This window comes from Rosa chinensis, chromosome 2, assembly GCF_002994745.2.
Source record: "Rosa chinensis cultivar Old Blush chromosome 2, RchiOBHm-V2, whole genome shotgun sequence".
In the NCBI taxonomy this organism is placed as follows: Eukaryota; Viridiplantae; Streptophyta; class Magnoliopsida; order Rosales; family Rosaceae; genus Rosa; species Rosa chinensis.
The window spans coordinates 59,423,740-59,495,828 of record NC_037089.1 but is presented as its reverse complement, the minus strand read 5'-3'; the positions used below and the strand labels follow the sequence as shown (position 1 = coordinate 59,495,828).

General features: G+C 40.8%; 1 protein-coding gene and 1 long non-coding RNA gene across 5 annotated transcripts; both read right to left on the bottom strand.

Annotated features, from left to right (window-relative positions):
• Positions 1-778: 778 nt before the first annotated feature.
• LOC112189095 lies at positions 779-3,890 on the bottom strand. Its single transcript, XR_002931710.2, has 3 exons — positions 3,496-3,890; positions 3,266-3,388; positions 779-1,125 (listed from the first exon to the last, which is right to left on the bottom strand). It is a non-coding gene; the product is annotated as an uncharacterized LOC112189095 (long non-coding RNA).
• Positions 3,891-55,085: 51,195 nt separating this feature from the next.
• LOC112190503 (ELF3-like protein 2) lies at positions 55,086-58,848 on the bottom strand. 4 transcript variants are annotated; one of them, XM_024329937.2, is made up of 5 exons: positions 58,528-58,848; positions 57,860-58,346; positions 56,518-57,536; positions 56,299-56,350; positions 55,086-56,194 (listed from the first exon to the last, which is right to left on the bottom strand). In XM_024329937.2, exons 2-5 carry the CDS (start codon positions 58,067-58,069, stop codon positions 55,229-55,231), a joined length of 2,247 nt encoding a protein of 748 aa, XP_024185705.1. In that variant the 5' UTR covers positions 58,070-58,346; positions 58,528-58,848; the 3' UTR covers positions 55,086-55,228. The 4 variants fall into 4 exon arrangements, with proteins under 4 accessions (XP_024185705.1, XP_024185706.1, XP_040369212.1 ...); XM_024329938.2 differs by having other exon boundaries at positions 57,860-58,167; XM_040513278.1 differs by having other exon boundaries at positions 57,860-58,848.
• Between the last annotated feature and the right edge of the window lie 13,241 nt (positions 58,849-72,089).

Below are 72,089 nucleotides of genomic sequence, written 5' to 3'. Positions count from 1 at the left end.
TCAGCCAAAATGATGATCGTTAAGACATTGATATTTGCCTTAAAGCTAGTACGGTTCAAGTTGACAGATTCAGTCTGTCCATTGGTTTAAGCGAGTTAGATACCTTAATAATCATCAATTTGACTGAAAATTTGCAGAGATGATCTATACACTAATACCTAAAAACTGAATGGTTGAGATGTTGATATGCAACCGAAAAGTTACCCAAACCTCGAACTTCACATGTTAATTTCAAAGTGGAGCTCCGCTTTGGATAAAATCTTTGTGTATATATATATATATAACAGTTTTATCGACCTGCTTTTGATAGGATCCTTAATTTGTATATAATTTAAGCCTTAACTAAAGGGAAGCACAATTTTGAAGCTAAGATGGTTTGTATTGTTTTTCTTATAATAGCTTAAACAAACTGGAATTAATGAGATGGAAAGTGTTCAACATGATGAGCTCTTACAGGCTATGTTTGGTACGGTTGTTCTTTGAGAAAAAGCTGGCTTCTGCTTATTTCTGAGAATAAGTAGCTGAAAAGCAAAGTAGCTGAGTGTTTGGTAAAATGGCATTTTATAAGTGCTGTCAGTGGGAAAAGCAGTGACAAAGTGTTTGGTAAACTCAAACTGACTTGTGCTTTTTGTTTGTGGAATGACCAAATTGGACATGAGAGATTATTTTACCTTGATTGTTTGGTAATACAATATTGTTCAAGTGCTTTTGTTATTATTTTTAATCTTTATTATGTCCTTATTAATTTTTATCAACTTTCAATTTTTATAAACCATGGTGACCATATGATTAATATTAGACAATTTTAAAAGTAACTTATACAAATATATTAGTAACATTAATAACAATTGATTTCTGGTTCACATCAAGTAACCACAAAAAATATCATAACATATTCAAATGTTCACGTTATTACGTGCACTCATCAAACTTAGAGTAATGTTATTTCTTATTGTTTCCCTTTCTTGTGCACCACGACCATGATATTCTTCTTTTACGTCATCATCAATCTCTATTCCACCACTTGACCCATCATCTTCTCTTTCTTCACTGCGGATAAAATGTTCACTTTCAGCTTTTAGAACATCAATTGAATGTCACAACTCCTTCACTTTAGCATCAGCACTAGAATGTAAGGACCGCACCCAGAAACAAATGATCAGTAAATATCCACAAATAATATGATAACTAATTAAAACAATAACTAATTAAGTTGCATTGAGCTATCTAGTTAAAGGTTGTCATGTTAAGAAACACATCATCAATTTCTTATTTGTATCCATTTAAACTTGATTCACATCTAGCTTTAAAGCATGATTTGAAAAGAAACACCTTTTATTGATTAAATCATAAAGCATGATACACAGAGAAACAATAAAACTACAAAATGCAAAGAGCTAGCAAACACAAAACCTCAACTGCCACCAAACCAGCCTAATCAATCTAGATGAACAAACTCATCTACGGATCAAATTGCAGCCATGTAGTGATTCAATTTCACACAACTACATATACCAAACGTTCGACACTGAGTGCATTATTGAGATAGTATTCCTGCGCTTTAATTTGCTATTCAACACAAAATGCTGGTAGAAATGTTTTTATATTCCAATTAGCTGTAGCATCTCAGAAGCACCCAAAGACATTGCAAGTACCCATCATCAGATCCATTACTCCACCAGTTTCGTGCCCAACTCCACCCTTGGCCTAGTTGGAAGGCCCTTTGCTATCATCTCTTCATCGTACTACTAACATATAAGCGTCTCCAACTTACTACTAATATACACGCACAAGAAGATGCCTACAAAAATCAATAACAAACTAATACACGTTATTTTAGAATGTCATGCAATTAACATTGGCTTCTGCACGTTTATGAACTATTGATTCAAGAACAACAGAAGATATCGAGTACTAAGCAATAGTAAATAGAGCACATTCGTAGCTGAGGTTAAAATAATTCCCCCCTGATGTCGGGGGTATCAAAGAATAAAAACAAAAATAATTTAAAACAATGAATAAACAAAACCAAAGTTCATAGAGTTGTTTACTATGATGCTGTTTTGATCTAACAAGACTACAAGAGTAGACAAAGACACAGATTATGGGGGCTGCCACTAGGAGCACCATTTCTTACACATCTTCAATCAACCAGAAAAGGCTATCTATTGGCTACACTGTCTCTTACTGCTCTTTTCAAAGCCTTCAGTTTCCTCTCAATTATTCTCAAAGCGTATCCAATCTGTGATCCAGGCTAAGATAAATATGCCCTGTGTCCAATGCTTTTGACATGGTGGTATCTATAATTTAAACTACGCTTCTTACAAAGCATAAGATGAGATGTTGGAATCATACACAAACCAAAAACTAGATCTTTTGCATTGCTTCTGTATCATAGCAAAGAACATGTATATTCATGAATCATGATGCAGGATTGAAGGATATACTTGTAAAGTGAATGTAAGTTGTGAAAAGTAAATAATCTAAAGAAGGGCTTTACTGAAGTAGCACAGCTTTCTAATTTGTTGCCATGTCTTGCTAACTATAAACTATTCAATCAATGCATGCAATGCAATGCGACTTTTGCTATCACCTGTTAGTAAACTACAATAATAATTCAATTTGATTTTAGGAAAAGGCTAAGCTAGTACTACCACAACATGAATCCTGGAACGCGGTCAACATTGACAGGTAGTATAATGATCCCATGGTTTATAAATGTGCATCAAGTAACCTAACAAATTCAATCAACCCTTCAAAATTAAAGGCATTTCCCAGAAGTTCACACAACACAAGCAAATATCAAGAAGACGGAACCCTCAGCAGCTTTATCGACTTCGATAAGTAATCATCACATCATACGAACTAACCAATTTAAGAGAGTTGGCCTTCTCTTGCAGAATATCAAGCAGGCTGTCGAAACTCTCTTGAAAGAGTCCACTCCTTCAATTTCGAGTTGGTTACCGACAGAAACAAAGGATCTAACACTATCAAAGTGAATTCAATTGCCATAACTAGATCGTCCATTTCAATTGCTAAAAGTAACAGAAGTGAATTCAAAGTTCAGTTCCAAAAGGCAACTTCCTCCATCCCCAAACCCGTTTGGATTAATAACCCGAAATTTTGTTGTACATCACAACACCCAGTATATATATGCTACAAATCACAATCTCTACCACTCATATCCCTAAAACCCAGCACAAATTGATCTCAATTATTCATCACAATCAAAGAAATTTGAAACTGAAATAGATAAAAAACTAACCCGAATCAAATTCCAAGCAGCCTTGCACGATTGAGGCTTCGATTTCTAACCCGGAATCTTGATGAGAGGCTAGGTGATGCGGTTTCAGTTGAGAGCCTTGCTTGATAGAAGAGACGTATGCGTCTAGATATCAATCGAAGAAAAAGGTGCGTTTCAAACTCAACTCTATTAGGTCAAGAATGGCACCGTTTGCATGGCTCCGGTGCGAAATGGAGAAGAAGAGAACTCACCAGAAAATCAAAATGACGTCAGTCCGCCGCCCTGTGTCTCTCTCTTCCCGTCTTCCTTCTCAGATTCTGAACCAGTACTAATCCTTTTTCTCGGGTTTTCCTTCCTTCTCTACTTACTCCGATAACTAGCCCGGGGTTTCGATCGACGTCTATGAAGGAGAGCAGTAGAGATGAGGGAGAAGAAGCAAATGGAAGAGTCAGAAGAGCAGTGTTTTCATGAATGGTATTGGGCCGTAATTACTTCCAAGCCATGAGGGTACCCATTGGTATTTCGAAAGATTCATTAACTCATCGCTACAGTTAAAAAGAGCGCTACAGTTGCAGCAAGCGGCTTCTGGCTTCTAAAAGCAGGGGTCTCCTGGCTTCAGCTTTTCAGTGGAAAAAGCCCTGGCTTCTGTTAGAAGCCAGCTGAAGAAGGAGTTACCAAACGCTAAAAGGTGTCCTGCTTATAAGCAGGGACCAAAAAAGCCCCCCAAACATAGCCACAATCTTGGTTATTGAATGGAGAGTGTCCAGAGGGAACAATCCCCATTCTACGAACGCAGGCTTTTGATAATTCCCTCCCTAAAAATGTCCCACATTTCAATGGCAGCGAACACAATGTAATCAAACCTGGCGCACCTGGTCATGAGGTAGCATATATATCCACTAATATTCAGCTATTTTTTTTATTTTCAATCAAAATATTGAAGTACAATCATATCATTTTGAAAGTCATGAATTGGATATATTATTCTACATGACGATTGACTAATTAACTATATATACACAAAATATATAGCAGTATGCACAAGTTACTATGGTGAATGGGGGCTATTACGGAGCACACGCATATCTGAACGTATGGAGTCTTTTATCAGAAAATCGAGAACTTATAGTCTAGCCCAGATATGGGTTGTGGGAGGTGAATTAAGGAGAAGCAAGAAGTACTGTGGAAGCTGGGTGGATTGTAAGATTATTTCTTTTCTAATTTTTATTGTTTGAGTTTCAAATTCAAAATGGAGATGTATGATAATCAGTTTAGAGACCATTAATGTATTATTTTGCGTTTGAAATTCAAAAAATAAGTCTTTGTAACATATTAATCATTTGATGTTTCCAGATAAATTTGGGCAAGCCAAGATTCTTCATATTTTGGACTGTAAGCTTCTTTCCTCAACGATGTTTTTACATTTGCATTTATGAATAATTCTTTAGAAATTGATTTCTTTTAGCTGCTTTTTGAGTCGAGAAGGCTAACTAGGCATACATATAAGAGAATTAATTACATATAAGTGCATCTTTGAATGTATTTTTAGCCATAAGACCACCAATTAATTTTTTCTCTCATAAGACCACTAGATTAAAAATTGTGTTATATTTTGGATATAAAAATCAATATATTTACATAAATGCCACTAAAGTAAAAGGTCAATAATCATTCTCTCTCTCCTCTCCGGCGAGGTCTCCGGTCATCTCCGGCAGGTCTCCGGCCGAGTTCTAACGGGTCTTCGGCCAACTTCCGGTGGGTCTCCGGTCAACTTCTAGTGAACTCCGGCGACCACAAAAGCTACTGTCGCTAGCAACAAAAACTACTCTGGTGAGATTTACAGCAACCTCCGGCGAGGTCACTAAAGCTACTGTAACCACCAACAAAAGCTACTCTGATGAAATTTCCGACGGCTTTCTGTGAGGTTACAAAAACTACTATCACCAACACTAAAAGCTGCTCCCACCAACAACAAAAATTACTGTCACCAGCAACAAAAGCTACTCTGATGAGTTTTTCGGCGAGGTCACAAAAACTACTGTCATCAGCAACAAAAGTTACTGTCACCAGCAACAAAAACTACACTCAACAACACTTAAAGCTACTCACACCAACAACAAAAACTACTGTCACAAATATCAGAAAAGTTACTGTCACCAGCAACAAAAACTACTCCCACCAGAAACAAAGACTACTGTCACCAGCAAGAAAAACTACTCCCACCAATATCAAAAAGGCTACTTTCACCGGCATCAAAAACTACTTTAATCATCACTAAAAGCTACTCACACCGGAAAACTACTATCATGCAAAACAAAACTTATTTGCAAGATTGAAAAACTATTACCAGAGACTAATGAAGCTACTATCACAGACTGAGAAAGCTATTACCAACCTACACAAAAATTTCTATGAAACATTAAAACAATTATAAATTTACAATATCGAAGGCTTCCAAATTATAGCTACAATACCTCTTACAAGCAGCAAGTATAACCAATCAAATCAAACTCTGGTAAACATATGCTTCCAGATCCAGTTAAGAAACCAAAATTACAATCCTACTACGGCCATCTAATGCATTCCCCAACCTTAAAGGAGGCGCACACATATATTCTCAAATTGAAACCCTTATGTCGTCGTTACGCTATGATAAGACAACACATAGCATACCATCTTTGCAACTAAAAATCAGAAACAGTTTCAACACTCACCAGTTTCAGAATCAAAAATCCAATCTGTTCTATACCAAAACTCAAAAGAAGACTCCTACTTTTGCATATAGATCACTCGATTACTCCATTTCACCAAACATTTCTATCAAAATCATCAATGTTCTTATACATTATAATCAAAACCCTAAAACCCCAAACATTTCACTCCACCAGGAGATTCTGCAGCCGTCGACGACTTTGAAAGCATCGACAGCTTCAGATCTCAGCAGCCAGATCAGAGCCGCTTGTCGGAGAACTACTTGGCTTCAAAATTTGAGCTCCTGGCCACCGGGCTCGATGATCAGAAGCTCAAGGTATGCAATCTCAGATTGGAGCTCAGATATGCAATCTCAGATCCCGACGGATTCAAATTGGAGCTCAGATACATAATCTCAGATCCCGGCGGTGGGAACGAGGCTGAAGCTGCAAGAAAAGGTTGGAGTTACCTTCGAAAGCGGAGACGATGTCGTCGCTGTGGTTATTGGACCTGACACCAGAGTCGTAAGGCCAGGTGGTTTTGCGACACTGGAGCTCGCAAACCAGATCTTCTAGACGACAATGACCACTATCCAGTCACGGAGGAAGACGGAGGAAACCCCGATCGTTGTCGATGAAGCCATTACCTCCGGTGATGCACACCGCCTCCGGCCCGGCGCATCAGAAAAATTGAACGATGAATTCGAACTATAGAGAGGCTCAATCAGTCTCTTCCAGCAGCCCGACGACCAATTCAAACTGTGGAGACGCTCGATCATTCTATCCCGGCGGCAGTTAGCTCCGGTGGTCCAAGTGAGATCTAGAGAAAGGTCTATGGTTACGGGGAGAGAGAGAGAGAGAGAGAGAGAGAGAGAGAGAGAGAGAGAGAGAGAGAGAGAGAGAGGTATGTGGTGACGGATAGGAAGGGGAGAGAGAGAGACAGAGACTGTTTTGTTTACAGATGGGCAAAATTGTCAAGTACAAAATAAATTGAAGATGAAAGTGGCCTTAGTTGTACAAGAAAAACTAAGTGGCTTTATGGCTAATTAAAATTTGAAAATGACACTTGTGTGTAATTTTCTATACATATAACTGTATGTATTGATCTTCTCAAAAAAAAAAAACTGTATATATATATATATATATGTATTGATATTATTCAACATATATATATATATATAATTCCCTTTTTTTTTGTAACATGTTTAAGTTTTTGGAATGCAATATAGTTATAGCTTAACATTTCACAATAATTTTAATCAAATTTTCATAAGTCAAATAGTTTTTCTCTCAAGAAAAAAGGAGATTTTCTCTCACCCTAGTTTCTCTCAACCTAGTTTCCTCCCCCAAAACTCTAGCACGACAATTTTTGCCCTCTCCCTACTAGACTAGATCTATCATCTTTCTTCTTCATTCATGGCTTCCATCGACGCTGTCACTGCTAGCTTTGCTGCCTCCTTGGCCCTTGCTGAAGGTGGTAAAGCCCTGGACCTTGGAAAGATGGGTGGAGGTCCTGTGCGAAAATCCTCCCAATCTTTTCTCCTTGGCAAACCTCTTACTCGTAAACTTGTGGACTCTACTGCCTTCAAATCTCACTTCCTCCGACCATGGATGGTGGAAAGGGACTTTAGGATTCAGGTAAGGGAGGATAATCTTTTCTTGTTCTCCTTTGAATAAATCCAAGACCGGAATAAGATTCTTAGAGGAGGAGTTTGGTGTTTTGATCGTGCTCCGGTTTGTCTGGAGGAGTATGATGGAGTCCTCCCTGCTATTGAAACTGGTCAAGAGCTTAGCCCTGTAGTGAAGGGCAAAGGTAAGCTCTAAGCTTCCTTTCTTCGGTACCTAGCAGTTGAAGCTTCAAGTCTGTTGCTATTTAAGTTTAGTTGCTCTAATGGTACACCAATTGAGGTGTTAGGCGATTAGAGTTACTCTAGCAAGGATTTAGGTAGTGTTGGATTTGCCTTCATTGGCTAGGTCTAAAGTTGTGCTTATTTGTCATCAGTGAGGGTTACCTGTCATGTGTTTGGTAGCTTAGACCATCTAGTACTTTTGGCCTGAGACAACATATGATGTACGCGCCTTCTGGCCATGGATAAATTAATGAAATGATCTCTTTCTCTAAAAAAACAAACAAATTTTCATAAGTATGTAAAACGCTAGGAGTTGCTCTGACGCCCAAAACCCTAAAAATCTTCCCGGCTCGTGCGCTTTCACCATGGCCACGATCGACGATGTTGCTGCTAGTTTTTCCTCATCACTGGCTCTTCTGGGCGATGATGTGGTGGACATCTCTAAGCTATCTGGCGCTGACAACCAGCGGGGCTCCCAAGCCTACTTTCTAGCACGTCCTCTGACTCCGAAGCATTTCACGGCGCCAGATCTACAGCTCCATTTTTAGCGCATTTGGGTCCTGAATGCATGGTTCCTTCAAGGTTCAGGAGAAAGCGCAGAGGCACTTTGTCTTCTCCTTCGACCAACGCAAGGAACCGAACAAAATCCTTCAAGGTGGACTGTGGTACTTTCAGCGTGCACGGGTCATCATTCAAGAGTATGATGGTCTGAAATCCCTTGCTGCAATTCCAATGGAGGAGCTGTTCTTTTGGGTGAAGCTGCCAACATACCACCAGGGCTTGAGGTCAAGAACACCATCATCAACATCGCTTCGATCGCTGGCAGGTTTCTAAAAATGGATGACAAGCTTTTCAAGGCCATAGGTGATGTTAGGGTTCATGTAGCGCATAATATTGTGAAACCCTTCTTGTTGACAAGAAACCTAAAACTGGCACTGGGAATCGTTGAGGAAATCTCATGCTTTTTTGAAAATCTGATTGGACACTGCCAAGCTTGCAGCCTTATTTTTCATGTGGATGGTGTATGCCCTCTGGCAGATCGACAAAATGAACCACACACTGATCCAAAGTTGGTGGAACACCGTGTGGAACTGCCTACTTCTTTTGCAGGTTTTGTGCAATGTAACTTCACCGCAGAAGCCTTTCGCTTCCAAGGCGTGCAGACACCTATTCTGCCACCCATTGCAAGGAACCTGTTTGGTGCTAGCTAGCTCCTCCTCCAAGCTGCGAAAGCCCATGGTGATTCAAAATGCAAATATGCCAGCACCAACTGATGTAGATAAGCAACTTGATTTGGTGCTAGGAGTAGAGAAGTCGCCTCTGAAATGAGGACGATCGACTTGGTTCTCCTTTTGCCTCCCCTAAGAAGTTAAAACTCATGCTTGGGGACCTTGGTGTGGGCACCAATGGCTCACCGGCACCTCTAAGAAAGTGAAACTACCAGTAACTCCAATCAAGTTCTCTGCTAGATGGTTGGACCTGGTTGAGAGATCGGGAGGGATGCTTGTTCCAGCAGAGGTGATGCAGCCTAGGGGTGTAGCTCCATCGGACCCTAGTATGAAGAAGAAAATAAGGAGGCCATTGGGGTCAAAAAATAAGAACCCCTCCCAAAAGAAGAATCTGGTCTCTGCGGAAGATGTACTTTCCTACTTGCACTCGGAAAAGCCTACTAGCCCTAACTTAAAGGGCAATGAAAAGATTTAATTTTTTGTTTGTTTTTGCTTTATTTAGCCTATTACTATGCTTGCTTTCATAGTTGAATAGGCTCGCTGAAATAAGTTAGCATGACATGTCGAATGAATGATCTTAGCCTATGCATCACCGTGATGTTTGCTGCATCACAGCTTCTTGACTATTTGTATATGGTAGTGGAATGATATGTAATGGTCATTCTAGCCCTACGGCCTTACCTTCATTCATGAAATCTACATGATTATTTGTCAAAAAAAAAAAAAAATTTACTCAAATTAACAACTGTTAATTTTTAGTTTTATAAGGGTACTATATCATAAATCTCAAACAAATTGCATCAATTTGCACGATACACAAGAAAATGCACAATAAATTGTTCTCACAGCCGCACTGATCTGATTAGTATTTAATGAAACTTTAATTGAACAGTAGCCTATTTTTGCTCAAAAAATTTTGGACCTGTGACATGTCACTAAGTACCAACTAATATGTCTAATGCAATTTGTCTTTTTAAGGGCCATAATTATCATGATGGTTGCTTCAATCTTGATTGTCCTGGTTTTGTCCAAGCTAGTAAGCAGAAAATTTGCCCTTGGTCATCCCATACAACCTGTTTCAACCTATAATGGGAAGCAATTTGAGATATTCATAAGTGTATATAAGGTAAAGGCATCACAAATGTCCCTTCTTTGAATTATATGCATAGAGTTTTATTGGGGGAACTTAAGTATTAATATTTTATTTTTATATTTCGATCAGCATCAATCAGCTGGACAGTGGTGGCTTAAGGTGTAAAACGAGGTATTAGGATACCGGCTAGACAACCTCTTACCATATCTACAAGGCAGTGCTAATGTTGTTAATTAGTTGGGGTGGTGAGATTTTCAATTCAGAAATTGGGGGTCGTCACACATCAACTCAAATGGGGAGTACGTGGTCATTTTCCGAGTGAAGGCTTCGGCAAAGCAAGCTACTTTCGAAATATCCGGTACTTGGCAGCCCAGCTCTGGAAAGTTTGTTGATCCTCAAGGGCTTATAACATATGCCACAAAACCGTCATGCTACAACGTACTTATTGATCACAGAGCCTCGACTCTCGACTGTTTGGCTCCAAAACCAGTTGGTGTGCAAACCGTCTCTTTTGAGCGTGTGATTGCGCAGGAGTGCCAGCACCGTGGGGTGCAGTCGTCGGGGTAGTCCCTTGACCTGACTTCTTCTTCAAGCGCTGTGGACGAGGAGAGCACCAACCTCGCCACAGGGTTCTTCTCTAACCTTTCGGAAAAGGACTTTTGCCTTACAGATAAGGAATTTGGGTGTGATCTCTTCGGTCACCAAATCGATACTCAGCGTTGTAGGTTGAGCAGAGCAATCATTGGGAAGTTCTGAGAAAGGACGGGGTTTGCTAAAGCGTATCTTTAGCTTCGTTGGGTTGCGAGGGCGTTACCCTTGCTTCGTTGGTAGTGTCTGCGGCAGTAGCACTGTCAGTTGGCTCAGAGAGACTAGGACTAAGAGTACGGTCGCCGGGTTTCAACAGGGTTGAAGGTTTTCTCTGGGGAGGCTTTGTAATCGCTGGGATTAGTTGATTCGAGAGAGGTCCTCAGCTTTGCCGCTTAACCCTGTATTTATACCCTTAGGGTTTCGACTGTTCCTTGCTTAGAATGATTATTAATTGAAGTTTCCTATTCGATCTCTGCTACTCGATCTCAATAAGGTTTCGTTTTCCTTATGGATCACGAAATGTGTGAAGCTATACCCCAAACCCAAGTAGGCTTTATCTTTGGGCCACAGGTATTGGCCCGCTGGCTTGAACCCACCAAAGGATCTTGCCAAAAATACTTTTGGGCTCAAACATCGACCTTTGGAACACATTTATATTATAGGGGACCAGGATATTCAGCAAGATGCCCTAAATAGTTATAAAACTAGTACAAAAATTTTCAGAGAGTAATGCTGGTCACCTTCATCAGAAAGTCTAAATTATCATAGTATTTCATTAAATGACGTGGTTGTGTCACATTAACTATCATATAAGATGGGATGTAGGAATTATCTAAAAAGTTGGTTCACATAACATTATTCTTTTCTAAATAACAAAATTTTGAATAAACCCTTTTTTGTGAGAATGAATTTCGAATAAGCCCTAAAAGCATTAAGAGTTGTAAAGCTGACGGAATTAGTGCTGCTTTGGTAAGCTGCATAACATGAGTCATGACTCGAAGGTTTTGGGTTTGTAAGTGTTTACAGAACTGAGTGGCGTGGAACTGCATGCTGCTTAGTTGTTATTAATTACATTTCTAATAGTAGCTGCACATATTTTCAGCTACCAAGCTCTATTACATATATAGCCAAATAGCCAAGATCCAAAACCCAACAGAAAGAAAGAACCCAGAAATCATAACTCCAGTTTTCAGAAGATCATAAATAGCTGAAACCCAGAAAATCATTCTTACCTACCACCCAAATTCACCCCCTTCCTCCTCATATCAAAACCCAATAATTCCAATAGCTGAAAAGAAAATATTTGCTTTTATCTTACATCTCTTATAAACTGAATCACATCAAACTCCAAATTCAGCAACCCAATAAACACCCGTAAATAAACATGAGTAATCATATATGGTAAATAGTATTTCAAATAAGCAAAAGCTGGCAATTTGTTTTAACTGACATATACTGGGCAACAATTCACAGAAAATAAAGGCAAAACAAAGCAATGGCAAACTGTAATTAAGGAGAAACATAAAGGCAAAATCGTAACTCCATTTCAGGCCCTTATGAACAGTGGGTACAGCGAGGGCAAAATGGTCCAACCACGTGGAGCCAAATCACTGTTAAATGAACAGTGTAGGAGCTTTAGTATATAGTAAATTAAGTAGAAAGCTAGGAAAACTAGCTAAAATAAGCATAATATATATTATAGTTAAGGGATGTATTAAGATATTATTTCTTATTCATCCGTTGAATACATATATACATTTTCTTTTATAAATGGTACACAGTTTTTATTTGAATACTTATGGAACATAAAAAAAATTATGTCTGTGTTCTATGAGAAAATGCAACTAATTATAATTACGAGTAAGGTAATCTGTTTTGTTTGATCTCAAGTGATGTATAAGTTATCAGACAAAAAGTCTTCGGTAATGGTTGGGATTTGTCCTGACCTAGCACTCTGCTAGGGTTTGAGAGAGGCTCTCCATTGCAGCGTGAATCTCTTGTACCTTCTTCGTTTGTCAAGGGAGACCATGACAGGCTTTTGTTTGCTAATCCTTTGTGTGTGTGCCACGTACTTTCAGCGATGGCTACGGTGTGGAAGATTTGGGTTTGGATCTAAATAGGTTCTTTGGAGGAACGATCTCGGTGGTGGCTATAGGGGAGGGGAGCGGCAGGTCGGTGCCGTGTACGATTCCTGTTTCTCGGAGGAAACTGGATCCAACTTGGTTTTTATCGGATAAGAGGATTGCAATGAAGGTTGGGTAGTGTTGCCGGCCTTCCCTTCTTAATTCTTCTGTTGATGTCGCCGATGGTGCTACACCAGGGCTATGCTTCTGGCCCTCTAATGGTAGTGGAGATTCGGTGACAGTGGCGGTGTGGTGTTTGGTTTCATATCTTGTGCAGCCACGTACTGGGTGTTTCTCCTCACTTGTCGACTATGTGGATGGAGGTTTCCAAGGCAACGACTCTACTACTTGGGCTCCTTATCTAAGGATGGTGATGCTCAACATGGTGGCTATTTAGGCTATGCTGGTGATGGCTTGAAGGAAGTTAGTAGGGGCGACCTATCTTCTGGCGATGGCAACATACAACTTGGTAGCGGATACGTTGTGGAGCAGTTGTTTGCTAAGGTTTCAGAGGATTTGGGCCATTGGGCTCATGTATTGGGCTTAATCTGGACTGGGATGAATTGGGTCCATATGGGCTCTAGGGTTTTATTTTTTAATTTAACCAAAGCCTTCCTCTTTTTGTACAAAAAGATGATAGACCTATTTCTTTCTTGCATTGAGCGAGAGAGATCGCAAAGAAAAGAGAGACATCGTTGTCCCCATTAGGGGTATTTTAATCTTCTTCGAGGCTATGCTTTTCTTTGTTTTGGGCTTAATCCTAAAAGGTGGGTGTGCTAAGAGATTACTAGTTTGTTTGCTCTTTTAGTTGGGGGTGGCTTTGTAATAGTTTCCAAGGAATGGTTCTTTCTGTCGACTCCATAAGGGTGGATCAAATGACGGTAGCAAAACTAGGAGATTACTAGTTTGTTTGCTCTTTTTGTATTGCTTGTTGAATTAGATAATGAGATGACCTCTTTTACTCAAATAAATAAATAAATAAATATATAAATAAAAGTTCTCAACCAAAATAAGTAGCTCCCTATGTGTAGCTCTACATTGAGCACTAGCCTAGCACCCAATAACACTATAACTCTACAAGCTAGGGTCACTTTACATAATAAATTTATATGGATGTCACTTTGTCGATTCAAAATCGGTTATAAGTATTACCAAGGCCGGAACCATGTTAATGGATGCAGGGATCTGAACCCCCCCCCCCCCCCCCCCCCCCCCCCCAAAAAAAAGATATTTTTGCAGATTCAATTTCATAGAGCAAAATCCTCCGTCCTTGGTCCACTCACAATACAATACAGTGAGATGCATTTACCAAACATACTTAAATCAGAAAAGGACATAGTTAACTTAACAAATCAATAATATTTTAACTTAAAAACATCTCTAATTTGATTAATTAGCAGATTTTTTAAAGTAAAAATAATAAGACTTTTAAACTCTCAATTTCACTTTCAAGAAATTATTGTTTCCATAAAAAAATAAAAGTAGCCGGTAAGTTTATTATTATTATTTTGCTACAGTCATTTGACCACTATACTATCCACATATAGAGAAAGTAACATGGTGACGACTTACTTGCCAAGACAAGCACCGGTCAAGACCTTGGAATTTATTTCATATCAATAGGTTCACCGCTTAATTAACCATCAATATTGAAAAACTATTCATAATTTCCTTTCCTTTCTAATCGAAATTCACATTAAGGTTCATGTATTACCCAATTCTTTTGAGAAGAAAATTTCATAATATCAAGCAACTAAGATAATTACAATAGTATCATGCAGTTCTTTCTCTACCCAATCTTGAAATGCATGGAACAAAAATGTTATCCTAACTAAAATATGTGCTGCCAAAAATATTTTCTAGTGTTAATATGTACATATAACTATGGATAAGAAGTAAAAACAAGGTCCTTGCTTCTTATGTTATACATATTCCACTCCACAAAAATAAGTTTCACATCACGTAACGCACTGATCATAACCTCAGCATCCATATATCTCCAATAAATTCTTCATTAAGTGAATTTCAACGTAATAAATAACGTGCACAAATAGCTCCAAAAATAATATATATGTATATAGGAAATTAATAACAGCTATGTACTAATTAAATCAGTACATGCATTCATTTTGATTTATATGTATATAAGTAGTACACATGTCGTCATATAATTCAACATATTCTCATTTACCAGTCCCAGAGTTCTGCAATTGGCTTTCTAATTGATGGAGAATTTTCTATCCCATGGAAATTGTTACACAAAAGTTAGGGGCTTAACTTTTTTCTTAGTAGTAACATTTTTCATATTGGGCAAGGGATTTGTTGATTGCAGAAGAATTAAAACCGTGGAGAACAATAATCCAATCATCAAAAGCATAAAGGTCAAATTTTACTTTAATTCCTTCCCTACCAGATTTTTTTCTTAATCCCAATCTATCTTGGCTGATTTCCATTTAGCATTTGGGATCGAACATTAAGTTGGGGGAAGCTGGACACTAGTCTCTGATCTCTTATACTGTTTAATATATTATCGTACAGGGCGATGAAGGTGATGTGATAGATTGCATTGACATCTATAAGCAGCCTGCTCTTAGTCATCCACTTCTCAAAAATCATACTATACAGGTTTGCTCTGATTTCTAAAATAGCTTAATTGTTTGATAAGTCATGGTGGGAATAGGAATAGAATCCGATGCTCATGTATTGCCTTATTCTAATCGATTGCATTGTTGATCACATCCCTCGTAATCAAATATCAAATATAATCGATACATGTAATCAACAACACAGCCATTGAATGTGGTATTCAATTTCTTTTTCTCCTTTCACATACCATGCACCCTTAATTTTCATTTAATTTGGGAGCACACGTACGTAGTTTCGATTTTCGAAGTTAACTGAGGTGGTTTTGTTGTTTTCATGAAATAGCTGAATCCGCCAAGTCCGTATCCAAGTGGACTTAATGAAACAGAAAGTTCTCATCAAGATGACGAGCAAGTACTGAAATCTTGGTTATTGAATGAAGAGTGCCCAGAAGGAACAATCCCCATTCTTCGAACTCAGGCTTTTAATAGTTCTTTTCCTAAATCTAGCCCACCTTTCAATGGAAGCAACGTTGAGTTCACGTCTGCATCTGGTCATGAGGTAACCCGTCCACTACCTTTCAGCCATCTTTTTAATAATTGGATCTGTTATTAGTTGTTGTAATTACTAACTTTAAGCAACCAAAAATTTCAGTACGCCGTAGCTAGTCTTTCAGGTGGCCAATATTACGGAGCACACGCATCTGTGAACGTATGGAGCCCTTTATCAGTTTTTGAGGAGAATAGTATATCCCAGATATGGGTAGCGGGAGGTCATGAACAAGCACGAAGTACTGTTGAAGCTGGGTGGAAAGTAAGATTCTTTATTATTATTACTTTTTTGGAGAAATGATCATTTACTCAATTTTAGCTTAAAATTGCTCACTTGCTTCCCTAACAGTTTTTTAACCCGATTTACCCAAAACACTCATTATTTCCCTAATACCTAATTTATTCTTTTTTTTTAATTCTTTTTATTTATTTTTGAGACTTTTTTGCCCTCTCCTTCTTTCTCACTTAGAGAGAGAAGTCATCCTCCACCTTGTTGTGCTCCGGTGATCAGTGGCCGACCGCTGTCTCCGGCAACCGGTGACCGGACTTCGGCGACCGGTGACGGGAATCCGGCAACCGATGACCAGAATCCCGCGATCGGTCACCGGAATCCTGAATCCGGCTATCGGACTGGTGACTGGATTCCGGTGTCTGAATTTATTGTCCCCTAATAATACCCAGTAACCATATTATTGCCCCCCAGTAATCATATTGTTGCTCCCCAGTAATCATATTATTGCTCCCGAGTAATCATATTATTGCCTCTTAATACTCATATTATTGCCTCCAATAATCATATTATTGCCCTCCAGTGAATTGTATAAACTCTCGAAACCAAAATGAATACATTACAGGCACAAATGATAAATTTATATGCATATTATTGCCTCTCAATAATCATATTATTGCCCCGCAATAGACATGTATAACTACTGAATAATTTTTTTTTTTCATTCTTCTTTCTTCTTTCCTTATAAGCTTTCTGCCAAATTTACAAAAAATAAAAAATAATAAAAAATAAAAAAATAACCACGAGACTGGGCGAGGTCGTGCTCCACAATCGCATCCAAACGGAGGAGCGTGGAGTTGACGCAGGACTGGGCAAGGTTGAGCTCGCGGACCTTGGTGCTGACGTGGTCGGCGAGGTCGCAGGTGGAGGAGACGTTGGAGAGGACGTGGTCGGCGTCGGAATTGACGATGTAGAGGACATCGGAGGATTTCTGGAGATTGGAGAGGTCGCGGATCTTGGCGCTGACTTGGTCGGCGAGGTCGCAGGTGGAGGAGACGTTGGAGAGGACATGGTCGGCGTCGGACTTGACGATGTCGAGGACCTGAGAGGATTTCTAGAGATTGGAGAGGACTTGACGCTGTCGAGGACCTGGGCGGAGGAGGAGAGTCGGCACTGACTGGGACGTTGAGGAGGACTAGCGCCAGTGGCGAGTATGCAGGGCTCCGGCGACGGGCTCGGGAAGCAGAGAGAGAGAGAGAGAGAGAGAGAGAGAGAGAGAGAGAGAGAGAGAGAGAGAGAGAGAGAGAGAGAGAGAGAGAGAGAGAGAGAGAGAGAGAGAGAGGGAGAGAGAGTTTGAGGGCAATACTGTCAAAGACTATTGGATTGGGTAAATGGGGTTAAAAAACTCTTAGTTGAGTAAGTGGACAATTTTTAGGCTAAAATTGGGTAAGTGGTCATGGCCCCTATTTTTTGTTGTTGTTGTTGTTTGAGTTTCTATGGAAATGAGAATTGATGATAATTAGTTTCTAGACAATTAAAGTGCTTCTGACTAGTTATTCCATTTCGTAATTCCAGATTAATTCGGCTGACCAGCAAACAAGGTTCTTCATATTCTGGACAGTAAGTGTTTTTGATCCTTACAAGTTACAATTATGCTAATCTTCATGAAGCTCTAACTTTATCGGCCATCTGTATTTAAAAGGGCCATGGTTACCAAGATGGTTGCTACAATCTTCAATGTCCTGGTTTCGTCCAAGTAAACAGAAAGTTTGCCCTAGGTTTACCCATTAAACCTGTTTCAATCTACAACGGCAAACAATTTGAAATATTCATAAGTATATACAAGGTAATTACCTCAAAAACCTGTCTCAATAATTCATAAACAAATGTGGTTGTTTAATTGGAATTTAAAGAATATTACTTAGCAGAAATTAAATTTAACATTTTGTTTTAATGTTTCAGCACCAATCGACTGGACAGTGGTGGGTTATGTTGCAAGATCAAGCATTAGGATACTGGCCAGACAAAATCTTACCAAGTCTGAGAGGCAGTGCTGACGCGGTTAGCTGGGGTGGTGAAATTTACAATTCAGAAATTGGAGGTCGTCACACATCAACTCAGATGGGGAGTGGTCATTTCCCGAGTGAAGGCTATGGCAAAGCAAGCTATTTTCGAAATATTCAGTACTTGGCCAACTCTGGAAAGTTTGTAGATGCACAAGGGCTTATACCCTATGTCACAAAGCCTCCATGCTACAACCTTATTATGAAAAATAAAGCCCCAGGATTTGGAAACCATTTCTATTATGGGGGATTTGGATATTCAGAAAGATGCCCTAAATAGTAATAAAATTAAGTGGTACAAAAAAAAAAGCCAGTCTAGTTTAAGCAGTATGTATAAGTTGAAAACTGAATGTATGCATATATATGATCATTGTGCTCAATATAAGAAAACATAAATTTACCTGGAGCTGCAGCCATTGTTGAAGACAATAGTTTGAACTAGTGAGCTGTGTACTTGGTTTGTTCTCCTCTGAGCTATCCTGTAGTGAGAGTCTCCAATGGGTAGAGATTATTAATTCTCAATTGATGGTTGTACGTTGCTGATAGCTAGAGCAGGGACCAAATAGTCATATATATAGGCTTTGGTTTAGGCTCCTTCCCATAAAGGTTTTCCTAAATCTATTAGCAATAGGACATTATTCCTTATTCATGTACAGATTCTTTATTGAACCTAATGTATTGAGGAATGGCCAATCATGTAAGTTTCTCTCAAGAAGCTAGGAATCCTAATTGAAAGATTACTGTCAAGTCCAATTGCTTAGTCTTCACTAAGAGCAACAAGTTGTTGTGACTTCAGCTGATTGACATTGACAAGTCCACTGAATCTTACAGTATGTACATTAGTTCAAGGATGTATGAGGGTATAATATTCTTATTCATCCACTAAATACACACTTTTAATTTTCTCTACAAAGGCTACGCGCACGCACACACACAGAATACAATATATATATATATATATATATATATAATATAATTTTACATACAGTATCCCAAATAAAAGTCATTCATTACTTTGATATATCAATTTCAAAAACTATCATATCGGTACCCTAACATTAAAACTCAAACCACTTTTAGTACTTGTCGTCAATAACGGCGTCAAACGTCTATTTCTCAAAGGATAATTTCGTCTCTCCATATTTTGACTCAATTTTTTTTTCTTCAACTCAAAAACTAATTTCTTAACCTTCCACATACCAACTTCGCATCGCTCTTCTTTCATGAATTGCTTTGCTACTATAGTTCGTCAAAGTCTTGCAGTAAACTCCCTCTCTCTCTCTGTGACCCAGAACCCTTGGAACCTTTGCAACAATGGCGAGCACTAAAGTTCAGAGGATCATGACCCAGCCCTTAACTTGATTTTCGATCAGGTTCATCCAGAGTAAAGCTTGAATTCATATTTGGCTCTTTTGAACATAAAGACATCAGGATTGAAGGCCGAATCATTAATTTTGATGAGTACATGAATTTGGTTCTAAATGATACTGAAGAGGTGAGCATCAAGAAGAATACCAGATAGACACTAGGAAGGATTCTTCTTAAAGGAGATGTAACATAACAGGGAAAAAAAACAAAAAAAATCCTCCCACCACTGAAATTTCAAGAACACCATACCAACCCTCCCCTCACCTATGTAATTGAAAGAAACTTCTCCATAATTCCATCAACTTCAACCCCGAAAAATTCAAATTATTCAATTCAATCCAAAATTGTAGCCCGTATCAATTTTTGGTTTGAAATTGATGTTCTACTTTCTGGGTTTTTTGGTGGCATGGATGGGGTGAGAGAGAGAGTTTTGCAAGATCAGGAAATCAATTCAATTCAATCCAAAATTGTAGTCCCCATCAATTTTTGTTTCTTTGGTTGAAATTGCTGTTCTATTTTTTGGGTTTTTGGTGACATGGGTGGGGAGAGAGAGAGAGAGAGAGAGAGAGAGAGAGAGAGAGAGAGAGAGAGAGAGAGAGAGAGAGAGAGAGAGAGAGAGAGAGAGAGAGAGAGACTAGGGGAGGGCAAGAAGAGGAAAAAGAAAAAAAAACTTATTTCCGAAGAAAAAAGGAAAAAGATAAACTAAGAAGCTGAAAAACGAAATTGCCCATGAAATAGTTTACGTGGTAATGGTGTTGACGCCGTCACAGACGGCGGGTACTAAAAGTGGTTCAAGTTTTAATGTTGGGGTACTAATATGATAGTTTTTGAAATTAATGTACTAAAGTGATGAATGACTTTTATTTGGGGTACCGTTTGTAAAATTCACACACACACACACACACACACACACACACACATATATATATATATATATATGTATTGAAATTAATGTACTAAAGTGATGAATGACTTTTATTTGGGGTACCGTTTGTAAAATTTTCACACACACACACACACACAGATATATATATACACACACACACACACACACACACACATACATATATGTGTGTGTGTGTGTGTGTGGCTTTCTACTAAAGGATCTCTTTTTTTGGTCTATCAAATGATCATTTGTGGGACCCACTTATCAATCACAAATCAACATCTCGACCGTTCACTTCTTAGGTATATATGAGTAGATCATTTTTGTAAATTTTTAGTCAAATTGATAATCGTTAAGGCATTCATAATTGTGATTTACAATTATAAGCATGAATGGTTCATGTTGGACAGATTTAGTTCGTCCATTGATTTAATCTAGTTCAATACAGTAGCAATTATCAATTTGGCTGAAAATTTGCATAAGTGATCAATACATTAGGACCTACAAATTGAACGGTCGAGATGCTGAAATGTGATTGAAAAGTGAGTCTCACTGAGGATCCTTTAAAATAGCCAAAAAAAAAATTCCTTAGTGGAAGGCCCTCCACACACACACAGAGATAGGCATTCAATTAGGAGAGTGAAATTCACACTATCCATTGTACAATCCACACTCCATGTTTTCTTTTTTAATATCTTAAGTTTTATAGTGTAAACTGTTAAAAATGTGATTTTAAGTAGTATCTTAAAAAGGAAACATAAAGTGTAAGATGAAGAGTTTGAATTTCACTCCCCTAATATAATTAACATTCAACTAACTAAATTTAACAAATGCCAAGTTTACGTTTCCTAACTCTAATTTTTCTAAAGAGAATGCGTCTTTTTGCTCTGCTAGGGTTTTGCTTAGCTGCAAAACTGATCGTGCATGGAATTGGAATCACCGGCCTCTCAGATCAACGTGTTTGGCATTATCTGCTATGGGGGATCTTAGTTGGCTTCTGCCTTATTTCTCTTCCTTGTAGTGATGGAGTGGAGTGAGGGGTTCATCAGAGCGAGGACGAGTATTGTTGTTGTGTTTTTGCAGCGGCTACATTGCACATCTTGATGTGGTGACTTGGATTACTTTGCCTCGCGGGGCTGAAGATGAGACTATGGTGTTCCTGGGTCCTACTGGAGGCTGTCTTGGCAGTGCTTCTCATGGCGGTGGAGGTGGCATGCGAGCCACTTTTGACAATTTTGCAGGTTTCTCGGACGTCGATAGAGTGGCTAGTGCTACCACGTCAAGGTTGCAGAATGGTGTATATGTAGATTTTGTGGACATCGGCGGCAGTGCAGTTAACACCACGTTAGGGAAGGGTGGTGGTGCTACCGCAGCTCTTGATCTGAGCAGTGCTGGGACAGGTTCGGGTTTGGATCATTTTGGTCAATCTGGGCTTCAGGCCACAGTTTTTGGTTTTGGGCTTTGGGCCTTGGTGTTTGGTCACAGTTCTTGGTTTTCAACTGTTGGTGGTATAAGAGTTTTGGCAATGGTGGAGGATACGGTGGTAACTGAGGCTGCCATAGAGGAAAACACCTCATTGTGTCTGGTTATATAGAGGTCCTGGGTTCCGCTGAATAAGTTAGGGTTTTTTATTTCTCTTTTCTTGCCCTAACATTATCTAGATTTTGGTTTTTGGTCCTATCATCATAGTGATTTCATTTGGTCACTATAGGGTAGCCTTTGGAGTAAGTCAATGTTGTGTAATCACTTATATTCAATTTATGAAAGGCTTGACTTTTAAATAGGACAAACGAAAAAACAAAAAAAAAACAAAACAATTTTAGCTCCTTACACTACTACAAAAAGTTAATCACACAACAGAACATAAATTGTCTGTTGTGTGTTCAACTGAAATCTATTGTACAATGGTATTAATGATGTCATGTTGTGTGAATGTCAACAAAGTGATAAAAAAATTTCTCAGAACTACATTGCACAACATAATTAAGCATTGTTCGTTGTCTGAGTCATAAAAAAATTAACGACAGATTTTCCTCCACTCTAGAGTCTTGGTTGCCTCTTGAAATCTGAAATTTAGGCTACTAGGTACAACGGAGTTTGAGATGTCCATTGTGTGATTGAAAACTAGATGCCAAATTTTGAGGAAGCTTGCTCAAATGTTTTCCACTAGGTAAATTTAGTCCAAGCTGTAGAAATTGGACAACTGAAGTTATAGTTTTCTGTTGTGTGAAGTGAGAACATAGGTGGCAACATTTTGAACGAAAATGTTGTAGGTGGCATGTTTCCCTCCATGTTTTGGCATAGGATCCTCTCCTGAGTAAAGTTTTCACCTGAGCTTCCTGACCTTTTAATCAGATGAAGATACGTGTTATTTTTTAATCCAATGGTCTACAATTACTCTGCCACTCCTACCACTCCTCACGTGTCCTTTTCCTCTGCAACTTTCTTTTCCTTCCCTTCCTCTCTCCAGTTCTTCTTTTCCTTCTATTCTTGCTCTTACAAACCAAAATTGCATGGAAGAAATTCGATCCCACTATTTGTAACATCGAATTGCAAAAGGTTTATTATGCCTTGACTTGACAAATAAAGGGGATAGGAAGAAAATTTGAGATCATTCAGTTCTCTTTGTTTCGAGGAAAATAATCTGGGATTCCTTTTTCAGTAAAGCTTTAATTATCTGTGGTTTACATGTTTTCAGCTCCTAATTTGAGATTGCAACTTCACCCAAAAAAAAAAAAAATCAAAGAGTTCATTGGGAAAAAAGAATTTTAGCAATTGCTCTACACGTTCTTCATCCCTCGAATTTGGGGTCAGTATTTTGGATTGATTCAGTCCTTGTCTGGGTCAATTGCTGATGGCTTTCAATGAAGAGGAATTGGAAGAGGGTGCCGTTCAAGGGAGTGCATCCCTTACCCGTGTAGATGGTGGTGAGAGCAAAGGACAGAAGGAAAAGAAGAACAAGAGAGACGAAGGGAAGGAAAAGAAGGTTGCAGAGGAAAAGAACACGTGAGGAGTGGTAGGAGTGGCAGAGTAATTGTAGACCATTGATTAAGCAATAACACGTGTTTTCATCTGATTAAAAGATCAGGAAGGTCAGGTGAAAACTTTGCTCAGGAGAGGATCCTCTCCCTTTGATTTTATGTAGTGCACTCATACGACAGTTTGTTTTAGTTTCTGTTGTGTGAGTAACTTTGAGAATTTTTTACTAGGTTTAATTGCCACATCGTGTCGAGAAAGAAAAATAAAAAGATATAAAAAAACCAGCAGTCCTCTCGACTCTCTCGACACTATCTCTCCACACTCATTCCTCTATCTCAAACCATCTCTCTCAGTCCTCTGAGCCAAAAGCTCAAAGCTTTCCTTTAATCCTCTCATCCAAAACCCTTAAATTTCAAATCCCCTAATCTTCATCTCATCCAATTGCTTCCCCAATTTGAATCTCAACCTTCAATTCAACTCTACCATCTTTTGCTACCAAAATGGCATTCCCTGGCTGTTGTTACCCTTTTCTAGGTCGTCTTTCTTTGCCTCCGAGATCCCACTATACCAAAAGATTCCAATTTTCTCTTATGGTGATCCGCATCTCCCTAGGATTTTCCTGCTACGTGGCCCAAAATCTAGCCTCCTCCACCAGTATTCGCGTCAATAATTGCTATGGCGTCCACAAATGCTGGGTTGGTCTCGACCCCTCCGGCACCGTCCCCAATTACAGCTCCAAATCCTGGGCTGGAAATAAGGCTCTGACTTCCCTCTACGGCGCCCTTGCTGAAGAACTCGTCGCTGCACCATTAGCTTTTGTCATAGATGCCTGCTGAATGGGTTAGATGTTGAAAGTCTCACTTTTCGAATAAATTTTGGGTCTTTTTAATGGATGCGATAGTGGGCGTGATGATGGATATAGATATGGAGAGAAAGTTGAAGAGGTAGAGCTTTTGGAGGACTGGAATTGCCCCAAATGTAGGGGGAATTGTAATTGCAGTTTCTGCAAGTAAATGTTGGTTATTGTGTAATTTAGTACCCCAAATAATGGGTATTTGCTTTTAGGGTAAATTTTCTGATTTGAGAAATGTGTGATTTGCCAGGAAGAAACAAGGCTTCAAACCCACTGGTCTTGTTCACACGGCAAGGAAGGTGGGTTTGGTTCTGTTTCGGAGATGTTGACTGTGAGAGGACTGGAAAATTTTGGTATTGAGAGGAAGGTTGCAGACAAGGTTGGGTGGTTCTACTTGTAGTGTTTTGAAGTTGCATATTGATAATTGTTATTTTGTTTTAATTTGATTGAGAAAGCTGTTGTTCAATGTGTTAATGCTGTTGAATTATGATAGGAGGCGGTCAATGAATAGGAGAATTTTGTTGATCAAAAGATGAAATCTCCAAGACCCGGATTATGTCCACCTTGCTCTCCACGACCTCTTCCCTCTGGGTCCTCAACAAGGTTGGTTTTGATTGCTTTTCCAATTCCTTTGATTTTTAACTCAATTAAATTAGGCTTTTGCTTGTGATTTTGACCTCTTCCCCTATGTTAGCATTGTAGCATTGTCTAGTATTCTTGGAGCTGGTACTTTTGTGTAGACCCAATATATTCCAAGGCTGGCTGAGATCTCTAACCTTGTTAATCTTAAAGGCATTTGGAGCCGTTCTGAGGTACCTCAAATAATTTATCTATTTCTAGATTTGGATCGTTTAGTCATAGATTTAATCTTCTTTTTGGTATAGGAATCTGCTAGAGGAGTAGCTGAGATTGCTGGGAAACATTTTCCACGAGTTGAATCCAAAAGGAGTGATAAGGGTCTTGAGAAAATTACTGTAGATTGTTCAACTCTTGGTGTTGCTGTGGTTTTAGGTGGCCAAGCTCAGGTATATCTAATTCTAAAGCTGGCTTCTTCTTTTTTATTGAATCATAGGACCAAAGGCTTAGTAGTAGAAACTTTTAGTCTTTTTAGCGATTTGGGTGTAAGACGATCTTATTTGGATGAGTGGATTAGAGCAATACTATAATGCTAGTGAAGTAATTGTTTCTTAGTTTTAAGTATTTGCTGGTAAACCTACAAGTAGAATGTAGAACTTATTTTAGTGTGGTTGTTGATTCAAACTTTAACATTGCTGCTCGTTCTCAATTTCATCCAATAAATAATTCTGATAAAAAGAGAAAAAAGGAGAACATAATGAACTAACTATATAGACGTGAAGATGTAATCAAGTATGTGGGATACAGTGTGTTTCTTCTCATTGAAGTTTGTGTTTGTTTTTATGTTTGTACTCATAATGAGTTTTTTTAATCATTTTTGCTTGTTGAAAAGTTAGTGGAAGACTAGACAATGCTATAATGGTGTTTAAAGATTTGAAATAATATAGCATGTTTGAAGAGGAAACCTTCCTTTTCCCTTGCTGCCCTTTATAATATCTCTCTAATTGATACATTTGGGTTATGACTTATGCATATGTGCTTTTGGCTTTTCCCAGTAGTGTTTTGTCCTTTGTTGCATTTTCCGTATCTAATGGTAAGTCAAATGAGACTGTAAAGCATGTTTCTTTAGACTAGTGATTAGGACAAACAATTAAACCATATGTAAGATATGGCTGATGCTCTTACTACTATAGGGCTATCGGTGTAGTCAAATGCAGTTACGTCTTTCAAGCTATATTCCAGGTCTTGGTTTTCTTCTTCTTCTTCTTCTTCTTCTTCTTCTTCTTCTTCTTCTTTTTTCCCCCTCCCAATAATTAGTCAATGCATTAGCTCTGATGCTAATAAGTTCATTGTAGCTATCTTCTTGCGAAATTGCCTTAGTTATGAACCAGAAAAGCTATTGAGCATGTTACCATATTATCACTTGTTGGGGGCGTACAACCTAATTTTGTTAACACGATTCATATGATGGAAAATTGAACTCACAAAGGATGCAGCAAAATTGAATCGTTCCTTATGCCCGGAAAGATAACTCAAGTGCATTGGCCAAAACTAGTAATAATAATAATAATAATTTAAGTGCATAACATACGTAGAATGTCCAAACCATGGTCTGATTTCTCATATTGGCCCTCTGTTTTGTCTTCGTCAGTTGTTATATACTCATAAGTGTCACTATTGATTGTGAATTAAAATTTTCATTATTTCAGGTGGTTTTCTCATGCATGTGATCAAAATCCTACATGTTTCTATAGGAGGACTTATTGGAACTTGGCCTTATTTTGTATCAATGCAGAAAGCGCATACTGATCCTTTCACACAAGGTATTTGCAAGCCATCTGCATCTCAAGGGGTTCCTCTAGGAGGGATGGGGTATGTTCTGATAAGAAGGTTCTTAGCTTCTTTTGGAATATTATCTTTACTTAATTTAACAGGGGCCATCGGTGGATATGTATTGTAGAAGTGGCTGTTGTGAATTTGGCTCGTTGATATGCCTGAGTTGATTAGGATTCAAGACAAAACCAGATGGGTAAATGAAGTTTAGTGCGCACAGGAATTCTTCTAGTATCCAAATGGGTTTTGGAATAGGAAGAGTTATTCCTATTGATTTAGACCTGGAAAGTAAGTTCTATTCTAGTTAGGAATAGGAAAGCTAGCTCTCTTTCCTTGTTCTAATAGTTTTAGGAATCCTAATGTGACATGTTTGTAACCAGCACCTATAATGTATAAATAGGGCTGCAAGGAGGTCACATAATGTGTCCTCAGATCAGAGAAGAGATCAAAAGAGAGATCTCAGAGAGTTCTCAGCTACATACAAACACAGGGGCAGGGAGAGCCAAGGGTGATAGAGAGATCTAGCAAAGGGGTTGGGGATTAGCATAAGGATTTCAATAAGTACTTGTAATCAAGTTGTTATTCTCCATAGTGCTAGTGATTCTCAAGAGAGATCACACAGAGGACGTAGGCAAAGTTTTTGTCGAACCTCTATAAAATTCTGTGTTCGTGTGCTGTGGTTTTCTGCTGTGATATTTAGCATCATCATCCTATTATTGTTTGCACAATCATAAGCCTATAAAGAGAAACAAGGTTTTGTGTAAAGGGTGCATATTTACTACAAAGTGGTATCAGAGCTTAGGCTTAAGGTGTTTCTAAAATGGCGATGACAATCAGACGCAGGCAGCAATGTGATGCCCATTATGTTGAATGGGAAGGATAACTTCACATTATGGCAGAGGAAGATGAAAAGTGTCCTAATTCTTCAAGGTCTGTACGAGGCTATTCTCGGGATAGAGAATAAGGTAGCTGATATGGCAGACAAGGTTTGGCAGAAGATGGACAAGAAGGCAAAGAGCTTTATAGAGCTACATCTTGCTGATCATGTACTAGTTCATGTATTGGCTAGTGCCGGTGAGAATATGAACAACAAAGAGACCTGAGATTATCTCGAGAAGGTTTACACGGGTAAGGTTCATATTGGTGAGAATATGGACAGCAGTAAGACATTGAACAATGTCAAAGAGGTTGACGCAGATAAACTCTTCTTGAAAGACGATCTGCAGGTTCATCTGAATAAAATTCATATTTGTGTTGCCAATTTATCAAAGGTGGATGTGAGGTATAAAGATGAGGAGAAAGCACTTGTGCTGCTAAGATCTTTACCAGCTTTATTCGAGCACTTCATCACCAGACTTGTTTCCGGTAAGGATTCTCTCAAGTACGGTGAGATTACCGAAGCTATTCAATCTTATTTTAAGCTATTCTTCTAGTATCCTAATGGGTTTTGGAATAGGAAGAGTTATTCCTATTGATTTAGACCTGGAAAGTAAGTTCTATTCTAGTTAGGAATAGGAAAGCTAGCTCTCTTTCCTTGTTCTAATAGTTTTAGGAATCCTAATGTGACATGTTTGTAACCAGCACCTATAATCTATAAATAGGGCTGCAAGGAGGTCACATAATGTGGCCTCAGATCAGAGAAGAGATCAAAAGAGAGATCTCAGAGAGTTCTCAGCTACATACAAACACAGGGGCAAGGAGAACCAAGGGTGATAGAGAGATCTAGCAAAGGGGTTGGGGATTAGCATAAGGATTTCAATAAGTACTTGTAATCATGTTGTTATTCTCCATAGTGCTAGTGATTCTCAAGAGAGATCACACAGAGGACGTAGGCAAAGTTTTTGTCGAACCTCTATAAAATTCTGTGTTCGTGTGCTGTGGTTTCCTGCTGTGATATTTAGCATCATCATCTTATTATTGTTTGCACAGTCATAAGCCTATAAAGAGAAACAAGGTTCTGGGTAAAGGGTGCATATTTACTACAGTGGCAGCATCTCAAGAGGTTTTAGAGACGAGTTCAGGCAATGGCAAATCATTCCAGGTGTATGTGATGGTTCTCCTATCATGGCCAATCAATTCTCTGTAAAATCCTGCTCTTTATCTGTTTACTTTTTGCTTGTTCAAGACATATGTGCTACCCGTCTGTTGATATTATCTGTTATCTTAAGTGCCGTATTGAATTATTCATTGGTACATAATCATGTGTTTCTGGTTTTTTCTGCAATGCAACTTCATAGTGATAATTTATTATAGTATTATGTAGAACATGTATTATGCAACTTCTGGTTTGTATTTGTATTTTCTGTTACATTCGATATCTGTTCTTTGGAGCTTCTTTGGAGGTTCACTCTATGCACATTAGTTATATATGTCTATAGGATTGATCATCAATGTGGAGAAAATGATTTGTTTCCTGGAGAAATTGACAAGTTGTGTTGAATATGTGAACTTCACAATGTGGTTATTTAATTGATTGTGGGTCTTACAATTGAATTTAAGTCTCACTTGTGTTAATGCTGCCATCCTTAACACTCTTACTCTCCAAATTTGATTTGGATGTTAAATTATGGTAATAGCTATGAGCTAATATAGGAGTTATTTTTGTAGCTTGCCTTATCTTAGCACCACTTCTACTTTGGTTCGGTTTTCATAACTGATTTTTGATCATTGCATCTAAGTATATCTTATTTAGCAGCAACCTAAACAATCTGAGGTGGTTTAGGCCATAGAAAAAGAAGAAGTATTTTGTCATGAGTTAGGGTTTTGATTTTGTTGCTTGAGCTTCTGTTTGGTATTATTGCTTGCAGTTTTGTTTGTTATTTTCTTTTGCTGATTGCTTCGTCTAAATATATTGCAGAGAAACTGGGGCCTTGTGTGTAATGAAGGTAGTTGATCTCATTCCTGATGATGCTGAATCTGCAGAAAGTATAAAGCAATTGGAGCCAGGTCCTTCCAGGTTTTATTGAAGTCAAAGGCTGCTGAGGGCTAAGAGTCATATTCCATCAAGAATATGAATGTTTTTTTATTCATGTATGACTAGCTAGGAATGCTCTTGTTTGGTACATTATCTAGTTACTTGAATGTATAGATGTTTCAATAACAGTAGTTGAATTATATGGATTAGAGTATTGTTTATATGGTAATATATCGAGCATTATATCTGGACAAATGTTTATATGGATATTCTTCTTGTTTCCAAGGTTAAGTCATACAACACAATACAAAACAATGTGTTGTATAGCTGTAAAAGAGTTCAATATTGAGGCTTCTTCTACAACAGTCACTAGTTGTTATCCAATTTGATTACAATATTCACACCACAGCTAACCAAATATAGTTGTTGTGTGAACTAACAACCAACAACAAAATAAAACAAAATTCTGTTGTGTGAGATTCATAACACACAATAGAAATAAAATCATCTCTATTGTCTGAGTGAATCAACAGACAAGGCAGATAATTTCACTTTGGTTGTGTGTTACATATCTCAGACAACAAAGAATGAATTATATTTGTTGTGTATTATTAATCTTAGTCAACAAAGAATGAGTTATATCTATTGTGTGTTACATATCTCAGACAACAAAGAATGAGTAATATTTGTTGTGTGTTATTGATCTCAAACAACAAAGAATGAATTATAGTTATTGTGTGTTATGAATATCAGACAACAAAGAAAGAGTTATGGCTGTTGTGTGTTAGGAATTTCAGACAACAGCAAAAATTATCTTATGTTGTCTGAATGGTCGAGGCATCCCTGCACATGCCATGGCAAGCACCTGCTGCGCAGAATTCACACAACGGAAAAATAGCTATTCTGTTGAGCTAACTACTGTCAGACAACGGTGGACTTGGTCATCAGACAACAGAAATCCACCGTTGTCTGATTAACTTTTTGTAGTAGTGTTAGCTATTTTGGAGAGCATACATGTTTAGCATTTTATCAATTTTAGCAGCTACATCAGACACCTAAATGGCTTATGGTCATACATCCTATGATCGAATATATTTACTTGTTAATATCTAAAAGTTCGGCGGTAGCTGAATCTTTGTTAACGCCGATCCGGTGGGCGGATCGATACTTATGGTGTTCTCAAAGCTTCCGCTACCTGTCAAGTAAAATACAAAGGGCGTCAGAGGGAGACCGCGCTAAGCGGTCTTCAACTCTCCGATGCCTAAGTTAGTCAATGTATTTATGTTGACAAAGTAACAGTAGGTAAGTATTGAATGCGTCCTTCATGAGGAGAGAGGAGAAAACCTTTTATAGGTGAGGAGGAGCTGACCTCTTCCTTGTTTTCGATGTGGGACTGATGTGCTTCAGTTTCCAGCTTCAGGAGCTTCTGATGCTACCTTGGCGCGGCGGGTGGCGGTGCGTCGGCGGTGATCTGGGTGTGATTCGCCGCTGAGGTTGTAGCCCGCCTGGCGGTGTATCTGTATGTCATTCCTTTGGTTGGAATTAGTACCCTTGGCGGTACAATGAGCGTGGCCCATTATAGCTAATTATGCTTGCAAATGTACATGTATGTACAAGTCCCCCAAGTCCCCAGTCAAGGAGGGCAATCTTGGTTGGGGAGTTGCTCGGCAGTTTGAAGCGTTTTCTTCCGCTAGACTTGCAGGAGCATAATTTGCGTCAGTGCGTTGTCAACCATGGATTTTGTGAGCAAACGCTTTATACCCTTTAAGGTGGGCCCCTGCTAGGCCCCCCAGGGAGTCCCCCACTCCCCGGCTAAGATAGACCTCCGGATGGTCGGCAAATTGTTAGTTGAGGGGGAGCTGCACGGAGCAGAGGGTGTTAGGTAGCGAACCCAATCTTAGTACCCTAGTGACGGGGGTCGACGTGCCTGATCAGGGCCGTCGTAGACTGTTGATAAGTCCCCGTGTCCCGTAGGGACGGTCTGACCGTAACGCCGCGTGGCGGTCGTTGTCAGAGTGAGGCGTGGCCTCTGGATCCGCCGCTGGGGGATATCCCCCCGCTGACTGCAGCAGGAAGCAGCGTCCAGTAGACGTGCCTGGCGGTACTTTATTGAGCGATATTGCGCTGAACAAAGCACGCAGCTTGCACGATGAAAGGGGGTTCCGCCAGAGGTGTGTGGCGGTAGACACCCCACTTGCAGGATGGTTAGGGAGAAGTTCTGCTGGCGGGGTTTCGCTCAGCGGAGACTTCGTCACTTGGAAGATGACAAGGGAGAAGTTCCGCTGGTGGAGTCTCGCTCAGCGGGGACTTCGTCACTTGGAAGATGACAAGGGAGAAGTTCCGCTGGCGGGGTCTCGCTCAGCGGAGACTTCGTCACTTGGAAGATGACAAGGGAGAAGTTCCGCTGGCGGGGTCTCGCTCAGCGGAGACTTCGTCACTTGGAAGATGACAAGGGGAGAAGTTCCGCTGGCGGGGTCTCGCTCAGCGGAGACTTCGTCACTTGGAAGATGACAAGGGAGAAGTTCCGCTGGCGGGGTCTCGCTCAGCGGAGACTTCGTCACTTGGAAGATGACAAGGGAGAAGTTCCGCTGGCGGGGTCTCGCTCAGCGGAGACTTCGTACAGTGGGTGAAGTCATCCAAGTGGTTACTTCCACCAGACGCTTCGTCTGGTGGTTGTTGACACGTGTCCAACCCGTAGAAGGTTAGCGTGCGGAGGTTTGCCTCCTAAGCCTGGCCGTCTTTTCGCCATAAATGATAGTAATTATGGATTTCGTAACCGAGGCAACGCCTCGGTTAATCCGGAGAGTAAGTGGAGACTTGCGACACGTGTACGGTTGGTGTGTGATGTCGTTTTTGAGCGGGCGGCTTAGAACGCGTTGATGTTGACATAAAAAGGGGGGGAACTCTGTCGAGATTTGACACTTTGTGAAAACTTCAAACCTGAGTCGTCGTCTTCAAGCTCTGCGATTTGCGAAGCAAGTTCCAGGGGACGAAATTTGTTGAGCCAACGGATCTTGGGGACGAGGCCTTTACCTGCAACAACAAGCCCCTTCAATCACACCAAAGATCTCGCCTTTGAGGTTGGTGTTCTGAATCTCATCCCTGTTCCATTGAATTGCTGTGTATTTGCTTTTGTCAGTTTTCTGGGTTTCGTGAATTTGGGGTGTTCTGAGTGTGTAAAGTGGCTTTTGGGGATGGGTTTTGGTGTTTTTGACACAGTTAGGATTTCTGGATCCACTAGACGGTCGAATCTGGGTTAAGTGTTTGTGGGTTGTTTGTTTTTGTTTTTGTGTTTTCTGGGTAAACTGTTGCTGATGTTCTTGGCTATAACTGATGTAAGAATAGGCTAGATCTGTGTTTGTGCTAACTGGTGTGGGTTTTAGGGTTTGGGATAGCTAACGTCATAGAGATTTCGAGCAGTGAGGATTCCGGGTCTGACGTGTCGTTCAGCGCGGCGGATAGAATATTTATTGACTCATTGCGTCCGTCTGCCCATGTAGGAACCTCACTGCCAGAACCGCTAGAGGTTGAGCCGCTACAGAAAGCTAGGTGCGATGAGCGGTCGGCAAGCAACAGCGCTGCCAGCGGCTCCGCTGGGGAAGAGGAAATAGCGGGGGAGGACGCTGAGTCAGCGTGGTTCCTCCAGGATGGCACCCCTGTTGACGAGGCAGGAGGGCGGATGAATGTTGCCACCGTTAGTAGGATGAAGCGGACGTTCCAGCTGCCGGGCTCGGTGAAACTGCGCCCGCCGACGGCGGATGAAAAGGCGTCGATTCTCCCGGAGGGGTTTGCCTCCATACACGAGGCGATATTCTGCCAAGGAGTGACATTCCCGCTGGTGCCCAACCTTCAGATTCTGGTGTGCGAGTTTGGCCTTGCCTTTGGTCAAGTCTGCCCCAACATGTGGCGGTTGATGCTGGTGCTAAACTCACTGTGGCTGTTGTCCGGATGCTAAGGGCCTACTGTGGCGGAGGTGCTTCATTTCTACAAGCTGGTCTATGTAAAGCGCCAGGGTTGTAGAGGGCAAGTGAACTTAAGCCGCCGGCAGGGAGCGCCCAAGCTGATCGAGAATCTAAGGGATTCAATGTCCTACTGGCGGGGGACCTTCTGCGTCGCCACGGAGGGTTGGGAGTATCACGCTGGGTCGAACGGGGAAGGGCCGACGTTTAGGATTAAATCAGAGTTCCAACCCATCCGAGGTTGGTAACCGGTTTCCGCTGAACGTAGTTGGCTGGTGCTTGTATTTGCAGACTTGTATTTTTACTAACGACTATTGGGTTTGTGCAGCGGGACTGCGGTATAACCTAACGCGCGAAGAGGAGTGTCGCGTAGCACGGATCAGAGGTTGCTGGCGGAACCGTAACTTGCTGGACTTCCGACTTCTGACCGGCTGGGAGTTGCTGGTCGATCAGCGGCTAACTCGCTCCGTTGGTAAGAAATCTCCGCCACAATGCTTTTGTTTTACAATAAGCAACCCAGGCTGACTGGTTTTTTTTTTTTTTTTTTTTTTTAGAACATCCGCCGGGAAACACTCGCAGTCTCGATGCTTTCGAAAAAGCGATGGATCGTGCGAAGATAGACAACTTCCTGGAGACCATGTACGCCGAGGGGCTGGCGACCCAGAAGACACTGATGAACCCCGAGACACTGGCGCTGAGCCAGTCCGAGGTTCCGATGGTGCTGCCAATGCCGCACCAATCCCATCTTGGTGACGACGGCCTGCCTGTCGTCCAGACGGGGGTTCCCGTGGCTGGCGGGAAGAAGGGGCCGCAGTAGCGGCTTCGCAGAAGGAGAGGGTACCCTCCAACAGGTGCGGTCCCCATAAAGAAAGACCGGTTCCACCGTTGGAGACCATCACCAGGCCAAGGGAGGAGCCGCTGGCGAAGGACACGAGGGTTGCTGCCGGCAATACAAGGGCGCTGGAGAGAAAGCGCCGGCAGATCGACTCCCCTGACGAGGAAGGGGGGAGGATGTGGAGCCAATCCTGGTCCGCCAACAGAAGAAGGCCCGCCAAGCTCCGTCAAAAGCTGCCGTGGTGGAGGGAGAGGCGCGTGCCGCCAGTGACTTGGACTCATTCGCCGAGTATGCTGAGTTCATGACGGATGGTGAGCGGGAGTTCCTCTTCCATCTCTGCCAACGGCTAGGGTTCGGCGGCCTAGCGGGGATCTCGCGCCCAACGGCTATTGACCAGTCGCCCTACAGCTCGGCGTTTGGTCAAATATCCGCAGGGTTGCACGACATGTTTAAGGCGGCGAAGAAGCAGCCTCTGGTAGAAGGGGAGCTTAGGGAGGAAATCCAAAGTCTCCAGAAGGAGCTGGCAGAGATTGAGCGGCTTCTGGCAAAGGTGGAGTGTGACTTCGCGGCCGCCCGAGGCAAGCTGACGGTGGCCATTGAGCGAGACTTGGAGAGGAACGACCGCTTCTCCAAGCTGGAGCAGGACATCGCCCTGTTACAGGAGCAGATAGCTGCCAAGGACAAAAAGCTCATTATCGTGCAGCGAGAGTCCGCCTCCAGAATGACGGAGGTGCAGCGGCTAGAGGGTGAGGTTGCCCGCCTGAGGGCTGTAGGGGATACTGCCGCGGCCGCTGCAGTTCAAGCATTCAAACAGTCGGCGGAGTACAAGAAAACTCTGACTGAGTCGGCTAAGGCTGGGGCCCTAGCAAACATAGACATGCTGAAGCGAAAGGGCGCCATCGACTTCGTGAAAGCCTCCCAGCCCGACGTGCCGCTTGCTAAGAGTGCTTCGCCGGAGAAAAGTGTCCTTGCCCCCGCGGAAGGTGCCCGCTCAGGTAGCGGAGAAAGTGGCGCACGACCGGCTGAAGCATCCCAGCAGACTCCTACCCAGTTGGAGGTGTCGCGTGCTGGCTTCCTGGCGGAGCACACCCGGGTGGACGGCATAATAGAAACTCCAAGTCCCACAGCCCGGGGGTCCGATCAAAGGAGCCGCGCAATTGTGCTGCCGCATGCTGAAGCGGAAGATGTCGAGGGCAACCCCTGAAGCTGGAACCTCACTCTTTTTTTTTGTAGCCGCTGAGGCACAACGATTTGTGACCACTATTTTGCAATGGAATGAAGTTTTTTTTTTTTTTGAATGTGTTTGTTATGATGTGTTTGTACTTCTAGTAGTTTGACTTGGAGTTTTCTTTTGTCAAGCAATGAAACATTAAAGGAATTAAGATTGGTCCAAGTGCACCACGTAGAGGACGTGGTCCGCTGATGATTGCTGGCTTTGCCAGTTGCGCTCGGTGCCGGACTTGGGAACAATGGTTTGAATAATTCCTCGTTTCATTGATAGCTGACTGATCAGCGTGTACAAATGTGGGGTAGTACCCGTTGGGTAGCTTCCCTTAGCTAAATATTGAACAAAAATTTAGCTAAGTCAAGATGCTCCTGGGTAGCGGATGACTATTTGTAGTAATACCGAAGGTGTTCGGTATTCCAAGGATGGGTCGAGGTGACGCCATCCTTGTCCATTAAGTAGAAGGTGCCTGGGCTAACGACTTCCACAATTTTGTATGGACTTTCCCAAGTTGGGCGGAGTTTTGTAGGCGGTGGAATGACTTCCTTCATTACCCAGTCCCCCAATTGGAGGTTCCGGGCCTTGACTCTGGCGTTGTAGAAACGCGATACCCGTTGTTTGTTTTGCAAGTTGTGCAAATGGGCCTTGTGTCTTTTTTCTTCTAGGAGGTCCCTGTCCAAGTTGACGCCGTCGCTGTTGGTGTCTGGGCAATAGCCTTCGACCCTAGCGGTAGGCTAAGTTACTTCAATAGGTAGGACAGCCTCTGTGCCGAACATTATACAAAAAGGAGTTTCGCCGGTGGCGGTAGTTGGAGTTGTACGGATGGCCCATAGGACTTCTGGAAGCTTCTCCGCCCACAAACCCTTGGCGTCGTCGAGCTTCTTTTTTAGCAGCTTCTTGATTATCTTATTTGCTGCTTCGACCTGGCCGTTGGTTTGGGGATGGGCGACAGATGCAAAACTTAACTTGGTGCCCAAGTTGGCGGTAAAGGAGATGAGTTCCTTATTGTTGAACTGCGTGCCGTTGTTTGTAATGATTGTATGTGGGACACCATAGTGGCAGTAGATGTTCTTCTAGAGGAAGTGAATTACCTTGGCAGCAGTTATTACCGTCAGTGGCGGTTTGGATGTTCCTTGGCAGTAGTTATTACCGTCAGTAGATGTTCCTCTATCCACTTGCTGTTGTAATCGATGGCAACAATAATGTACTTGAACTGGCCCTTGGCGGTTTGGAACTTTCCCATCAAATCAAGGCCCCACGTGGAGTGAATCCATGGGCCGATGATGATTGACAGCGGCTCTGCCGGTGCATGTTGGAGGTCTGCAAACTGTTGGCATTTGTGGCAAGACCTCGAAATCCGCCGGGCGTCATCACCAAGTGTGGGCCAGAAGTAGCCCTGTCGCATTGTGCGGTTGGCCAAAGATCTGGCGCCCTAGTGGTTTCCACATTCTCCGGCATGGATTTCCGTTAGGACGGCCTTTCCCTCCTCTGGGGTTAGACAGCGGAGGTTGGGATGGGTGAATCCTTGGCGGTAAAGCTTGCCATTCTGGATGTTATAGCGGGTTGCTCGCCGTTTGAGCTGTCTCGCCTGGACCTTATCCTCCGGCAATGTGCCGATGCGCTTGTATGCAATGATCTCGTCCATCCAGCTGGGACTGACCTTAATGCTGAAGATCTCCGCCAGGGTCTTTGTGATACTTGGCCTGTCAAGGCATTCCACTCTTGTATCCGCTGGACTTTGATGTGGCTGGGCGGTTGCCAGTCTCGCCAGTGAATTAGCTTTGGCGTTCTTTTCCCTGGGGATTTGTGTGATGGTGTGAAATTTAAACTTTTTGAGCAACGTTTTGACGTACCCCAAATATGCCGCTAACTGTTGGTCCTTGGCCTGGAAGTTGTCGTTGACCTGGTTAACGACTAATTGAGAGTCGCTGAATATGTTGACGCTGTCAGCCCCTGAGTCAATGGCGAGGAGTAGGCCGGCGATGAGTGCCTCTTACTCCGCCACGTTGTTTGAAGCTTTGAAGTTGAATTTCAACGCGTACTCCACGTTCAGTCCCCCAGGTCCTGTTAAGATGACTCCGGCGCCGCTGGCCTTGGTGCTGGAGGAGCCGTCCACGTGTAGGTTCCAATCCGAGTGCGGGGGAGCTGCTTCCGCAGTGGTTACCATTTCTGTTCCGAGCTTTGTCTCGGTACCTGGTTCTGGCTTACGCTAGGTGAGTTCAGTGATGAAGTCCGCCACTGCCTGGCCCTTCATGGCGGTTCTTGGCTTGTAGTCTATGTCGAACTCGCTGAGTTCAATGGCCCATTTGCTGAGACGCCCCTAGTGTTCAGGGTTCTGCATCACTTGCCTCAGCGGCTGATTGGTTAACACATGGATCGTGTGAGCCTGGAAGTATTGGCGGAGGCGCCTGGCGGCAACGATGAGTGCGAGGGCTAGTTGTTCCAAGGGAGGATACCTTGTTTCTGCTCCGTTCATGCCCCTACCGGCGTAGAACACTGGGAGCTCGTGTTGGCCTTCCCGCCGGACAATGGCGCAACTTACCGCCGACACCGAGACCATTAAGTAGATGAACAGTGTATCTCTTTGTATGGGGACAGAAAGGAGAGGAACTGCCGCCAAGTATTCTTTCAAGCCCTGGAACGCCGCCTGACACTCTGAGTTCCAGTTGATGACTTTTTTGTGAGTCGTCTTGAGGAGTTTGAAGAATGGGGCACACTTATCAGTGAGTCTGGAGATGAATCGAGAAAGGGCGGTTAACTTGCCCTGGAGACACTGTAAGTCCACCTTGTACTCGGGGTCCGCCAGGTTAAGGATGGCCTATACCTTGTCCGGGTTAGCCTCGATGCCTCGCTCGCTGACGATGTAACCCAGAAATTTGCTGGCGGTGACTCCAAAGAAACATTTTTCTGGGTTGAGGCACATACCATAGGCCAAGAGAATGGTTACTATGATTTTGAGGTTTGCCACATGTCCGCTGGCCTTTATGCTCTTAACTAGCATGTCGTCTACGTAGACCTCAATGATTTTTCCCAGATGCTCAGCGAACATGGCGTTCATCAACCGCTGATAAGTTGCATCGGCGTTCTTCAGACTGAAATGCATGACATTGTAGCAGTAAAGGCCTTTGTCAGTGGTGAAGGTGGTGCATTCCTGGTCGCCGGGGTGCATCTTGATCTGGTTATATCCGGAGAAAGCGTCCATCATGCTGAGGAGTTCATGTCCGGCGGTTGCATCGACTAGCTGATCGATACGAGGTAGCGGGAAACTATCCTTTGGGCATGCCTTGTTGAGATTTTTGAAGTCGACACACATCCGCCACTTGCCGCTGGGCTTCTTGACCATTACCAAATTGGAGATCCACTGGGGATAGACGACCTGGCGGATAAATCCAATGCCCTGTAGCTTGGCAACCTCCTCTCCTATTGCCTAGTACTTTTCCTCATCAAAGGCCCTAAGCTTCTGCTTGATGGGATAAAAGGAGGGTTTGATGGTCAGCTTATGAGTGATGATTTCAGGAGAGATACCTGGCATGTCCGCGTAGGACCATGCAAAGACGGCGGCGTTATCACGCAGGAATTGAGTGAGCTCTGCCGCCACCTCTGGGTCTAGCTGGGCGCCTATGCGGACTGTCCACTCAAGGTGCTCGTCCGAGATGCAGACAACTTTCAACGACGTCTCCGGGTTAACCGGTTCTTTTTTGACGTACTTCTTCTCCTCATCCCTAGGATCCTCAAAGATGTTTGGTGTCTGATTGCCCACCGTCAGAATTTCATGGCGGCGCGCTGACCGCGCTACAGTTGTTGAATGGCACTCTCGAGCCAACTGTTGACTTCCTCTCACACAGCCCGTGCCGTTGGGTGTGGGGAACTTCATGAGAAGCATGTATCCAGTGATAATGCACTTAAGTTTGTTAAGCGCTGGTCATCCAATGATGGCGTTGTACGAACTGAAACAATCGACAATAATGAATTCCGTATGTACCTCCGCCATGCATGGACTAGTACCAATAACCAGTTGCATGTAATCTGACCCCAGCGGTTGTGTGACGTCGCCGGAGAAGCTGAGCAGCGGCTCATGATCCTGGAGTAGGTTTTTGTTCCGCTTGAGGTGGTTGTAGCATCCGCTAAAGATGACGTTGACAGCGAACACGCTGTCCACCAAGATTCTCCCCACCGAGAATTTACCAAGAATGGCGTCAATCAAGAATGGGTCGTCATGCGGTAGATGCACCCCGCGCTCCTCCTCCTCTGAGAACGTAATAGGTTCCCAACCTGATTTTGGGAGCTTGGCGGACCTCTCGTAGCGGATGTTACAGACCTCCTTTGGATGATTAGCGCGTGTATAACGCTTTCTTGCCCTGTGAGACATGCTGGTGATTGGAGCACCGCCATCGATGGTGTTGATGCGGCCCAAGGTCTCAACGTTGGCTATTACTGGTGGTGGTTGGCGCACCTTGAATTGCTCCAACTTGCCGTCGCGGTACAAGATCTCAATGGCCTTTTTGAGAGCATTGCAGCTGTTGGTATTGTGACTGCTGTCCTCGTGGTATTTGCACCACTTGCCGGTGTTCCTTGGCTTGCCTGTTTTGGGTACTTTGGGGGGGGGGGTGGCGGTGGGATCTGATCCTTGCACTGATTGTAGATGTCTTCATACGAGGCCGTGAGGACCGTGAACACTGCATATCGCTGTGAGGACTCCGCCTGCTTGTTGCGGTTATCCCCATGGGTTGGGCGGTTGCCCTTGTTGTAATGCTGGTCCCTCTGCCGCTTATTCTGAAGGTGGCCCTGTTGCCATTCCCTCTTCTTGTCAGTTGACGGTGCTGAAGGGGTCTTGTTAGCGGTTTCCTGATGACTGGATGGCTGTGTTGACTTTGCTGGAGTTGCTGGTGGTGGTGGGGTTTCTCCATATGTGAGGAACTCCGCCTAGGCATGGATGACCGCCTGACTCATGTAGTTGAGGTGATAGAGGAATGGCCCTTTGAGGAGTCCTTGCTTGAAGGCCGCCAATGCCATTGTTTTGTCTAGGTCATGGCACTGAGACGCTGTCGCCCGCCACCTCATGACGAAGGCCTTCAGTGATTCTTCCGCCTTTTGCTTGACGCTGAACAGCTGACTTGTATTGTGATGTCCGGCGGACAATAGGATGAACCGAGAGAGGAAGGTGTGTGATAGTGCATGGAATGAGTCAATGGACCCTGGCGGACACTCGAAGAACCAGCTCATCGCCTCACCGTCCATTGTTTCGCTGAACAAGTGGCACAGGGTGGCATCGTCAAATCCCTTGTTGTTGGTGACCTTCTTGAAGGTGTCCATGTGGCGAAAGGATCAGACATTCCGCCGTAATGCGACATCTTTGGGGTTTTTGCAGACGCTGGTCTGATAGCTTGCAGAATCGCAATGGTGAAGGGCCCAGGTCTTGAAGCGAAAAGTGGGTTCTGAGTTGGCGCTGGGGCGCCCGACTCCGCCTGGATCAACCTCTGCTCCAGTTGGTGCATCCTTTCCAATATCTGGGCGGTTGCATCGCCGGCGGAATCAACATGTATATTCCGCTGGACCTGCCTGCCCCTTGGCGCAGGTGGATTGCCTGCAGTGCTCGCCCTAGCCTCCGAGCGGTTGGTATGCGGCAGTGATTCCGCCTCCTGCTCCAACATTAGTTGGGGGATGGGCGATGGTCCCATCCCTAATAACTCAAGCGCGTCCAGCGGTACCTGCACCTGTATGACTGGCTCTGGTACCAATGTGCCGGTGCCGGGTCGACTACGCTTGGTGCTACGTGACTGTTCGCTTTGCGCTGGATTGGCGGTAGCTTCTAGCGTCCTCTTCAGTTCATCAAAACGTGACACTAGCATAGCCAACTGTCTCTGAGCCTCAGCCTTCTCCTTGCGCTCCTCCTCACGTTCTCTGTTTGCTTTATGAAGATCCGCCAGTGCTAGTTCGTACATAGTGACGAGATCCTGGCCCGGCGGGCGGCTGCTGCTTGGATTTGCCTCAACGTCGGGGTTGGCCGTGGTTGTGAATAGTGCGCGGTTAACGCCTACCGCTGGGTCGGAGGGTTGGGGGATGGCGGAATGGTCTGCCTGCTCTTCAGCGTTTCCCCCGCTACCGTTAGTCATGGTGATTGTGATGGGATGACCTTTTGTTCAAGAGTTCCCACAGACGGCGCCAATGTTAATATCTAAAAGTTCGGTGGTAGCTGAATCTTTGTTAACGCCGATCCGGTGAGCGGATCGATACTTATGGTGTTCTCAAAGCTTCCGCTACCTGTCAAGTAAAATACAAAGGGCGTCAGAGGGAGACCGCGCTAAGCGGTCTTCAACTCTCCGATGCCTAAGTTAGTCAATGTATTTATGTTGACAAAGTAACAGTAGGTAAGTATTGAATGCGTCCTTCATGAGGAGAGAGGAGAAAACCTTTTATAGGTGAGGAGGAGGCTGACCTCTTCCTTGTTTTATATGTGGGACTGATGTGCTTCAGTTTCCAGCTTCAGGAGCTTCTGATGCTACCTTGACGCGGCGCGTGGCGGCGCGTCGGCGGTGATCTGGGTGTGATCCGCCGCTAAGGTTGTAGCCCGCCTGGCGGTGTATCTGTATGTCATTCCTTTGGTTGGAATTAGTACCCTTGGCGGTTCAATGAGCGTGGCCCATTATAGCTAATTATGCTTGAAAATGTACATGTATGTACATTACTGTTAAAATCAAATCAAATCGAAAAGGTAAATCATGCATCCAATCCAAAGGATTTTTTGGTGAAAAATAAAAATGAGGTTTATCAAGCAATTGTAAATCTGACTAATTACCTCATGGTTTTCAGAGATATTCAGCTGATAACTATACATGGTTCTTCACATTTTGGATAGTATGTGGCTTTCTTTTCTTTTTTCTTTTTAAGTGAATACTGAATATCCACATAGATCGGAGTACTTCTATCATGTCGACCAGGTGGTTCAACACATGTGTGGTTTAATAGATTTGAAAATCCTAAAGGGTAAATATAATATATAAGGAAAAATGGTCCATACGGTATCCAACGTTTTGCTCCTTATAAATTTTGGCACCTCACGTTTTGAAAATATCAATACGGTACTTGAGGTTCTCAACCTGACCAAAGATAGGTACCTAGAGCCTTAGCTCCATTACGTTGTATGCCAATTGGCAATTTTGAACTTAAAATGAACAATTTACCCTTTAATTTTTTTTCTTAATTGTTCTTTTTCATATAATAAAAACAAAGGTTTTTTTTATTTTAATAGGAATGCAAAAGAATAATTTCATGGTTACAGCAGTCTCTAGGCTTCTGTCTTTTCCAAATGGTGATCTTCAGATTTTACCAATCGTGAATCCAGTTCTTGTTCCTGAGTTGCAAGACCGGGAACAGATGAATCGTGGATCAGGCCTTTATGCTGTGATGAACAACTTGTTCTTGGATCGATGAACCCAAACCGGCGCATTACATGACAATCTTAATGCCATGGGTCTGAAAGATCCAGATTAGGTTCCCCAAACTGTTAAGCCGGACAAGTGTGATGTTTGGGGCTAGCATGAGTGGGACGACCTCCCCAAACCACTATTCTGACCTTTGGAGAAGAAGGTGCATAGTGGGTTTAATCCTTTTTTGGATTCCAATTAAGGGCAGTAGAGAACTATAATAATATGTTTGATTTGATGAAGGTTGTAGAAGTTTGTAGCATTTTAAATGCTTCTAAGTTGTAAGGGTTCTGTTTCAATGTGATTGCAGATTTTGTGGACTTGTGTTCAAAAAGAAAAAAGAAAAAAAATCACCAAAAGCCAAACCTCTTCTTATCTTTCTGGGTTTCTTTCCTCCTTTGCTTTTCTGGGTTTTCTTTCAAAATTTGATTCCAATATCGTCAAACCTCAACTATAATCAAAGTCTAAGTCTTGATACTCTCATGTAAAGTTGCTTGCTTTACAAGCCCTTTGTGAATGAGCCATGTCTATTCCCAAGGAGCCGAAGTAGGTAATTAAGCACAGGGGAGGGTTTGTGCTGGGAAAGAGGACCATTCTCAAGAGTGACCAATGTTTTAAAAGGCTGAGGCGTAGCCAGGAGAGCCTCAGCAAGGCGCTATAAATTTGCTGGAGATTGATAAATTAACTTATTTCTCTCTATTATGTCTACTAGATAAGACTAAAACCAAAGCAACAGAACACCAAAGCAACAGGGACACTTATTATCTCTCTATCATCACAAAGAATCAAGCTCAACAACTAACTTCAAGTCAATGATTCGACATTCCAAGGTGAAATTTCAGTTTTATCAACAAGCAAGTTAAGCAAGTCTGGAATACTTAGTTAATGATGCATTGCAAAAAGATCACTAACATGCAACCAAAATTCCCTAATAGTATTGCATACCTGTGTTATATGGCTTCCCAATTCCTGGTAAATTGACAGTTGTTTAAGCAAGGCCTTTTTCCTATCGGAGTCATCTTAATTTCTGGTTCTGTGACATTTGCGGTTTATCTTTTTAGTATAACCAATCAATTTTTGAAGATGCATATAGGTGAAACACCACTCCTTCATTCTGCTTTCCCTCGATGATTGCCATAAACACAATTCCACAGAAACTATAAAAGCACAAAACCAAAGAAACAAGGTATCCAAATTCCAATTCCAATTGCACATAATAAAGAAACACAAAACCATCCAAAGAAAGCAAGGAAAGTTGAGAGAAAAGCAAGATCATACCTTAAACTCCTTTTCTTCAAAATTCAAATCGAACTACAAGTCTACAACTCTCCAACTCTCTTCAAATTGAACTTATTTCTTGCTCCAATTCTGCAAATAGCCTCCTTTAGAACCAATTTCTTGAAGAAACTTATGGGCTCTTCATGATTTTATCAACTTTTCGAATAAGGGATTGGTATTGGGATTGGCTCAAGAGCAGAGTGAAGAGTTAGGGAGGAGGTTGTTTGGGTGTTTTGGGGATTGGCTCGGGTGTAATACACGACCTAAATGGGTTTTGATTCACTCAACACCAAAACGACGTCGTTTTGGGGTGTTAAAAAAAAAAAATTTCCCAGGCGTACGCTCAGAACGCCTTAAGGCGTGCTTTTGCCTCCTTCAACGCCTCCATCTCCGCCTCTGCGCCTCATCTGGAAAACAGAGGCAATTTCCTTCACGCCTCACGCCTTTCATGCTCTAAGGTGCGCCTGACGCGCGCTTTTTAAAACATTGAGAGTGACCACTTCCCTTTGTTATTGGGTTTGTTTTGAATTGTGGAAGGAAGGCTTGGCTGGCTTGATGGGAGATTGCCAGCAACATAAGCTAAACCTAAAAATAAAATCACAAACTTTGGAGACCCTCAGTGGCGGATCTAGGATGTATATTTGGGGTGGGATGATTTTAAGGCTTTGTCATAAGAATTTCTTTTTACTATTAATAATGCTTCTAAGATTTTTGAGACTAAATTGTATAGAAATATTAATATAAATTGATGTAACTAAACAAAAGAAGAGAGTAGAAAATTGGGAAAGAGGAAAAAAAATAGGCAATATTAAGAAGGGAAAAATATCACTTTGATCATTCAACTCTAACATGTTTGACACTTTAATTAGTTATTGACTTTTGAAAAATATCACTTTGATCACTCAACTTTAGCACCGTTTTACACTTTAGTCACTGTCGTTAAATATTTGTCACAAACCGTTAAAATTAGGGATGTTTTGGTCCATTCAATTAAAGCTAAATCTGACAAAATTAAAATTTGATCATTCTTAAATTTATATCTTGCAATCGTTTGATATTTGAAGGTTTTCAATTGGCCTCCACAACCAAACACAACAATTTCTCCCTCTGATCTTCATGCATTACTAGAGTAGCCCACTAGGATTTATGAAGATATGTCAAGGAAAAATAAGATAGTCTCATATGATTAGATCTTATATATGCTAGAATGGGAAGATATGGAGCAAGAGAACTGAGATGCCCATTATCAAAATAGTCTTGGATCTCCTCCTTCCAATTTCCAAAAGATCCACTGGTACCATTTTACTTCATCTCTACAAAATTAATCAATCCTCGATCTTTGATTCCCAAACTGAGCTCTGACGAAGGTGAATGGAAGGAAAGAAGTTGGTGGTTATAGATCCTTTTCTGCATTTCCGACATAGTGCTGCAATTAATCCTGACCCTACATACTGGAAGCATTAGATTTCATTTCAGTTTCAATCATTAATAATCTACTTCACATAACTCAACTAAACATTACAAGCCATAAGCTTGAAAGCTCAAACCTTGTGAAAGACCATTATTCTCTCTCAGAGAGACTCATAATTAGATCATTAACCAAACCCAGAGTAGACCTTCTCAACTTCATCACAGACTACAACCAAGTCCTCAAGATTAGGAAAGAGCTATCAAGGCCATCAATGCCTTGGCTGCTTTGGGCAAAATAAGGAGCAGCTCTTCATCTTATAAGTTTATTTTCCTCTGCTAGGTTTATTAGGGATTAGGTCATTTGGTGCAGAGAGATTATAGATTGAATCTTTTTGGCTCAGGTTTTCGATGTGTAATTCTTCATAATTTTTTGCTAAATTGAATTTGGAAGCTTCTCTATCCATTTGGAAATGGAAATCATCATATTCTTTATTTTTCTAGGTTTTGTTGTTCTACTTCTACTTAAAACTCTTTTTAAAGTGGGTTGACAAATATATATATATATATATATATATATAATATCCCTCTGTATTAGGCTTGTGAGGTTCAATTGCCACATTTAAACGGAGTAAACAGATAGAGAGACCAAAGTGAAGTTTTTAAAAACATAGTTTGATGATCCTCTTAAAAGATTTGCTTGTGTTTTCTTTGCTATTTTGTCATTTTCTTCTTTTGTTTTTTTTTCTTTTCCCATTTTTTCTCCCCTATTATCTTTTTTTTTCCTTTTTGTTACAATTTTTTTTATTAGTATTTCTTAAAAGGCAGAAATATCATTTTGATCATCAAACTATGTTTTTAAAAAGTTCACTTTGGTCTCTCCTTCTGTTTTCTCCATTTAAATGTGGCAGTTGAACCTCACACGCCTAATAGAGAAAGATATATTTGTCAACCCACTTTAAAAAGAGTTTTAAGTAGAAGTAGAACAACAAAACTCAGAAAAATAAAGAATATGATGATTACCATTTCCAAATGGATAGAGAAGCTTCAAAATTCAATTTAGCAAAAATTTATGAAGAATTACACATCCAAAACCTGACCCAAAAAGATTCAATCTACAATCTCTCTGCACCAACTGACCCAATCCCTAATCAACCTAGCAGAAGAAAATAAACTCGTAAGATGAAGAGCTACTCCTTATTTTGCCCAAAGTAGCCAAGGCGTTGATGGCATTGATAGCTCTTTCCTAATCTTGAGGACTTGGTTATAGTCTGTGATGAAGTTGAGAAGGTCTACTCTAAGTTTGGTTAATGATCTAATTATGAGTCTCTCTGAGAAAGAATAATGGTCTTTCACAAGGTTTGAGCTTTCAAGCTTATGGCTTGTAATATTTATTTGAGTTATGTGAAGTAGATTATTAATGATTGAAACTGAAATGAAATCTAATGCTTCCAATATGTAGGTCAGGATGAATTGCAGCACTACGTTGGAAATGCATAAAAGGATCTATAACCACCAACTTCTTTCCTTCCATTCACCTTCGTCAGAGCTCATTTTGGGAATCAAAGACCGAGGATTGATTAATTTCGTAGAGATGAAGTAAAATGGTGCCAGTGGATCTTCTGGAAATTGGGAGGAGATCCAAGACTATTTTGATAATGGGCATCTCAGTTCTCTTGCTCCATATCTTCCCATTCTAGGATATATAAAGGGGCCGTGACCACTTACCCAATTTTAGACTAAAAATTGCCCACTTACTCCATCAAGAGTTTTTTAACCCCATTTACCCAATCTAACATCTATTGACATTTTAGCCCCTATTAATTAAATTAAAACCTATCCCTCACCTCTCAGTCTCTCTCTCTCCTTCCCAAACTCTCTCTCTCTCTCTCCCCCCCCCCCGATCTCCACCTCCACTCTCTCTCTCTCCCCATGATCTCCACCTTCGGTCTGTCTCTCTCTCTCTCTCTCCGATCGTCGCACCGGAGATGCAGTCCAAACTTCTCTTTCTCTCTCTCCCCATGATCTCCACCTCTTGTCTGTCTCTGTCTCTCTCTCTCTGATCGCTTCACCGGAGATGCAGTCCAACCAGACGACGAAGAAGCTCCAGTCAGAGCTCCAGCCACTCCAACGTTCTCATCGCCGTTCGATTGATCAGCGATCCCGAACCTCCGTGGCCTCACTATTGTAGCTGTTATCGTTCCGGCACTCGTTGTTCTAGCCCCCGAGGATTTTCGAGGAGTTGCCCACCACCAACATCATCTCCGTCTCTCACCCCGACACTGACGATATCAACCCCATGCTTCTCTCGTACACAATCGAGTTCCAATACAACCAAGCACAATCCCTATCTCTCTTTTACACCAGCATCGGCGAGAAATCATGATCAGCTTTAGACGTGGGTGCCCAGAACAATTTCAGGGTGCCCAGAGCATATATTTTTTTTCGATATCTTGAGATTTTTTTTATTTTTTTTTTGTATCTGTAATGTATTCATTTAGGCTCACTTGAGAGCAATAATATGATTGTTGGAGGGTAATAATATGATTATTGCGGCAATAATAGGATTATTAGGAGGCAATAATATGAGTATTAGGGGGCAATAATATGATAATTGGGGGGCAATAATATGATCAATTGTGCCTTGTAGTGTATTCATTTTGGTTTTGAGAGTTTATTCAATTCACTGGACGAAAATAATATCAATTTGGGAGGCAATAATATGATTATTGGGAGGCAATAATATGAGTATTGCGGGGCAATAATATGATTACTGGGGGCAATAATATGGTTACTAGGTATTATTAGCGGGCAATAAATTCAGACGCCAGGATCCGGACACCAGTCCTGTAGCCGGATTCCCGATTCCGGTGACTGGTTACCAGATTCCTGTCATCTGTTGCCGGATTTCGGTCACCGGTCGCCTGATTCCTGTCACCGGAGTCGGCACCTGGCCACTGGTCACCGGAGGCTGGCAAGGTGGAGGATGACTTCTCCCTTTAAGTGAAAAAGAAGGAGAGGGGTAAAAAGTCCCAAAAAAGAATTAATTGAGTATTAGGGAAATAATCCCTTACAGTATTTTGGGTAAATAGGGTTCAAAAACAGTTGGTGGAGCAAATGGGCAATTTTAAGCTGAAATTGGGTAAATGATCATTTTCCCTAAGATTTAATCATATGAGACTATCTTATTTTTCCATGACATATCTTCATAAATCCTAGTGGGCTGCTCTAGTAATGGATTAAGAAGACCAAAGGGAGAAATTGTTGTGTTTGGTTGTGGAGGCCAATTAAAATCCTTCAAATATCCAACAATTGCAAGAAATAAATTCAAGAATGATCAAATTTTAATTGTCAGATTTAGCTTTAATTGAATGGACCAAAACATCCCTAATTTTAACGGTTTGTGACAAATATTTAATGACAGTGACTAAAGTGTAAAACGGTGCTAAAGTTGAGTGACCAAAGTGATATTTTTCAAAAGTCAATAACTAATTAAAGTGTCAAACATGTTAGAGTTGAGTGATCAAAGTGATATTTTTCCCTTCTGAATATTGCCTATTTTTTTCCTCTTTCCCAATTTTCTACTCTCTTCTTTTGTGTAGTTACATCAATTTATATTAATATTTCTATACAATTTAGTCTCAAAAATCTTAGAAGCATTATTAATAGTAAAAAGAAATTCTTATGAGAAAGCCTTAAAATCAGCCCACCCCAAATATACATCCTAGATCTGCAACCGGAAGGAGAGACGAAAATGATATACGGTGATATAGGTTGAGTAACCAAAGCAAAATTTTTAAAAGTTGGATGACCAAAGTGTCGAACGAAACATAGTTTGATGACCAAAATGATATTTCTGCCTTTTAAGAAATACTAATAAAAAATGTTGTAGGGAAAGAACAAAAAAACAAAAGAAGAAAATGGGGGGAGAGGAAAATAACAAAACAGTAAAGAAAACATAAGCATAAATCTTTCAAGAGGATTCGAACCCAAGTTGTGGGGGAAATAACAAGTTAGTTTGCCAACTGACCCAAATACCAGTATGTGAGATTCTACCACTTATAGTTTCTGAAATATTGAATGAATTGTGGGTTGGGCAATAGCCCAGCCAGTGTCCTACATAGATATGCCCCTGGAGACCCTTCTCCTCTATAGTCTTTAAAGCTTCTACCCTTTCTTTGTTTTCTATTATTCTTTGTCTGTTTCTGACCCCCAAAAGTTTCTTGTCATGGAACCAAAAAAAGACCCCCAACCCCTAATAAATGGATTCTTAAGGAAACCCACAGAAAATGTGTATGACAGCATATACCAGAAGCAACTGGAAATGAGTATTATCTGAGAGAGAGAGAGAGAGAGAGAGAGAGACAGATGCTTAGAAAACAAAAATTAAGGCATGAAAGGACAAAAATATCCTTCAAAAATTGCCAGCTGGCAGACGCTGTAACTAAGCTAATGGCTCTATGTGCCTATCTTCGGTCGGGTTTAGAACCTCAAGTACCGTATTGATATTTTAAAACGTGAGGTACATAAATTTATATTGAGCAAAATGTCAGGTACCGTACGGACCATTTTCCCAATACATAATAACTCACATACACACTAGCCTATGTATATTAGTAAGGGCGACTATTAGAAATGTGTCTACAACTTGCTACAATCTTCAATTAATATCCTGGTTTCGTTCAAACCAATACAAAATATTCCCTTGATAACGCCATCATATCGAACTTGTTTCCAGCTACAATGGGACGCAATATGACATTACCATAAGCATATACATGGTAAATACCAGTGTTCTAAAACTCAGCCGCCTAGGCTTTCTGACTCAATTAATGCCAAATTGGTGGGATTGACTTCGGTGATCTCCTAGGCTCCTGGGAAGCCAACTAGGTGCCTGGAAAGCCGACTAGGCGCCTGGGACTCAAGTTGGCATTTTTTCCATTGGGTAATACCCGTGGGTAATATACCCACCCAATAACCAAAATGGGTACTACCCATGATACCCATACCCGGTTCAATTTTTCGCGGGTATTTCCATACCCACCCATCAGGTAAATGGGTACCCATCTACTTTCTTTAATGTTTTTCCCAGAAAAAAAAAAAAAAAAAAAAAAAAAAAAAAAAAAAAACCCTCTACTCTCTTTCTTTGGGAAAACCAACGTCAGTTCATTCAGTTCTTCATCTCGATCCCAACTCCTAACGTCATTCACCCAAAAAGCTTGAAGAGGACGAAGCATCCTTCACCATCGGAGACGAGAACAAGCACGACAAGCCTCCCATTGCCGGCTTCTGTGATGTTGACTGCGTTGAAGCTATAGACGATGAAGATAGGGATCTCAATTCGAAATCAAAGGAGGAAGGAAGAGCGTTGTCCATCAACGACGGAAATCAAGAGCTCAATTCGAAATTAAGGGAGGAAGGAAGGGACATGTTGTACTGGTAATCAAATTTGAGAAGATGAAGATCTGAAATTGGTTATTGATAATCTAATTTGAGAAGATGAAAATTTGGGATTGATAGCCAGACGTGTAAAAGTTTCTTTCTTTTTCATCTTTTTTTTTTTTTTTTAATCATGAACTTAATTATGTAGGAAATTTTGATTAAAAATAATAATAATAAAAATAAATCTGTAGAAAGTTTTGATAAAATAAAAAAAATATAAAAAATTGAATAAGTTTTATGGATATGGGTACCCGCGGAAATACCCATACCCGAGCGGGTTATCTAACGCTCATTACCCATTTACCCATGGGTAATCTACTGGTACTTCTACCCAAATATTTTTACCCAAATAGAGTGGGTACCCATGGGTTTTTATGCCATCCCTACTTGGGATGTGAGGGCTTGATGGAGGATGGTGGCGTCGCGAGTGGCCGGGTCGGGATCCAGAGGAGGAGGGATTACTTAGTATTTCCACTCAATTCGAAGGAGAGGCACTTAGTGAGGTCCTCGAAGTATGTTGATAACGGCGGAGGTGTTGCAGCAGAAGCTCGTGAAGGCTTTGTGGAGGTGGATCGCATTGTTGTTGGATGAGGTCTGGAGAGTGTCGCCATTGTTGTAGGTTTGTTTGCAGATAAGAATGAAAAATCAAAGAAAATATTTGAGTGGGTGGAGATAAGGACAAAAGTCAAGGAAGTTTATCTCATATCGAGGCACGTGGGATGAATGTTTAATAACTTAATATACATCCAGAAGGTCCAAGGCACGTGGGATGAAGTTGGGCAGTAACACACTTCTTTTTTTGAATAGATCGATGGAGAGAATAATACACTCCCTATATATTTTTTAAGTCTTTGTTTTTTTTTTTAAGGTTTTAAGTCTTGAAATATTCTTAATTATGTAAATAAATGCTATAAAAATAAAATTAAAATTAAAAAATACAATCCGCTTAGGCGGCAGTTTTAAGTCTTAAAATAGGATTTTTGTCTATTTACCCCATTTCTAGGGATTTTTTTCTCACTTACCCCATTAAGTTTTTTGAATTCCCTCATACTCAAAATACTCTATGGAAGTATTTCCTAATACCCCATTAAGATTTTTGTTTTGTTTTTTATTTTGTTTTAATACCATTTTACCCTCACCCCTTTGTGACTTAAGAGAGAGAGAGAGAGAGAGAGAGAGACCATAGGAGACTTCGCCGGAGCCCATCACTGGTCGCCAGATTCATCAAGCCAACTTTCGCCAGAATCTGGACGCCGGATTCTGGCCAACTTTCGCCTGATTCTGTTCACCGGTCACCGGGCACCGTCCACGGGACTTCTTTGAAAACCTCGCCGGAGGTCCCCAAAGAGGTCATCAGAGATTTCATAGGTCTCCGAAAAATTTTATTGTCCCCAATAGAGGGACAATAAACCTCTATTGCCCCCCAATAGAACTTTCAGTAGCCGGAATGAGAACTAATCTTCCTAAAATTAGACAAATAAAACTTTGATTAAAGAAAAAAAAACTAAGAGATCTGGGCACCTACAGCTGCACCTATCTTTTCCAATTGCAGACCCGTCGCCGGTTGCAGGCCATCTGTTGCTATTTTGATCCCAATCAATCGATCGAAGCTGCAGCATGAAGATGTCTGAATGTCAAATCAGGCCCTTGTTGCAGGCCCGTCGTCGGTTGCAGACTTGTCGCTGGTTGCAGCTGTGAGGAAACCGGCGAAATGGTTGGATCGTCGGAATCTGTAAGAGAGAGAGAGAGAGAGAGAGAGGCGTCGTGCGGGAGAGAAACGACGATTCAGATTGGCTCGGCTACTGAAGTCGAAGAAATGATGGCGTGAACAGCACCATCGCTTTCCGATGGATCAGCGCTCGGAAAAGGCATGAATCCTCTGCCTCCACCTCTGGATCAGCGTCCAAAAATGCCGCAGCAGTGGAAATCCACTGGCATCGTGCTGGGGAGAGAGAGAGAGAGAGAGAGAGAGAGAGAGAGAGAGAGAGAGAAGGCAGGCTCCGGCGAAGGGATGGGATAAAGAGAGAATGGCAGTGGCTGCAATTTCTTAATTGAATGGAGGGCAAAATGGTCATTTGTTGTCAAATGTGTAGGTGGGAATAAAAATCTGTTGCTGGGGAAAGTAAGATAATTTTGGCTAATTTTGGTGCTTTGGGTCAAGGACCCCTTGAAATATTCTTAATTATGTAAATAAATGCTATAAAAACAAAAATTAAATTAAAAAATACAAATCCGCCTAGGCGGCGCCTAGCACTTGGGCGCTAGTCCCCTAGCCTCCGCCTGACTACCGTCTAGCGATTTTTAGAACCTTAGTAAATACTAAATACCTGATTAATTTACATTTTGAATTGTACATTATGCCTCAAGTAAGTAATGTTTTTTTTTTTTTTGAAAAGTACCACCTTCTATTAATAACCAAATAACCATACAGGTTACAATATCATCGAAACCAAAGTTACGGGATTATCACCACCAGTGACTTACATGAGTCAAAAAGACTCAACCCCAAACCAAACTTAACCCTTAACCAAACCTAACTATGACGGTACAACCTCACCAGAAACATAAACGATGAACTGTTTTCACCTGTTCGGACACCGTGTCCAAAACAACCAGACCACATGTAAGGGTGATTCATCGTCACGTTGATAGCTAGAAAGCATCGCCAGCAGACCAAACCAAAACCCTAACCCTCGCTCACAAGAGGAGGGACTTATTCTTACCAAAACAACCACTGAAAACTAACTACCAAAAAAATAACAACAGAACACAAAAACAAAAAATTAACATCGAGAGGCCCAAGAATTAGGCTCAGCCCAAAGACCACCACTCCCAGCCACGGCCAAGCACAACCAGCAGATCCACCGACCGCCAGCAATGCCAACTCCACCAGGCCATAACACGCGTCAAAACAGCATCACGCTGAAACCCTTCGCCGTAGCCCCGCCCTGACGCGCCACAAAAAACCACCCCAGCACTAGGCTGACAACCCCCACATATCCAAAAAAGAGATCGGGCAGGTCCCTTCAGGGATCAACACCATCGCATCTAAATCAGGACAGCCACAACCCAACACGCAGGGATGGTGGCGAAAGAGAGCACCGCCGGAGCTCCAAGATCCGTCGCTACACCACCGCCGCAAAACCTCCATGAACTGGGGTAGCAGATCGAGATCGATCCGACTACACCCGGAGCCGACAACCCAGAGCCTCGCCGTTGCCATGGACCCCATCACTATGCAGAAACAAAACTCTCCTCCCAGACCATAACGCATCGGCGGGGGAGCCACCGGCGTACGGCCGGGAGAGAAAACTCTCCTTTTTTTTTTCTTTTTTCGCTCGCGCGTGGGGCCCTCAAGTAAGTAATGTTAATTTGGTTAATTCTATGCTATTAGAGTACTGGCAAATGGGGGCTTAAAGTGCAAAATGAGGTATTAGGTTACTGGATTACTTGGGGTAGGGAGATTACTGATTCAAGAACAGGTGGTCGTCAAACATCGACTCAAATGGAGAATGGTCATTTTCCTCATGAAGGCTACGCAAAGCGAGCTATTTTGGCACTCTTCAGTACGCAGACAACGATAAAAACTTCAAAGATTTTCAGCAGGAACGTCTTGAAACATATGCCACAAAGCCTAGATGCTACAATGTAGTCCTTATGAATAGAATTTCAATCTATGGAACCCATTTCTATTTTGGAGGTCCTGGGTATTCACCAAGCTGTCCTAATTAGTTATATATGTTGGAAATCCAACTTCTAAGATCTATTGTAGTATCACACTTTTTTAGCCATGAATATTATTACCTATGGATTGAGGTGTATTTGGTTTACTTTACTATCCATACATCCAGGCCGCAAACACATAAAGATCCACAATACAGTTACATTTTATTATAGATTGCTGTCATTGCCCAACAGAACTATGAAACATTGATATGGTATAAACTAATAGAAGTAAGCATGTACATTAGTTTTCCGGTTTTTCTCTTGATGTGGCTATCTGCAATTACTTCCTCTCTTCTTGTATTGACAAAAATATACGTGCTGCTGATTCAGTTGCTGATCTAAAACTGCGAGGAATAACCTTGATCGCGCGAGTCTGATGCTCCCTCATTTGCACATTTTGAGCAGGTTCCTCAACTTGAGGAGCTGTAGGAAAAAGGGGGAGCACATCGCCTTTGGTCCTGTCTGACGGACTACTGGGTGTACTACCTTGCAATTCACTCACTACAGAAGCACGGATGTTCCCCATGTAACGTGACATTACTTCCCTCATCTGGCTGGACATGGTGCATGAGCTTTGATGGGGCAAAGTGAAATTAATTTCCCCAAAAGATAACGGGTTTTCATGACAGGAATGATTGATAATTGGTGGGGCATAGGGTGGAAAATAAGTCTGAAGCAAAGGTGGTGTACCAATTCCCATCCCTTGTTGATAAGAAAGTGGAACACCATAAGCTGCATTCAAGTAGTTCTTGTTTCCTGGATCGAGGCTCTGTATAGGGCCAGAGCTACCATGAATCGGTGCCATGAAACCTCCAATTGGAGGGCATGGCCCTGTATAGGGCTTGTAAGTGAGCCCCTCAGAAGGTGACATTACTGGAACTAACCACAGATTTCCAGGTGGAGGTTGGAAACACGATGGGGCAGATTTGCTGTCGGTGGCTTCAGAAGCTGGTGATGTTTTCCTCAAGTATTGACCATAATTTGATTTCTGCATAACTAGTCCGCTGCTGCTGGTATCATTGTTGACAAAAGGAAGAGGGAATTTCCCTACTGTACTTTCCTCTGCACATTCAGTGTTTGTATATGGCTTCTGAGCATGGTCTTTGGGTTTCACAATTGAAGGAGATGGCTCTTGAGATCGCTCTAGTGGCGCCTTCTTCACTGCGGATATTTTCACTACAGGATTTGTCATGAGTGGTCTACCTTCAAACAATAGATCTGGTGATCCAGCCATCAACCTTTGGACCTGTTCCATTTTCAATTTTCACACCCATCTTTTGAAAAGAGTCAAATTGAGAAGCTAATTCACACAGAAAGACTGACAAATTCACCGAGGAATTAATCTATTACCTTTATTAGCCTATGCAACTCAAACAATTGCACTGCAAAGACTCTTTGTTGACTGCAAATAGAAGCATGAAGGTTGGATAAGAGCTCAAGTTTAGACAGGAAATGAGCACAACTCTGTAATGATATGAAAACACAAATGAGGATATGAATGGAGGATACATTGATCCAGAAGATTAATGATTGAGTACACCCACGACTCAACAAGACGTAAGCACTTACTTGACAATAGCTTTCCTCATTTTGTAGAACTGTTTTTCACCTATTACTCCTATGACATCATCAGGGAAGATATCCAGAGCTGGACTAGACTCCACCATGGTCATATCTGAGAGAGCTTCACGTCTGTTTAAAGTTCCTACACGTACAACCCCACAATTTTCTCCACTTCTTTCATTGCTCTTTTCAATCCCATTCAGAAACTTATTTTCATCCCCAAGAAATGACCTCATATATGATTCCAATCTCCCCTTTGATGAAACTTCTTCAACTGGTCCTATTCTAGATTCCACGAAACTGTCATCTTTGACGACCTCTCTGTCATGCAAAGGCAAATGCTCCGTGTTGAAGTGTGCATTAGGACCACGTAGTTTGTTCAAATCAGTCACTGGACTGCTTCTACTTTCTTGACTCTTAGATGCATGTTTCCGCTTCAATGATTCAAAATGCTCGACTCTATTTGATGGGATAGATGAAATATTTTCAAACTCCCCGACTCTAGCTAAAGTGAGAGAAATAGACTTTTCCACAGTGTCCTCATTAGTCTGACATGCTTCTTGACTCTCTTCATCGTGGTTTCCTAAATATTTTCTCGACTTTAGCTCTATGGTGCTACTTCCATTCATTTTCTCAATGCAGTCACCTTTAAGTTGCAATGTGTAGCTCAAGTGATGTAGTTTATCCTTCCCTTTGCTCCGCAGACTGTTTCTACAATGCAGAGTTGTTGCTTGGGAAGAGATAGGGGACCTAAATTCATCCTCATTCCCAAACTTCTTCAAAGGAAATTTTTTAAAGTTGGAGAGAGTATTCGGTTTAAATGAATCGCAGTTAGCTGAAGATGACGATGGCCCTGTGGAACTCAAACTTTGAGAATTTAACTTGGGGGATACCCTTTCATAATCTGTCATTGTAGTATATAACTTAGTCCCAATAGAGGAATAAGACTGAATCTTCTTTGAGAGATGAGAAGGCACAAGCGAGTTGCAATATGGAGTCAATATACTCCTTTGATGGGCCCCAACCTACAAATACAAATCATTCAATTAACCATAGAAGACAAGTACCAAAGTATCTCTGTATGGATGAGGGTGCTAAACAACCATCTTATACATTCTGAAACTGTGAAGCAACAAGCAAAACTAAATATAAATCATATATAGACAAGTGGGTGCTAACTACAATATTAAGGTATGAAAGCCTTTCATGAATTCCTAATAAAAGAACAGAGCTCAAACAGATATTATCAACCAGAAATCTGCAGTCTCCAAGTCTTTTCTTTTAATAAAAAGTTAAAAACAAATATCTTTATAATAATACAAAATTTGATTTAGATTGCTATACTCACATCACTCCAAGATGTGGATGGAACCAAGCTGCTGCTATTGTTGTTAGCAAGAGGCAACATGGTGGCTGAACAGATAGGGATACTGAACTGCTCATAGAGAGCCATCTTGTTCCTTGGAGGTCCTCTTATCCCTCCTTTCTCTATTTCATTTACATAGAGCCTAGAAAATATAGGGCTCATCACTTTTTCTTCTTCTTCTCCACCTCTCATTCTCCTCTTCACCGCAAGTTCCCCTCACGAAAATCACAATCTATTGTAAACTCATAAGAAGATCCAAGCAGTATTCTTTGACCAACCAAAAGCTTAACCTATATAAAAGGCTCATCAAGAAAATCAACCTACTTCAAAATAGCAAATTTTTGGAATTAACTAGTTCAAACATTAGGAACCAGAAACTAGACGAGCTAGTATATGAGTTTTTTATGGGTTCACATTAATTGCATAACTACCCCAAGATCAATATCCCTAAAAGCAACAAATCTTCTGACTGAAAAAGGCATAAACAAACAGTAAGAACACTGAATGTATGAAGAACATATGAACATTACAAGTACCAAAGTCAAGAACTTGAGGAAATAAAACTGTGTGGGACATTAATAAAAACACCAACAATGCATGGGGAATCAATCAGAAGACACAATTTTCACTTGTAGCCAAAATGAACCCACCTCATAAAATCCAAAAGTTGAGCTGAAAATGAGGTGCAGACATCCCAGGAAGTGAAGAAAGATATTTGTGAGGGAAGACAGTTATGAAGGAGAAAGAGGGTTACTTTATAATTCTACTATTGAGGATCTCTTTAACAAAGAGCTGGAGGAAAACTATCAGAGAGGTGTGGGCATTGTAGGACCAAGTGGATAGAATAGAACCAGAACCAGTTTTGGAATTACAACCGGACTGAGTCCATTGCTCACATGGAGGATTGGACGAGCCAAATTATGCTATGATTTATGGCCACTAGTTCCTTTTCTCAAAGATTTGGCCAATCTTTGACGAAAAATCTGGTGAAGATTGCGCTTAAAGATCGTGCCTATTGAGCATGTGTTTTATCGTAAAAGAATTTAGGACGACTGTGGCCACGTGAAGGTTGTTCCATGTATGGCTATGACAAAAGTGGGTTCGACTTTTAGGAATTTATGCGACACCTAGATTTGTGAAACACGGTCTGCATTTTATTTTATTTTTTTCTGAGGGAAAATGAATTTATTCTTTAAATGACTGTATTAATGACGGACATTACGTAATAGATGTTGACTAAGTCTGAAGAAGATTATAACTCCTACTATATTCAAGATTTTATTGATTTATTTATTTTTTTAATCAAAGATCAAACTTTCATTAAACAAAAACAAAGATTACAACAGGGGCTCGAACAAGGGCATGTACATAAGAAGGGGAAAAACTAAAACAACAAACAAAGCCCAGCTCAACCAAGATCCCAAACTATGAATCCGCCAATTCATCAGACGTCGCCGGAGAAACAAGGCAGTGCCAAAAAAACACAAAGATCCAGAGTTCCAGACGACTAAGCTACTAAAACGTGCCATAGAAACCAGAGCACATTGCCAAGAATTATAATTAGTGTCCCGAACTCCCGACTATCACTGCGCAGTCGGAATGGAACAATCACTGAAAAAGAGTCGCGGAAGGAGTAGTTCAGCATTGAGGAGTCTCGCTGCTTGGTGGAGGTCATCGGGTAGCTGACGCAACTAACAACGTCAAAGGTAACACTCAAAAGAGCATCAGTGATAGTGGTTGAAGGCGCCGCATGAACAACGGATGCAATGATCCAGAAAAGCATGCGAAGGTGGAGATTGATCTTTGGAGACAGGGAAAAAGTGAAGAAAGTGGATGAGGAGACGAAGGAAAGTGAGGGACATAGAAGATGGAGGAATCAGAGATAGCAGAGAGGGAAACAGTAAGCTAGAAGGACGTGATAGAAAAGGGAAAACCAAAGAAATTAAGAGGCAGGAAGCCCCAATCCTTCATCTTTCCCGTGGGAAGGAAACGAAAGGGAAATGAAATTTCAAAAAAACTTTCCATTTCAAAGTTAGGTCGTAAAATGAAAGTTATCCGGAAAGTTATTAAAAAATTTATAATTAATACAATAAAATAATGTGTCGTGAGTAATAAATGCAAATAAAAAATGGGGGAAAATGATTCATTTGGAGTATGGAATAAACCATTTTCCCCTCTATTTTTCTTTGTTTTAGAAAAGAATTTCCTTTCCTTCTCCATCCCAAACGCAGGAAAGGAACAATTTTTCTTTCTTGATGCTCACTTTCCGCGAACCAAGCAGAGAATAAAGCTAGCGACTCTCAAAGTAGCAGAGAGAAAAGCCAATGAAAGGGATTTTTTTAGCAATTGCTTTAGTAAGCTTAGTATATTCAAGATTAGGTTGCGCACTTATACATAACTGCCAAAAATACAATCATTACATCAACTTCACAAATGCACTTATTGTGGAACAAGATGACTCGAGAGTTCTAAGAAAAGATATCACTAATTTGTTTCTAGGAGTACTCTTCTGTGCAGATCCCTTGTTCATATAATTATGTAAATTAATATGTGTTTATGTAATTTGTGAATTGATTCTTATGTTGTGATTTAGATGTTGCATCATGATTTTATGACGAATGATATCAGTGCTTTAGGGTTTTCACAAATATATAAATCATAAACCTATTTGTTTTATTTCAGAAAATAAATTAAACAAATAAAATCGATTTAAAAAAATAAATAAATGTTTTTCTTCGCCTTCAGAGAACTAGGCCTTAAGTTTCAGCCCGGTTTTAAGCCCCAATCCATTTGTTCAGAGACAGGTCCAAGACCTGAGTTCGGAATAAAATTATAATAATATTAAGAAAATATTGCTGTTAGAATTAAAACAGTCATGGCACGTTTACTTACTTGGAATGAAAAATAATCATGAATGAGAGACAAATGGAATGGGAGAAGAAATGAATCGGTATTGATTCCGGATGAATGATTCCTAAACCCATCTCCCCCATTCGTAATCGAATTCCTGAGTATTCAGGAATCGATTCCTGATAAATAGGTGGGACCTACATCAATTCTGATTCCTTCATGTGTTAGTAAACACAGAAATTCTTTTACCTGGAATCATTCTGATTCCTTTATGTGTTAGTAAACATAGGGGTGTTTTTACTCCGTAATCATTCCATTACATTCCATTCCATTCCAAATAAGTAAACGTGCCCTCATTTTGTTATTTGGGGATCGGACTGAGTTAGGGCATATCTGAGGTTGATTTTCTCATAACAAAGGGATTCAAGACCCCTACTTAGATAACCTGATGCAATAACAAGATAAAAAAAACTGCTCCAAGATTACAGGGAAGCCTTTTAGGGTTTTGGAAATCGCAAAAAAAAGCTTGCTTCCTGTCCGGAGGCGCCTCCACGTCGACTGTGGGTTCCGGCCTCATCGACGAATGGGGGGTGTTGTCGGACGGGATCGTGGGGGCTCGGGGCTCCTTATCTAGTTTCGGCTTCATCCTTCTGGGTCGTATACGACGTTTCTTTCTTCTCGGATGGCAGCGCAGGCGTGCAGGATGGGTGGCTGGGATTTGACGCAGGCTTGGAGCAGGTGGCCTGAGGCTAGATCGTGGCGACGGTATGCCATGGATTGTATGGCGCTGGCTATCTCTCTGAGATGGGTTGATAGGCGGATCAAGCGGACGGACAAGGCCGGGCGGTAAAGCATGGCAAGTTTCGCACTGGATCTTAGTGTGGACTCATCGGGATCTGGGATTAATTCTGGTTTCGGCCAACAACAATTAAGGTCGGCGTGGCTTGCTGTGTGGACTGTGTCTTTCCGGCGATGTGAGTTTGACGGGGCAGTGTTATGGAGGTGGATTTCCGGGGGGCAACCTAAGGAGAAGGAAGACGGCAGGTGGGGCTGTTTCATGTTTTTAATTAGAGTAATTGTTTTGGTTAGGTTTTTGATTAGGATTTTGGTTAGGTCTTTCTGGTCATTTGCATGTCCCTACTCTGTTTAGCTAGTGTTGGGTCAATTTGAGGTGCCATGGATGTGGTGTCATTCCTGGGGACGAATTGGTTTAATTTCGGTGTTATCTTATGATCAATGTGCTGACGAGCGATCCTTGCACGTGATCTGGTATCTTTGGGACACGGTGTGGAAGAGGGCGTTGGTTTTTCTGGCGATTGTCTATGAGGTGGTATCAGGATTCTCGGGATTTCTTGTAGCCCGAGAGGTTGGGAGTTATAGGTGGTTAGGGGTTGGGCCCCTTCGGCTCATAGAAGTCATTCTTGATGACGGACCCATAACTGGTTTAGGTTTTAGGGAAGAGAGTGGGGAGTTCATGTCCACCACCGGTCATTCCCGTATGGTGTAATTTGGTTATTAACTTATTATCAATAAAAGTTTCCTATTCTAAAAAAAAAAAAAAAAGACCCCTACTTAGGTTATTTGGATTGTTGAAAGGGTGGATTTGATTGCTGTGATATTGCTTTGGATATGTTTCGGCTAAACCCTGTATAAGATTGTGATGCAAAGGCAAAGGTATGCATTATGAAACTCAATTTACTCGATCTTCAATGTTGCATATGGAAAGGGTTAACATATGTACGTGTGATAGGCTATTTCTATCCACCTAAATAGATGTACAAAAATGCCTATAACTTAACCCTACAAGAATGTCGAAAATAGGTAAGTAGGGATCGTTCCCGCAAGAGATTGTGGTCTAATCACTAATCTAGACTCAAAACAAAATAAATCCTAAACTGTTCACTTAGAAAGATCTGACTGCCAGACGACTCTAAACTACTCTAAATGTCACGAAAATTTACAGACAAACTCTAGACATGATAAACTAACTACTGACAAAGTTTGATAATTTTTGAAGGTGTTTTGGTTGACGAACTAATTAAATAAAAACGAAACACTAAATGACTCCGAAAATAAAAAGACTTGATTCAGGGTTTTGAAAATCAAAGATAAAATAAGTTAGAGGAATTGCATCCACCACCAATCAATCAAGTAAACTAATCATGTTCAACCTAATTTTATTTATCTATGGATGAAGATGCTCGAGTTAACCCAACGCCTGAATTAACCTATTGTTTTTCCTTACTTGTATGCTAGGTGAGAGACGCTCTACACCTAACCTATTTTCTAAAATGCAACCTAGGTTGACGCAACTCTAGATTTAACACAAAGAAATCATTACTCAATAGAAAAATGAGACATCACAAGGCATCTTGAGTACGACGCGTCTCAATTAACTTAGGAACCTAATCACTTGCTTTATAGACAATTTACTACTCTAGAACTCTCAATGGAACCCTCGAAGCAAGGCACATGCAATGATCATTTATAGCAATAGAATCCTAAACATGCAATCTAAGTTGCGCACCAAAGAAAACATGCAAAGGAATCATCAATGTGATGATAGAAATTAGGTTCTCATCCAATAGATAAACAAAACTAATTGAAAGTCATAACAAGTTTACAATCATGATTTGGAGCTTCAACAACCCCTAACTAAAGAGTTAGTTTCTCATAGAAATAAAAACAAAAACAAGCTAAAGATAAAAATAAGAAGTTGCAGAAGAGAGGAAAGAGAGGAAGAGAGGAGAGAGGAGAGAAGAGAAGAGCCGCTTTTTATGATTTGCACAACCCTTTTATATTGCTTCTTGAGTCCTCTTTCATTCCTTTTTGGTTTGAGACTCCTTGAATTATAGAGAAAGGCAACCTCTTGATTCCCTATTTGATTTAGGATTCTCCACACTTTGTCCAATGAGAATTTGCAATATCATCATCAATATTTCTGCGAATATCTCCATAATTTACTGCAATATCTCCATGGATTGGGCTCCTCGATCCATCAAGGCCACTTGCTAGGGCCAGGACTTCATTCTTTATTTGCACATCTTTCCTCCATATTATCTCCTTTTTGTATATTTGTTCCGAAAAACCTAATAAACATAAAAGTAAATATATAAAGAGAAAATGCGGTTGACATATATGTGTTATCAGTTCAGTTTAAAAAAAAAAAATATATATATATATATATATATAAGGATATAAGGGCCCTTCTAGTGAGGGATCCCCTTTTTTTGGCCTTTTATAAGGATAGGTCATTAGACAAACTTTTCGATCACATTTCGACATCTTAACCGTTCAGTTTTTAGGCTTTAATGTGTAGATCATTTCTACAAATATATATATATATATATTTTTTAAGCCAAATTATTAATCATTAAGGCATTCAAAACTGCGATTTACAATTAACAATCATCAATTTGGCTGAAAATTTGCAAAAGTCATCTATACATGAGAACCTAAAACCTGAGCTGTCGAGATGTGGATATGAGATCGAAAACTGAGTCTATTCAAGGAAATCCTTAGATATTAATATCTAAGGAGGTCTTTAGATAGAAAGACTATATATATAGACACACACACACATTGATATGTGAAAACTGAGAAATTGTGTTTATATATATATATATATATATTTTTTTTTTTTTTGATATGTGGAAATTGAGAAATTGTGTTTTTGAAAGTTTTACTGCTTCAATTATTGTCCTTTGGATGAATGTTGATTGTTGAAGTTACTGTGTATATCTGTTGACAAGAATTAAGTATGAAAAAATCCCATTGTTAAGAAAAATTGCAGTCTTGTTATTATTTTCACAGTTAAGACATAAAGATAATAAAGTTCAGAATATTATATAAAACGTATAGTCATTAACTTTTAGTTTGTGATTTTCTGGATTTTAGTCTTGAACAAGTTGCACAAAGCAATCCATCACTATTAACCTTCAGAAAAATTCTTAAGCTTTAAAAAACCAAAACTTGTGTTACTATTTTGAAAATTACGCTTATATTTTATCTTCCCAAGAAGTTGTTTACTGTGTAATCTTGAAATCAAAACAGCACCATATGTAAATATACATACCTATTTTGATACTTTAAAGCTTTTCCTTGTCCAAAGACGTTGACTGTCTCATTGTATAACTGGTTTATGATGAATATGGTATGATGATTAAGATCTCTATAACATTATATATTATGCTACAAAAGTGTGACTTAATTAATGTTGCTTCAGCCTATGGAATTTTATGTTTATTTTGTGTTTCTGCATTATTTAAGCTTGCGACTGTCTTAATGCTTTTACTTTCTGGTTTATTAAGACCTTGTGCATGAAACACATAAATCTTTAAGTAAAGCTTTATACACAGAAAAATGGACTTTTACAGAAACTATACAGAATTATTTTCTCTTGTTTTTAGGACTTTTTGTTGTGACTCTAGGACAAATTTAAATGCTAAATGGTTGGAACTACAAAAAATGGAGGAACCAGGTTGAGTTTTATCTCTCTATGCACCATAACATGGACTTCTGTTTGATTAAGGAGCAACCCCTTGAGCTAGATGTAGAGAGTACTGAGGAAGACAGGAAATACAGCAAAGAGTGGTATAAGTCGAGCAGAATGGCTAAGAATGTCATTAGATGCACTATGTCTGATACTATTAGGGAGTCTAGTTGAACCTGAGCTAGCTATGGATTTTCTAGAGGTTATAGTTGACAAGTTTATTGAGAGTGACAAAGCAGAAAGAGCTAAGCTTTCCAAGAAATTAAATGAGCTCATATACTTTGAGAATGAGAATGTGAGAGAACACATTATGTAGCTGATTGAAATCAACTCTAGGTTAAGAGACCTAGATATGGGGGTCAAAGATGCAGAGCTCGTGCATGTGGCAGTGCAATCCTTGCCAAACAGTTATAGTAAACTCGAGACCACTTATAATGCACAGGGAACCAAATGGGACCTTAATAAGATGATTTTGATATGTGTGGATGAGGAACATATGATTAAGAAGGAAAGGGAGCCAACAACTACGGTGAACCTTGTTGAGAAAACCAAATGGAGAAAACAAAACAAGCTTAAAGTGAAGAAAACCACCAACACCAAAGTCTCAGCAAACATGTATATGCAAAAGCTGTGAAAGAAAGACTGCAATGGGTTCACCAACGTTGCACATGTTACAATAGTGAACCGGGTGGGTTAACTTTTGTTATACAGTTGGGATAATCCAAGTGGTGAACCCTCAATTTCCTGATATGGGCAAGAGTTTAGTGAAACTAGCATTTTCTTGTGGACAATAGTGTACCATGTGATCACTTTGTCAATGCAATGTGCACCCACTGCAGTCTGTCTTCATATGCCCAACTTTCTTATAGAAATAGCATTTAAATTTAAATGGCTTGGTAGCTTTTGCATCTGCAGGTTTTGTTGAGACTTTGGTGTTGAGAATATATACATCCCACATGGGAAAAATGGGACCTTGCCTATGAGTTTATGAGGATTTGGGCCACTCCATCCATTGCCAATTGGTTTAGGATGCGAACCACATATTACTTTATCATGGTATCAGAGCGGGTTATCCACGTGTGCATGCCTAATGGCCACACTAACTCCACGTCACCCAAAAGTTGTTCACGTGTATGGCTTGAAAATTCACCACACGTGCGGGGGCGTGTTGAGAATATATACATCACACATGGGAAAAATGGGACCTTGCCTATGAGTTTATAAGGATTTGTGTCACTCCATCCATTGGCAATTGGTTTTGGATGCGAACCTCAGTTTACTTTATCATTTAGTGTTGGCGGTTTTCTTCACTTTAAGCTTGTTCTTCTTTTTCCATTTGGGTTTCTCACCGTTGGCTGCCTTTCCTTCTTAATCTTATCCTCCTCGTCCACACATAGAGATCAGCTTATTAAGGTTCCATTTGGTTTCCTAAGCATTATAAGAAGTCTCAAGGTTACTGTAAGTGTATGGCAAGGACTGCAGGACCACATGAACGACTTGTGCATCTTTGACCCCCATATCTAGGTCTCTTAGCCTAGAGTTGATCTCAATCAGCTACATGATGTGTTCTCTCACATTCTCATTCTCAAAGTATATGAGCTCATTTAATTTCTTGGAAAGCTTAGCCCGTTCTGCCTTATCACTCTCAATATACTTGTCAACTATAACCTCTAGAAAATCCATAGCTAGCTCAGGTTCAACTATAGACCCCCTAACAGTATCAGACATAGTGCATCTAGTGACATTCTTAGCCATTTTGCTAAACTTATACCACTGTTTGCTGTATTTCCTGTCTTCCTCAGTACTCTCTACATCTAGCTCAAGGGGTTGCTCCTCAATCAAACAGAAGCCCATGTTATGGTGCATAGAGAGATAAAACTCAACCCGATTCCTCCATTTTTTATAGTTCCAGCCATTTAGCGTTTGAATTTGTCCTAGAGTCACAATAGAGTCCTAAAACAAGAGAAAATAATTCTATGTAAGTTTATGTAAAAGTCCATTTTTCTATGTATAAAGCTTTACTTAAAGATTTATGTGTTTTATGCACAAGGTCTTAATAAACCAGAAACTAAAAGCATCAAGATAGTCGCAAGCTTAAATAATGCAAAAACACAAAATAAACATAAAATTCCATTGGTTGAAGCAACATGACTAAACACTTTGTAGCATAATACTTAATGTTTTAGAGATCTGAATTATCATACCATATTAATATTCTCTTAAGACCCCATTACAACTGTTCATAAGGAAAGGGAAATTATATCCATCCACAAACTAAGCAATGGCAGTGAGAGCTCTGCCGCAAGTAAACCCTAGCCGACCTGGATTGGGTATTCAAAGATGCTTTGAAGCGTCGACATCATCACTGGTCGGAGCCTGCTTCGCCGGAATTCAATGTTGAGATCTCTTGACGACTTTCTTTTGGGTTCTCTGTCTTTGATTTCCTTCTGCATTCGAGGATGCTAATCCTGCAACTGTGAATCATACACGAGATCGATCGCAACTGGATTGGGGGATTCGACCAAGGGTTCGGAATCAGATGACCCTTGATCACCTGCGATTGGGTCATCTTCTGGCGACGACAACCGTGGAGCGCGGAGGTGCCGGTTTGATTGGGTTAATTTGGAATCCCACTTGGAGTGCGGCGGTGCCAGTTTGACTTCTGGTGGGGGCGGTGCTGGGTTATGCAGACCTCACAGTGTCATTGTTTCCCGTTGTAGTGAATATAGTGTGCTGGCTATGGTGGAACATATGTGAGGTGAGTTGAGGCGATGACACCAAGGACCCGATTACGCTCTGGATGCCCAGATTATTTTGGGTGGCTAGGAAAGTGGGTTGTCTTTGGACCCTAGTTCAAACCCGGAATTGGGTGACGTCGATGGCATAAGTTCTCTCCTTGTGGTGGATGTCTGATCGACCAAAGTTAAAGGCGACGCCGTTGCCATGGTGGTCTCCAGCAGAGAAGCTACTTTTGGGCCTCCATCTGGGTTGGGTGCCCTAGTCAGCTTTGGACTTTTGTTGGGGTCCAGAATGTCTAGTGGGGCTTTAGCTTTGATGGGATGCTGGTTCAGCCTGGAGTATGGAAGATAGATTCTGGGCCTAGCCTTTTTGGGTTCGGAATGACTGGTGGGTTTTTATTCCCACCCTCTAGTTAGTTTTTCTTTTAAACTTGCCTATTACTATGCGTACTGTGTCATAGTTAATAGGCTCGCTTTGAATAAGTGAGCATGAAATGTCGAATGAATGGTCCTATCTTATGTATCATCGTGGTGTCTATTGCATCACAATTTCTTGTTTATCCGTACATGGTAGCGGAATGATATGTAATGGTCATTCTGGCCTTACCCTACTTTAATGAAATCTCTATAATGTTCATTGTCAAAAAAAAAAAAAAAATTATCATACCATATTCATCATTAACCAGTTATACAGTGAAACAATTAAAGTGTTTGGACAAGGAAACGCTTTAAAGTATCAAAATAGGTATGTGTGTTTGCATATAATGTGGTTCTGATTTCAAGATTACACGGTAAACAACTTCTTAGAGAGACAAAATATAAGTGTAATTTTGAAAACATGCCAGTAACACAAGTTTTGGTTTGTTAAAGCTTAAGAATTTTTCTGAAGGTTAATAGTGATGGATTACTTTGTGCAACATGTTCAATGCCAAAATCCAGAAAAATACAAACCAAAAGTTAATGACAATATGTTCTATATAATATTCTGAACTTTATTATCTTTATGTCTTAATTGTGAAAATAATAACAAGACTACAATTTTTCTTAACAATGGGAGGTTTTCATACTTAATTCTTGTCAAGAGATAGATATACACAGTAAATTCAACAATTAACATTCATCCAAAAGACAGTAATCAAAGGAGTAAAACTTAAAAAAAAAAACAAAATTTTTTTCAATTTCCACAGATCAACCATATATATATATATATATATAACTGAATAACACATATATGTTAGCCGCATTATAAACATAAACTAGGTTCTCAATATGATTCTACACACGGGCGCGCGCACACACACATATGTCAACCCTTTCCATCTGCGAAATTGAAAATCGAGTAAATTGAGTTTCATAATACATACCTTTGCCTCTGCATCACTTGCTACATAAGATTATTAACGGAAGTGTTGGAATTTAGTTAGAATATTTCAAAATACCAGCTATATTTGAACTCTCCATAGGACCTTTAATTACAGATGGCAATAGTCATTAACTCTCTTTGATTGTGATTGACACAAAGATTTCATCAATTTACTCATATATCATTCATTTGTTCAAAGTCTGCAATTATGGTGGTTCCTTATTTGCTTTCTTCCGTTTTGATTTACTCATCAATATCAAGATATATAGTCTTTCTGTTACATAAGTTACAGAGTTTAAATGTCATTCCTATTTTGACGTTTTGATTCTTCCTAATCAATGTCATAATATTCCTTTCGGTTACATAAGTTACATAGATTAATTGTTATTGTTAAATTATCATCGCATTGATCATTCCTACCTTATATATAATCCCTAGCTTTCTAGATAAAAACATACAACAAGAAATTCAATCTCCTTTGTTTCCTTTCCGAGCTCAAAGTATTCATGTGTTTCCTTTAATTTATCTATTCCACCAAAAGAAAGTTTCAAGCTGTTCGATACGATCCGAGTATTGTGAGTGTACACCTACAAGGATCGAGGTTGTTGTACCCTAGAGAGTAGGGCGCCACAAACCTGCTACACCGAGACATTGTCTTTGAGGGGCAAAATCTACTCTTAAGGGCAGTGTTTACACGCCTCAACCACAAACTCTTTTTGAATGATCTGTCCTCCTGAAGCCTACAAATCCAATAGATAAGTGTTATGATTCTTGGTATTTTAGTCTATTATCACAATGAAATGATAATTGTTATTTGTTATTAATATATTGTATTTATGTGATTTTGTAGGAGATGAAATCCGGTGACGAAAATAGCATCCATCGACCAAATTTTCCAACAATGGAATGCATATCCAAAGCAATATCAGAACAAGCAAATCAATTCACCCCTTCAACAATCCAAATAACCTAAGCAGGGGTCTTGAATCCCTTTCTTCTTAGCTTTATTCTGAACAGCCCTTTATTATTTTATTCTGAACTCGTGTCTTGGTCTTTGAACAAATGGATTAGAACTTAGAACTGGGCTGAGACTTAAAGCCTAGTTCTCTGAAGGCAAAGAAAAACATTTTTTTTTAAAATCCATTTTATTTGTTCTGTTTTTATGAAATAAATAGGCGTATGATTTATGTATCTGTGAAAACCGTATAGCGCTGATACCATTTGTTATAAAATCATGATACAACATCTAAATCATCCCAAGATCAGAATCAATTCACAAATGACATAAACACATTTTGATTTACATAATTATATGAACAAGGTGTCTGTACAAAAGAGTCATGTTGACAGCAACTCCAACAGAAAATGATCACCTAACCAAGGAAAAGTCTTCTGCCTTCAACAACTGTCTAACCTCACTCTATGGAAATGAACTGTATGCAACTCATAGTAGAGGCAGAGACTTCTCGTGCTTATATATAGGCATAAATCCAGAGAGTCCGCTTTCCATAAAAGAGTCCAAAGTCTCTGCCTAAAGCTTATCAATTAGGAAGCTTAAGCTTATCACACATTAGCATGATGTTCATCAGGTAGAGTTAACTTAAACTTCCAACTCCTATTAATTGACATACATTCTTAACAGGTAACTAGATAGAGTTAAAAGTATTATCTTTCTTGCTATTTATCTTGAACTATATCAGTTTATTATTTACTAAATGCATTGAGATAATATGAAGTCCAATATTTTCTAACAGTATATGCACACACACACACACACACACACACACACACACACACACATATGTTTGGCTCCAAAACCAGTTGGCGTGCAAACTGTCTCTTTTGGGCGTGTGCGCAGGCGTGCCAGCACCGTGGGGTGCAGTCGTCGGGGGAGTCCCTTGACCTGACTTCTTCTTCAAGCGTTGTGGACGAGGAGAGCACTAACCTCGCCACAAGGTTCTTCTCTAGCCTTTCGAGAAAGGACTTCCTGCCTTACAGATAAGGACTTTGGATGTGATCTCTTCGCGTCACCGAATCGATACTCAACGTTGTAGGCTGAGCAGAGCAGAGCAATCACTGGGAAGTTTGGAGAAAGCACGGGTTTTGCTAAAGCGTGACTTTAGATTCGCTGGGTTGCTAGGGCGTTACCCTTGCTTCGCTGGTGGTATCGATGACAGTAGCACTAGCATCCAGCTCTCGGAGAGACTAGGACTGGAAGCACGGTCGCCGGGTTGATCTGATGAGGCTGACAATCGGCTCTTAGAGAGACTAGGACTGGCGCACGGTCACCGGGTTTCAACAAGGTTGAAGGTTTGCTCCGGGGAGACTTTGTAATCGCTGGGATTGATTGATTTGAGATCCCGTCTTTGTCCTTTAACCCTGGTATTTATACACCTAGGGTTTCGACTGTTCCTTGCTTTAGAAGGATTATTGATTGAAGTTTCCTATTCAATTTCTGCTACTTGATTCCAATAAGGTTTCGTTTTCCTTATGAATCACGGAATAGGCGAAGCTATATTCCAAACCCAAGTAGGCTTATTTTTGGGCCGCAAGTATAGGCCCATTGGGTCAAATCCACCAAAAGATCTTGCCAAAAATACTTTTGGGCTCAAACAATATATATATATATATATATATATATATATGCTTGTAATCCAAGTAAACCAGATGGACTAGAACATTCACCTTGATCTTCAATGTGAGCCATCTCAATAGCCGCAAAGGATCAACAGCTACAAGGAAAGAATAGTCTTCTGCACTTCCCTATTA

Coding starts and splice junctions, on each gene's coding strand:
- LOC112190503 (XM_040513278.1), bottom strand. CDS start 58,069: ATGAGAGGTGGAGAAGAAGAAGAAAAAGTGATGAGCCCTATATTTTCT. Junction 57,537..57,859: donor CATCCACATCTTGGAGTGAT/GTGAGTATAGCA, acceptor TTGTATTTGTAG/GTTGGGGCCCATCAAAGGAG. Junction 56,195..56,298: donor AGTTGCATAGGCTAATAAAG/GTAATAGATTAA, acceptor AAAATGGAACAG/GTCCAAAGGTTGATGGCTGG.